The sequence below is a fragment of the Talpa europaea genome, assembly GCF_964194135.1.
Source record: "Talpa europaea genome assembly, chromosome: 7".
Taxonomy (NCBI): domain Eukaryota; kingdom Metazoa; phylum Chordata; class Mammalia; order Eulipotyphla; family Talpidae; genus Talpa; species Talpa europaea.
Window position 1 is genome coordinate 10,189,739 of NC_140074.1, and position 53,152 is coordinate 10,242,890.

The 53,152-nt window shown below is 44.9% G+C and overlaps 2 protein-coding genes across 2 annotated transcripts; both read left to right on the top strand.

The window, feature by feature from the left end:
- Positions 1–434: 434 nt before the first annotated feature.
- On the top strand, positions 435–26,635 carry GGTA1 (glycoprotein alpha-galactosyltransferase 1 (inactive); the record flags this gene model as incomplete). Its single annotated transcript, XM_084236576.1, has 7 exons — positions 435–467; positions 6,780–6,868; positions 12,313–12,348; positions 14,159–14,224; positions 14,773–14,868; positions 21,737–21,874; positions 25,942–26,635. Exons 2-7 carry the CDS (start codon positions 6,789–6,791, stop codon positions 26,633–26,635), a joined length of 1,110 nt encoding a protein of 369 aa, XP_084092702.1. The 5' UTR covers positions 435–467; positions 6,780–6,788.
- Positions 26,636–39,588: 12,953 nt separating this feature from the next.
- On the top strand, positions 39,589–48,913 carry LOC311172827 (N-acetyllactosaminide alpha-1,3-galactosyltransferase-like; the record flags this gene model as incomplete). The annotated part of the gene is made up of 3 exons (XM_084236354.1): positions 39,589–39,608; positions 42,493–42,624; positions 48,220–48,913. 3 exons carry the CDS (start codon positions 39,589–39,591, stop codon positions 48,911–48,913), a joined length of 846 nt encoding a protein of 281 aa, XP_084092480.1.
- Between the last annotated feature and the right edge of the window lie 4,239 nt (positions 48,914–53,152).

Sequence of the window (53,152 nt, forward strand, 5' to 3'; positions counted from 1 at the left end):
TTTTATTTTAAACTCCTCCTTTGGCTGCGCCTGGTAGCTGTCACTTTGGGCTGTTTGGACTCAGATGGTTCCCATTTTTGTGAAGGAGCAGTGACGCGGGCCGCTGTGTGTCCCCTCTGGAGGGGTGGACTCCCTGCTCCATCGGGCCTAGTTTGGACCTGATGTAGCGCGAGGTGAGGGAGGCTGGGTTGTGCACAGCCCAGGGAGAATGTCTCTGCTTGGCATGCAGCTCTGGGCCCACAGACCCGATAAACAGCCCATTTCCCAGGGCCAGCAAGAAACAAAGCTCCTGGCAGCTACAGGCTCTGTCTGCCACCCCCCTCTTCCTGAAACAGCTGTTTATTCTTTTGACAGGAGCTGGAAGGCAGCACCTCCCCTCCTCCTGGCCTGGCTTCTTCTGCAGAATCCAGTTCACTAGGACTGTGTGGTTTGCTTTTTACTCGGTGGGGAGAGAAGCAGACGATGAGGTATGTGAAATGCTGAAATGATTTACTTCTGCCTGCGAAGCCCTCCAGGGGAATCTCCAGCAGGCTGCCTGGGGGAGGAGCCTGGCTCTCCTCCTAGCCTCCCACAGGTCCTTCCAGTAGTTCTGGAAGAAGAAGAAATCTTTCTTTGCCCCCAGCGGCGCAGAATCTGGAAGTGGGAGCCAACAGGATGCTGGCTCGGGATGTCCACTGTAGGTTCTGCTGGGTTTTGTCCTGCTGTGGCCGGAGATCAGCTGCGGCGTGGGGTCTTCTCTGCAGGATTCCACAGTGGTGTGGGGGGAGCCGTGGGTGGATGTAGGGTCCTCGCCAGCAGCAGCACTCTTGATTTCCTTTGCTTATTTCTCTTGGAAAAACCTTTGCAGGATGATTCCTGGGCCTGGCAGTGAGGAAACTCTGGCTGGGTCTGGGTTGGATTTCCTGAAGGTGGGCTCAAGAAGAGGCAGGGGTGGGTGTTGCTTGGAGCACAGGTTGTTCCCTTCGCGATGGCTGGAGCGACAGTCCTATATTTAGTCTGAGACCTGTCTCTCCATCCCCCCGTCTGTGTTTGCTCTAACCCTCGTAATGAGAACCAACTGGAAACAGTCTCCCGAGCACTTTTTTCTCCACGAATCCTGCCGTGCTCTGCTAGTGGGGAGTGTTAACCCTCAATGCCCACCAGTTAGAGAGGTTTTAGGATAAAGCAATGCTCTTCCTCCTCCCCCCAGCACCAGCCTCATGCTGGAAGCCAGACGGGCAGCTTTTCAAACCTGGCACCCCCTTCTGGGTGAGCCCCAAGATCTCAGTTGTCACCAAAGCTGTTTACTCAGCAGCACTGACCATATTCAGGCTTGGACAGGGTGGAGGAGAGAGAAGACCCACCTGGGCACAGGGGAGTACCTGGCGATGCCAGAGTTGTTCACCAGCGTTCACGGTCCCAGGGGATGCTTGCTGCTCAGAAGGTTGGCCCGTGGTTGGAGAGCTCTGGGTCAGTCTCTCAGGGATAATCGTGGCAAAGGAGAATATGATGAGTTCAGGGACAAGCCCTGGTGTTGGTTGAGAGCACAGTGGTTAAATGTGGGTGGCCCTGGAGGCTGATAACGGGGACCTGGACCCTGGCGTTACCACTTCACGCTGTGTGACACTGGGCAAGTGACTTCACCTTGCTGAGCCTTCATTTTCCTATCTGGAAAGAGTGGTTGTTGCAGAGAGACTTCTCAGGGAGGTGGGCAGGCTTCACTGAGACAGCTGAGAGGACACATACTCGGGGTCCCACCTGGTCCAGTTAGGGAGCATCCAAGCACTGGGGCCTGAAACTTACTCCACTTTCAGGCCCTTCTTTAAGAGAAATCTGCAAATGCACCATCAGACAGGGAAGGGAGTATCAAGAACGGAGGCAAGCTGTGCCTCCGAGCTCCGGGGCCAGAGCCCCAGTCTCGCAGGATAAATGAAGAGCTTGCACAGCAAAGAGCAAAGACAAAGACTCCACAGAGGACAAAATCCAGAAATATGGCCAAGTCCACCATAACAATGACGTGCAGGTAACGCAGGTGATTGGTATGACTTAGGGGCCTGCTTTACTAGGCCAGTGTAGGCCCCATATGCTGACCTGCTGCTCACCTGACAGCCATTTTCCCCAAAGACAAAAGAAAGACAAGTGGGTTTCATCTCTAGCCCAGTTCACAATAGGTTGTTTTTTTTTTTGTTATCAAGGGTTTAGAAAAGTTTCTCTCAGCTTCACAACTTGATATTGGCAATGCCGCAACTGTAAATCTTTTGGCAGTTCCTTGTTCAGGCCGGAGCCCTCAACAATTCATCCTCTCTGGGCACTGTGGGGTGGCTGGATCTGGGTCCTGGATGGGGCAGAGGGTGGCTGTGACGTCTGGATTGTTGGGACCCTGAGCAGGGAGCAGAGCAATGACTGGTTCAGCTCCTTACCCTTGGCATCACAGGGGAGGCCTCCAAGCGCTCAGCCAGGTGGGTGGGCAGTTAGTGGGGTCTGTCCCTTAGCTCCGCCTGCAGCCCCAGGACAGGTGCCAAGTGAGTCTCCTAGGCAGGGGCAGCGCTCCCAGCTTCTAGGAACATTTGGGCCTTACCCCGATGGGGGATCTGGCCCAGCCTTCCAAGGCGGTCTGGCCTAGAGGCAGTATTCACTTGTGGTAAGTTGGCCTCTGAGCTCAATGCAAATTGACTGGTAACCCTGTCACTGATCATCACTTCCGGGGATCCATGCAGGCCCTGGATAATGGAGTGAGGCCACAACTCGACCTTCAGAGCCCCGCGTCTCTCCCACCAAAAAGCATCGCTGCGGTCACTGTGGCTGCCCGATGCAGCACTTACATGAGGTGCCTCATATGCAGTTACCCTCTGTCCTTACAGGAGCCCTATGACAAGGGTATTTGAAACTCCCTTCTGTGAATGTAAATAGAGACTTGGGGTGTAAAAGAACTCCCCATGGCATACATCTAGGTCTGCAGATATACTTAGCACCAGACTCGTTCCTACCTAAGGTTGTATCTAACCCCCTCACTTACCACAGAGCATGTGGATGGCTCAAGATAGGCCCGTCCAAGACCATTAACTTGGCTCCATTAACTTGGCTCCCACTTGGCTCTGCTCCCAGTCCCTTAAACTGCTTTGTTTTCATTTGCAACACCTGCCATTCTGTATCCTCTCTGGTCTCTTGCCCAGGGGAGACTAAGGCTTGAGCAATAGCCCAGGGGAGACTAAGGCTTGAGCAGAGGGGCAGTTGGGGGCGAGGGGAGCAGCCATAGGCTGGGAGGAGGGTGCTTAGTCTGTGCGAGGGGATGGCTGGCTTCCTCGGCCACTGCTTTCCCAGGCCTGGCTCCAGCTCCCTGAAGATAATGGCTTTTCCAGGCTTCTGCGGCTCTGTTACTCTGCTGAGCCAGTCACCTTTCCCCTGGTGTGAGATGGAGAAAACAAGATCTGCTGGAATTCTGTTGAGAGGAATTCAGCTTGGAAGGAATACCTTGGCCCAGCCCAGTTGGGATGGCACAGCGAGATTCGCTGGAGCTGTGAAGCTGTGTGCGTGTGCACGTACTTGAGCTGCTGTGTGTGGGGCAGATTGGGGGTGGGTAAAGAAGAATTCCTTTATGGGCCACATGGCAAAGTCTGTCTGACATTCCAGGGAAATTGAAGCAGAAAAGGGGGAGGAAGAGCCCTGCCTTGCGAAATGCCCCAGGTTTTTAGCATAATCTGCACAGCTTCCAGGAGGGTGGTAAGAGCAGTTTCATTTGGGTGCTTTTGCAGGGGCTGGGATCTGGAGTGGCCTAGGGCAGCCCATGTGGGTGGACGGATGGGGGTGACAGGTAGGTCTGAGAGATGGTGGGAGGCTTTGGTGGATTCATCAGGTCCTCTGAGGGTGGGGGCCTGGAGAGACGCTCTCACCTTGAGCCAGGGTTAAAACTGGTCCTAATTCTGCATTCTGCCCCCTAAATGGGGAATTCAGATGCAATCCCTCGTTTATAATTAGGTGGGTTTAGGTAATTAACCAGTGATCATCAAAATTACACAGTTTCAAAACTTCTGAAAGACAACACATAAGAGAAGGACTTTTAGAACACAGTGGTCACCAAATGTCTCATTTTGTCCAGAGAAGAAGAAATAAAAAATGTTTCAAAAGACCCACTGGTCATCCTGCCAATCCTTCCTTCCCTGGAGACTCAAATTCCAGATTCTGGAAGCATGCTTTGCTCAAGAATTTGGGCAGCTTCCCATTTAAGTCTTAAACAAGTGACCACCATACAAAGTGAAAATTAAGCAGGTTCAAGAAATCTCTGACGTCTAGAAAGAAATGGGCTTCAAGTTGCTGCTGATGCTAACAGCTGAAATTAAAAACTCATAAAAGCTGCCTATTTAGGCTGCCTGCCTGCCGCAAGCATCTTGTTCTCTGCTAGGAGAGTTTGCACTTCTCAGGTTCATGGTTAAGGGTTCTTACATAGAAACACAATTTGCATTTGCGCCTCCTCAGCAGGTGGGAATGGTCGAGTCTGGGCCTGCGCATCTGGCAGCATGGCCACCTCCTGGGCGCGTGCTGGGTTATATAGCCAGGCCCAGGCTTGAGCAAAGAAATTCAAAGTCACACGCCACTTCCAAGGCGTTCTCAATCAGGCAAAGGCACAGAGCAGATGGATGAGCCTTCAGAGGCCCTCATTTGCATCCATTTGCACATCATGGAATAGCATGTTCTTAATCCAAAACCTCTTTTCTTTCCCATAAGTATATTTTGAGTGCTTGCTAAGCACCGGGCACTGTGCTATATCTCATGGGGCCCTCCCAGCAGCCCTTTTCTGGATACCTGGAATAGGAACTAGCATTTTCTGAGCACACACAGGGTGCGAGGCACGGTGCTAAGTATTTTATGGACATTATCTCTCATAGTCATCTTCATGTTAGAGGCGAGGAAACCAGCTGAATGTGATGCATTCTAGACCCACGGTCCCCCTGCTGAGGGGCAAGGATGCTGGGATTCAGAATGCCAGGGGGGTGTGGATTATGTAGCACATATTATAACATATTATGTAACATTACAGGGCGGCAGCAGCAGCACATTAAAAATGCACCAATATTTTTGCAGAGAAATGTTTAACCTGTCTCACTAAATAGTATAAGAACCAAACATAGCCTCTTGTCTGTTAGGTTCCCAGCACCAGCTCAATTACAGAGACTTGATATTCAAAGGTAGGGTTGTGGGTGAGGTCCCAGGAATCATCTCGTGCTCCAGGTCACCCAGATCCAGCTCAGGACACAAACCCCACCTTCACTCCATAGCCCACGTGTTTAATCACCATCCAATTGGCCCTGCAAGTGAAGATACCTCCACAAAGAGGATCGCAGTCTTAGTCCAGATCCATTTGCCCTCAGACCCAGGACTTGTCCGGCACTCAGTGCTAGTGCTGTTGAGTGGACGTCAGTGGCTTTTTCCAGCAGTGGAGCTGAGTGGCTGCATTCTGGGCCCTGGGCCCATGCACTTCTTTCTATATTCTCTCCCCAGCCAATCTCCCTCGTTCCCTTCCCGTTCAATATCATCGATGGCGTGTCCTGCCCAACCCTCTCCAGTGAACTGCAGACTGGAATGTCCTTGCCTATGTGTCATCTTCACTTCTGGAAAGGAATACATCCATGATTCTTACCCCCCAAGTCTGATCCTTCTCCAACCCTTCCAGCCCATCTGATAAAATCCTGCAACCGTTGAGCCAGCTGCTTCAGCAGAAACCTGACCTGGTTTCCTCCTCCTCATCCCTGATGTCTAAGTTACCAGCCAAATCCTATCCATACTCTCCAGAGCATATTTTAAATGAATCTACTTCTCTCCATCTTCCTGCCACCTTTTCAGCACAAGCCACCCCCTCTTTTTGGCCCTTAAGAGAGTGTGCCGACCCACTGTCCCCTGTCGGCTCCCAGCCTTTTGTTCCCTGCATCCAGGCAGGGATCCAGGGAAGCTGGATGGGTGAGTCTCAGCTTTGTGGCTCCCCACCCTACTTTCTATGCCTTTCAAGCTCTGTCTGCCCTGCCCACCTTCACTCAGCACCCAGCTCCTCTGCCCACCATGTCCCGGCCACTCTGAGAGAACATGACTATTTCTCATTCTCAAGTGTTTTGTTTTGGTTTTGTTCAAACACAAGAAACCTTATCTGCTGCCAGCCAATTAGATGCTATTCCAGAGATGTTCCCATCCTGCCCACATCACTCGGAAAGTCACACCACACACCATACCCCAGTCAAAGCACTTCCCAGCCTGTTGTTCCCCACATAGCATCCACACCCCTCCAACCTCACTTCCAAGCAGTGAACAGAGATGCAGAGAGGCACTTCTGTGCCCCGGATGCTGACTTGCTTGTAGATGTAGTGGAGAAAAGATGGGTGGGTGTGGGAAGTGTGGGAACCACCAGAAAGGGCCACAGTGGGTGTCTCCTCTGAGGATGGGGCAGATGATTGGTATATCAAGGGCAGCTCAGTGAGGGGCTAGGGTTTCCCTAGTCACGTCCCCAGCAGCGAGGTTAGCTGAGCTCATGGACCGTGGACAGCTCGAATTCACCGTAGGCCTCCTAACCTGTCCTGCTGGGCCCCTAGGGGCCGTGGCTCCCTTCCGAGGACAGGCTTGTCCTGTCAAGTCATTGACTTGGTCTCCTGGTCACCGAATTCTATGCATTTTAAGGTAGACCACACTCCTTAGCTCTTGCTAAATATTTATAGACATCCTTTCAGAGGGGATGTGGATAGAAACATTATTTCAAAACCATATTTCAGTGTGGAATTGTTCAATCTGTTTTTTCTCCCTTTTCTTTTTCCCCTCAGGAGAAAATAATGAATGTCAAAGGAAAAGTGATCCTGTTAATGCTGGCTGTCTCGACTGTCGTTGTCGTGTTTTGGGAATATGTCAACAGGTAATTATGAAATGAGATGCGACAACGTTGATGAAAGCACTGCACAGACTCATCTCCTCCAACAGCAGCCAAGTCACCAGGCCGAATTAAAATTAGGAGGAAGTGAAACCATCAAGAAGGGATTCCACCCTTCCTGGATCCCTGGGCCGGCTTCAAAATCCTAATACCTTCTGGATAATCAAGTATCTTCCCTCTTACCATGGCCCTAGTACCTTGGTTTCTGCACCTCTGTAGTTCAGGGTAGGCTAGATTCCAAAACAGTGAGGTCAAATGAAAGTCCAAAATGCCTCTTTAAATTACTTGTATGATGAAATATGGAAATTACCTGAAGAAATTTCAAACAGGAATTCCATGAGAAATTCCAACCTCAGTTTTGCAATCCTAGAGTATTTATAGAGCTTAAAGGAGCAATTCAAGTTTGTTGATTTTTTTGTTGCAAAATACACTCTGACTCTTTGGTGATTCATGTGTGCCTGGCTAAAGCTTTTGGGTATTGCTTTTTTTGTTTTTTCAAATCTGGAAAGTAAAAGGAATTAAACATTACTGAGTTTTTAGATTCATCAGTAGACTCACCCCAAATAGATGAGTTGTTTCTGTGCTTTTAGAAACTATAATGCTACAGGGCCTCCCCTGGTGGCGCAGCGGTTGAGTGCTGGGCTGCAAAGCTGCCCGCAGCCTCTGCAATGCCGGTTCGATCCCCAGCCGGCCAGTGAGGGGCCCACATGGCACGCAGACCTCTCCTGCCACGCCAGCTGCTCCCCTCAGCAATGTGTTTCATCAGTCTGCCTGTTCTGCTCCCCGCTCTGGCTCTGGTGAATTCTCTTACCCTCCTGTGCTTCTGACTGTACCCAGTGCTTGCATAAATAAATAAATAAATCTTTAAAAAAAAAAAAAAAGAAAGAAAGAAACTATAATGCCCCATAGATTTCTGGGTCTGCCAGAAAGTCTCTGTGAGTAGCTACAAAAATGCATGATGCTTTTGACTTAGGAGACCCTGGCACCTCTTGGTCTTTTGTCCAAAAAGCACAGCATACAACTCTGGGCAGAGTCAGCTATTGGTACCATTAATATTTTCATGTTGAAGTGCTTTGTAGCCCCCACATTCAGGATGACAGCCTGGATTAGCATTTGAATGTCTTGTTCAGTTCTTTAATTCTAAGATTTGAGGTACCAGCAAGATCATCTTGACTATTAAAGAAGGAACTACACCTTTAGCTGCATCCATAGGTGGGCTCTCCAGAACATAGGAACTATTTTTCCGGGTGCTAGGCAGATCTAATGGCTCAGGAGTGAGTGTTATCCTGGTTCATTCTGAACAACTCATTTTAAGAAACACATGATGAGCTAGAATGTGGTCAAGTGAAAGGGATCTAGAAACCAGGTCTTTCAAATTGAGGAAGCTAGGGGTACACTCTTCAAAGGAAAGATGATTCAGAGTTGGGTGCAGGGACCTGAGGATCCCTTAGGTACCTAGTGGCTAAGGAAATACCCTTGTTGGTGTCAGGAGCTAGGCTACCAGGATCTGGTCCTGCTTCCACTTACCTACTCTGTGACCTTGGGCAAGTTACTCAATCACCCTGTTCCTCAGTTTCCCTGTCTTCAAAAATAGTATCACTTGCTTGATGGGTTGCTGAGAGGAATAAATAAGCTATTGCATATCAAGCTTTTAGGGTAACACCTGGGACTTAATAAGCACTCAGTAAATGCTTGCTGCCAGCACCATCACCATCCTCTGCTCCAGAAGGCAGAACATGACAAGGGATTTGAGCAAGTAGAAGAAAGAGCTCTAGCAGTTGGTAGAATCTAACAGAAGAATTACACGTCCTTTGGGGCTCCTGCCCAGGGTTGAAATGCAAGTAAGGACACCCTGCGCTCAACATGTTTGGATAACCTTGGTGTTTTGAATGTCGGCCAGACTTGTGCTTCCATATTTTGGGTGGTTCACAAAATTAAAATATGGGAGCCAAAGGTTCAAATGTGAGTTTGGCACCTACCTCCCACAGAGGGTTGTTTTGCAGTCTGCGCAGTCTCACTGTGCCGTGACCGTAGCAGGTTTGGGTCGCTCTTCAGGGCCGTGGCCTGGTACCTGGACTGTGGACACATCAGTCTTCACTGTGCAGAGTCTCCTTGAACCTTGCAAGAGGCTTCCAAGGCAGCTGATTCAACAGGATGGAAAAAGAAAACCTTAGAATTGTAGAGTTTGATAAAACTTAAAAAGTAAAATGTTAATGATGGTGATGACAACGATAATGACAGCAGCTACTGGCTACTGAGTGTGGCTTGTTCTAGGAACCATGCTTTGAATCCCAGTGAGCTGAAGCTCAAGCCCTGCGAGGCATTAATTCAGGTTCCCCGGTGAGGAGTACCCTACTCCACAGTGTGAACGCTTAAGGTCACATTTTCAAGAAGACACAGGTCCAGGGCTCTCTGACTATAGCTCATTCTCTTACCCACCCCACAGCCCTCCCCTTAGTGGAGGGTCCCATTTTTCAAGTGATAAAATGGAGACCAAATAGGAGAAGTAACTTGGTGAATTTATGTCCAAATTGTAGCTAGAACTCATCTGCGACTCCTTGAGCTGCTTGTCTGTGCCAAGGGCCCTGAGCCCATTAGAACTCCTGCCCTGGGGGACTCTGATCTATTGAATAAGGGGATCAAGAAGGCATGTGCATAAATAACCACAATACAGAGAATGCTATCAGATAGGGAAGGGGGCTGTGAGAGTTCAGGAGGCAAAGGTATGTTTGGCTCAAAGGAGAGTGGATTTTAGGCACTACTGTATGAATATTTATTGAGCACCCACTGTGTGCCAGGCTTGAGCTAGGATTACATCAAGAAGGGCACAGAAAAGATGGCATCTGAACTGTGCCATGAAGGATGAAGACGTGGGATGCCATATACTGTGAGTGGATGTCCCCATGACCGTTGAGATGTTGAAAGAATGTGGATGATGAGGGTTAGGAGGAGGGGGATGAGAGATGCCAAATGCTCATGAGGGAGCCTGCGTGCCCGGTGGAGCGGCGTGTACTGGGTTGCTGCAGGCCATGCCTCCTCATGAAGGATCTAGAGTCCAGCCCCTCAAGTTTAAATAGGGGTTCTACTCATTAGTAGTATTACTTTGAACAAATCACTTAAAGCCTCTGTGCCTCAGTTTCCACTCTGTAGGATGAGGAAAACAAGAACCTACTTCATTAATTTTTGTAAGGACTTAATACACTAATATGTTGATTATTTACGGTAATCTAAAATTTTAGGAGGCCATTAAAAGGCAAAGCACATTTGGGATCCAAGAACTGTAATTCAGGATACACAGATTCAGGGAGACACCTAAAACGTGTCCCCAGGAGGGACAAAGCCCTGGGTTTTTGGGAGGAGAAAAGAGGACAAAGACACAAGTGGCTTAAGAAAAGAGTTAATTCTTGGTAACGAACAACCTGTTCTTGGCTAGACATGACTGGCGACTGATCTATCCTCTGGGAACAAGTCCATAATCATTGTGATTAGGGACTCGTGATCTGGATGACTTTTCAAACAATTGTTTGCTTAATGGTTTTTAAAAACAATAGCTTTTTGGCTCAGCTCAAGGGTCTTTGACCAATTTCATAAAATACTGCTAACGCAATTTCTCAGTAATGGCTGAAGGTGCCATTTTAAAGATGGCTCCACTTGTGTCACCCTTTGAATGGCCTGCCCAGCATTTGCTATCATGAATATTGTCAGAGTCAATACAGAACCAAAGAACTTGAGAGCTTGGTTCAGAGTATTGGGCTTGGAGGGGAAACCACAGTGGTGAAAAGGGGTGGATTTTCTTCCTACAAGGAGATGAGAGGGGAGGGCACTTTGGCAGAGTCTGAAACAATCACTAGGCACTGATTTTTCCTTTTTAAGAGATGAGGGCTCTGGGGCCAGGCAGTGTGGGCACCTGAGCCCATGGCTAGAAGTCCTCCTTTTGGCTAAATCAACACAGGGAGTAGAAGTGAAAGAGTAAGGGTCAGCATTCGGGCAGTGTCCCCACACGAAACGATGGCACAATCTAGTGTGACAAGTTCTGTCACTTGTTTCCCCCAATGTCTCTCATGTCGGTGCACTTCTCCCCATCATCACGGCTACCTGATCTGCACCACAGATGTCACCTAACTGGTCCCCACACCTACTCTTCTACCCCTGCCATCTGCTTTCCAGCAACTTTCTTCAGGTGCCAACAAGACTCTGTCCCTCCCCTGCTTCAAACACTTGAAAATCTTCAAGTGGCCTCTGGCTATTGTGACTTTATTTATTTGCACATTTAAATGCTTGTTTCCTTCCTCAGGGCTTCTGCATAATTTTTTTACTCTATCAAGAATGCTCTTCCTGTATCTGCCTCACCTGGACTCCTATTTATCCTTCAGAACTCAGCTAATGCTTTACCTCTTCCTCCAGGAAGCCTTTGAGGTTCTGTTAAGTCCTCATAGTTATTTCTCTCTCTTTTTTTTTAAAGATTTATTTATTTATGCATACAAGAGCTGGGGTGCAGGTCAGAGATGCAGGGCGTGAGAGGATTCACCAGAGACGGAGTGGGGAACAGAACAGGCAGACTGACTGAAACACACTGCTGAGGGGAGCAGCGGGCGAGACAGGAGAGGTCTGCTGCACCATGTGGGTTGCTCCCTGGCCAGCCGAGGATCGAACTCATGCTGCAGAGGCTGCAGATTGCTTCATAGTGCAGTGCTTAACCCCTTGTGCCACCAGGGAGACCCTATTTCTTTTTTTTTTTTATACCTCTTCTTAGAGTTTGAAGTCCTGTAGCTCTGAGACCATTTGAATAAGGTCTGTCTTCCCTAAGACTGTCTGCTCCACAAGGACACACAGGGACTGTGTCTGTCTTACCCAACACCACGTCCCCAGCACTTGCCCTGTGACACGTGCTCACAAGCATCTGCTGAGGAATGGAGATGGTTCACCAGAGACATCACCTGCCCAGCCTTGCAGGTGCTTTAAGAAGGTCTCATTGCCTTTTTTTTAGCTCCTGGCCACTGGGACTACCCTGCCCAAAGTGCTTAGCAGCAAGTACTGGGCTCTGCGGTGGCTTTATTTTCTGGGGAAGCTCCTCCTTGGGTGAGGGATGCCTGTGCACAGTGTTGCTGGGTAAGGGCCAGGAGAGGACCCACCTGTGGAGCTTCTTCCACAAGGAAGCCACCCCAGGCAGTGGAGATCCATGGTTGGAGATTCTCCAACCTCCTTCCTACCCCTTGCTCTGGCTAATCCTGAAAGGACCACAAGTGGAAATTCCCAGTCTCTTGATATGACTGGTTCTATCCCAAGGAAGGTATTTGAACCTAGAAGTAGGAGAATCCAAAATCCAGCCTTTCAACTCAGCCCAGGGCTTTGATGACAATGGTTGTAAAATAGCTTTTCTCATAATTAAAAGTAACATGATACATTTTTTATTTCTTGTTTGCTTTTAGCCCAGGAGGCTCTTTCCTGTGGATATATCATGCAAAGTAAGTGCTTTGAATTCTGGTATTGAGAGATCGCCCCTGTCTACTTGTGTGCCTCTCGTCCTTTCTTCCTGGCTCTGGTGCTCTGGACAAAGGGTAGTGGAGGGGGCAGGGGCTCCTGGGATCTAGACTGTGTAGCCTGAGCCCCCAGACTTGCCTATGTTGAACCAGGACTTGGGTTTCGCCCTGACTTCTCAATATGGGTCTCTCTAAGTGGAAGGCATTTGGAAGACATTTCCTGCCTGGCTGATAAAAAGAATGAAGGCAAATATTATACATTATCTGTCCAGTGTATGTTATAGAAAGACACTGCAAGAAATTTCTTTGAGACAATGAATCAGGACAAGCATTCGGGTCTCCTGATGAAGTAGTGTGTATATAACAATAATGTCACCATTATATAATATGTAGTTTATTAATATGTAATATATTGTATATAATTATCATATTGTATATCGCTATATGTTAATTGCAATGTAATTATATGCATCTAATTACATATTATAAACTATTATCATTAAAGGTAATGAGAACTATGCAAGCCTTCATTTTTCTATCTTTGGCTTGCTTGCCAGGAAGCTCAGAACAAAATGTGTTTATCTGCTCATACTTAAGTCAGCCTTCATTTCTGACACAATTTACCCCCTGGTGTGAGATCCAGGCTTTTATGCTTAGAAAATACACGGGATCTTGGCCGTTTGCCCAAATCCACTCAGCCAATATCTCAGTTGTAAAGAAAAAGGCCTTTCTTCTCATGGGGCGGCTGTGGTGGCCAAGGCTGCGTGACATGCCAACCTGGGAGACCATGCAAAGGTCGCTCTTTGTCCCCTGCCCCTCTTTAAAAAAATTCTTGTGTTGTTTCCGTTTATTTGAATCACATCTTCATCATCATGAGTCATATCAAACACTTTCTGAACAGACTTTGAAACAGGTTTCTTAGTGTGTCTGTCCACACCTCCCCACCTTCTTTGTGCAACCCAAGGGAGCTGCACCCCGCCTTTCCCTCTCTCTCGCACAAGGAGTGTGGAAACTTCCATTGGTGGCGGCAAAAGTGACTTCTGATTAGTTTCCTGAACTTCTGGTTCAGAGACCCTCAAATTTCCTGCAGCTGCCACTGCCCACCTTGGCAGCAGCCTGAATTTGCCTAGGGTAGCAAAGCAATTATTCTTGGAAATGCGCACTTGTTAGAGTCATTTTAACATACAGTGCTTTTCTATGTATGCAGTTTCATTTAGTCTTCAGAAGTACCTTATGGTAATTTATCACCATCACCATCCTATTATTATTTTATTATTATTATCATCTTCAGATAGGACTCAGAGAGAATAGTAAAGGGCACATCCAGGGCTCACTCAGGTTTATGTATTCATGCCCCTCCCTCATCATTCTTTTTCTCTCCTCCTGGCTGGATGATGAGCTGAGTCTGGGGGCTGCCCAGAGGAGGGGAGTCTGGAGAGCGAGTCAATGCAGGCCATCCATCCAGTTTGAATAGCCCCCTTGTTCTGTCTTATTAATTTTCAGTTTTAAAAAAAATGTTTTATACCATTCCCCTTGGTCTTTTCTCTCTCTCCCTCTTCCCTCCTCTCCCCCTCTCCTTCTATGTGTGTGTGTGTGTGTGTGTGTGTGATTGTTTATCGAGGTAACCTTGGTTTACAGAACTGTATATGATTTGGGCACATAGGTTCACATCGCTTCAGATCTCTTCAGATTTAAAAAGAGTTTTAATGATCTCCTGTTATAAAAAGAACTTGGAAATTCCCCAAGTGTAGGACTGCCTCATTTTCTAAAAATATTTCTAATCTTTATTTCTTAGAAACCCAGAAGTTGGTGACAGCAGCCTCCAGAAGGGCTGGTGGTTTCCAAGCTGGCTTAACAATGGGTAAGCATGGGGGGGGGGGGGCAGAGGTGGCTGTCCACCACCCACTCTTAGAGAGGGGCCAAATGAACGGATCTCTGGCCATGACCTTCTCGGCTGTTGCTCTTCCTGGCTTATTCCAATCCTACAAGGAATCTATTTTGTTCTTGGTAGGAGGCCATTTAATTATGTTTGTTTTTTCCATTTAACTTGGGGTGAGTGCAGCTTGGGCCGAAGTTTAAATGACAGGAAAGATTATTATAAACTCAGCTCTTTGGAGGACTCTTTCGTCAAGCTTCTCCGCCTCTCAAATAAGGGGCATTGGCCATTTGGTTGCCAATGAGGCTGACTTAGAAGGGTACCAAGAAAGGAGAGCTGGGAGCAGTGTCTGCCCATCACAGGCGAGTCTTATGAATATGGGGTTCGTCTCAGGACCCCCCACCACCACCACCACCATTTGCTTGGTGCACATGCCCTCAGCCTCCAGTTGCATTTTCAGGAAAAATTCACCAACTGCCGATGCCCGGGCTCCCCCTCCCTGCCTCACTCAGTGTGCTTTCCTTTGCACACAGGACCCACAATTACCAAGACGAAGAAGACACAGACAAGGGACAAAGACCAGAAGATGACAATGAAGAGCTTCGACTATCAGCCTGGTTTAGTCCACAGTAAGAAATGTTCTGCCTCCTGCAGTCAAGCCCTAGCTCAGCAGGAAGCCACTGAGATTACCCCTGGTTGGGGAGAAAGTGTCTTGGCGCCTGTGTCGATGAGAGATAGAGCATCTAATTGGTTTGACTCAGTTGTTAGAGCAGCGATTCTGACAGGAGTTGGCAGGTGATAGGAGAAGAATCACAAAATACTGAGGCCGAAAGGGATCTTGCAGGCCACAGGGTATTGCAGAAAGCATCTGCTAGTGCATAGACCGATGGGCACCCCAACTTTGCCAGGCAGGTATTATCTCCAGTTTGTGAAGGACACAGCTCAGAGAGGTGCAGTAATGTGCTTAGGGTCACACAGCTAAGATGTCTGGGTATTCCCCACCCAGTCCAGCTGCCATCTTGACTTGTCACTCTCACTAAATCTCAAGCTACAAGGCTAGACTGCGTATTCACAAGAGAAAAACAAAGCTTCAGTTACTCTAGATCAGGGGTTAGCAAACACTTTTGTTAGTGTGCAGACCAAGGGACCCCGAGACCCCCCAGTTCACACACTCTAAAGCAGTCTGGTCACCTGTGTGCACAAAGACAAAGTATATTTTTAGTGTAAAAAAATGTTCATAGAATTGGTGTGCATCAAAAGAGAAGTGAAAAAAGGATAGAGTTTCCCAATAAAACACCCAAACTTACCCATCATGGGTAAATGCCCAGGCAAACAGAGTTGGCTCAAGGGAGGGAATCTGTGGCCCAAAAGCCACAAGCATCTTCAGCGGGGTGTGGGGTATGGGTGGGGACCCTGTAGGAAAGTGGCTGGAGGGACCAGGCAAGTCCAGTACAACTGTCAGCCTCTCTCTGAGCCTTTCACCTACGTGTCTCTTCCAAGATTCTCTGCATGTCTCTCCACATGTCTCCTCCAAGTCCCCCAAGTCCCTGGTGCAAGTCCAAAGCCAAAAAGCAAGCGAGCCCTTCTCCATGTGTCTCCCTGCGCCTACCCGCCTTCTGTGTTATCTAGCTTTTTCTGGACACTCAGCTTCACCCATTGTTAAGCAAAGCCCGGAAACACAGTACCTCCCTTTTTATGGAGATGTCTCTCTTACACATCTAAGTCAGAGCAATGAAATTGTTCCCAAGGTTCCGTTAACACCTCTGTAAAATGGCAACGAATGTCTGCCAGACACTAGGGCTTTTCAGATAGGGCTCCTACCTCTTAATATGCTCAGAAACTAACTTAACAGTTCAAAACCAACTTTAAAGAAATTGGAATTGAACAGAAAGTCAGCAGCCATCCCATGAAGGATAAGGATCATGTCGCGGAATTTTTGTGTCCATAGCTAGGTGGCTGTGCATATACTTGGTTGTGATGTGAAATGTAATTTTCTTTTTTTTTTTAAAGATTTATTTTATTTATTTATGCATACAAGATCTGGGGTGTAGACCCGAGGTGAGGGGAGGGGGGAATGAGAGGACTCACCAGAAACAGAGTGGGGAGCGGAACAGGCATATCTACTGAAATACACTGCTGAGGGGAGCAGTGGGTGAGACAGGAGAGGTCTGCTGTACCATGTGGGTGGCTCCCTGGCCTGCCAGGGATCAAACTCGTGCTGCAGTGGCTGCCGATAGCTTCATAGCACTGAGACTTAATCCCTTGTGCCACCGTATTTTTCAATGTGAGTTGTGATCAAAACTCCTGTACTAGACAGGGGGTGAGGCACAGGAAAGAAGAGAACTCTACCACCATAACTATATTCCAGAGAGTCATAGTCTTATGGGGATGGTAGGTTGACAATCAGCATGACTTAGAATGACATGGTCTGGGGAGTCAGGAGGTGACCTTGAGGCCCAAGAGACCTGGGATGGGAGTGGCCCTGTCCAGGAAGGGGACTGGAGGAGGGAATGCAAGTCTGGGACTCGAGGGAGGTTGATGGACATGGATTCAGATACTGGTGGGGCATCGGGTGGGAGATCCACAAGGTGCTTGTCTTAGTGTGTTCCAGCTGCAGTGACAAAACCACAGACTGGGTGGCTTACGAACAAAAGCAGTTTATGTCTCACAATTCTGGAATCAGGGAAGTCCACGGTCAGCATCAACTGATTTGATGTCTCATGAGGCCATCTTCTCCGAGTCCTCACATGGAGAAAGGGGTGAGGTGCAATCTGGGCTCTCTTATAAGGGCACTAATCCCATCCATGAGGGCTCTAGCCTCATGACCTAATCACCCGCTAAAGGCCCCACTCCAAATTCCAGCACATGGAGGATTTGATTTCAGCTATGAAATTTGAGGCATTCCCAGTGCCTATGAGCTCAACACAAGAGATATGGGGACACACAGATGAGGGACCATCAGACTACAGGGACCTGATGAAGCCCCACCAAGGCTGTCGAAGGGACAGAGCCAAATCTGGTCTGACACTGGCAGTGAAAGGGCTGGTGAAGGAAGAGTGTCTCAAAGTTGCTGGAACAGCTGCAGGAAGAGGAGGCTTAGGAGAGAATAGCTTCTACCAATCAGAAGGATCTTGGGTTCTGGAAAGACTCAATATGTTCTGGCACTGCTTTGGGATAGGGGACCCACACCATACATGGAAATATGGAATAGGGCCCTTGTGTGTCTTTGATGTTTTGATGAGCTGCATGACAGGGCAGCCAGTTCTGAGGGGCTAAGCCAGTGCTGGAATGTGAACAGAAGGAAGCACTGTTGCTTCCACAAGCTTTGCCACGTGTGTACATGTGGTGGGTGAGACCCCCCAAGGGGCAGACTAGCTGAGCCAGAGAGGCTTCCCAAGTACACATGAGGGTGTGATACGTGTACCTGATGAGCAGGACCTGGGAGTCAGGGTGAGAGCTGAATTATGGAGGGCAGCAAGCACAGCCTCCAGCAGCCCCCTCTTCACACACCCCGGGCACAACTCAGCTTCTCCAAATGAATGGCGAGCTGGTAGTTAAAAAGTATTGATTTGAAGTTGCACTGCATCGTAGCCATCTCAGCCTGTTTCTGGCATAAATTAATGCCTAGATGGGCATCCGAGTGAACAAACAAGTTTTTCTATGTAGATGTTTATGTAAACCCTTTCCTCTAGATGACCGAAGACATTACATATTGTGGACACATTTTCCCATCATTATCTCTTAGCTTCTGTGACAGCACATCCTCTTAGTTTTCCCCCTACTTCTCCATTCTCCCTACTCAGTCTCTGAAAAGGGGCCTCTTCCTCTTCCCAGGTGCCCATCAGTAGGGTTTCTGGGTCCGGTATCCTGGGGTCCTTTATACCCATCTTCTAGGGGGCCATCATCCACTGCCATGGTGTCAGGCACCATCTGGGTGGGAGTGACCCCCCTGTTAATATTTTTCACCCAAAGGTTCCTTTGATCCCTGTCTTCTGTCCAGTGGCTTTCTGGTCTCATGTGACCCAGTGCATTTTTTGATTGCGCCCCACCCTGTTCTCATTTCCCCCTCCAGCCAGCATCGCAGAGACCTCTCCCCCATGCCCGTATCTGTCTAGTTCAATCACATGTTCTGCTCATTCCTCCAACACTCTCCCCACATTCTCCCCTCCCCTCCACTCCACAGCCACCATCCTCGCTCAAGTTACGTCTGCTCTCCCTGGAGTCCCTGTCCAGCTGGCTGCTCTTCCTAGTGATCAGTCCCTGCAGCAGTGTGTGTTCTGTGTCTTTTTCAACCTTGCATGATTCATAGATTTTTAATACTTCCTCTACCCCACCCCTGGGTTCTTTAATGTAACAAAAACTAAAAACATACAATTTAAAGTCTACAAATAACCTATGTGCCTGGGTTCTGGGGGCCCTTTTCTTTTGTGGCATGTCTTTGGTCTATGGCATGTCTTTTGGTCTGTGCTGGTGAAACCACGCAAGCTGATGTACCACAGTGGGTACCCCTCAGAGAAGGCAGGCATTTGGGCAGCTCGGAGTCTTTCCTGGCACTTCCTCCTTAAATCACCCATCGCTGTGACCTTGAGCATCCCTGGCAGTTGACACTGGTGAGGCTGGCTCTTGCATGTGTGTGGCCTGCCCTCCATCGCTTCTTTGACTTTTGGGGGTTTAAATCAGAGTTTCATCCAGGAAGCTGATCTCCTTCTCAATCTCCGTCCCCTCCCCACTACATGAGGTTTTAGACTATCGTCTGACTTCTTAGGGTGACTGACATTTTGGAATTGTCAATGCAATTTAATAATTAACAGCTGGGAAATAGAACATTTTAATTTTTAATGAGACATTAATCTTTAATATTGCTCCTTTTTCTTTTTCCTGATAGAAGGAATCTTCCCAGCCAAGTAGCCAAACTAGACAATGCTTTTGTAACTGGATCTTTCTAGAAGATTTGGAGCCACTGTTTGTGTAGCAGGCTAACCACCTGTTGGGGCTTTGAGATGCACAGGGCTGGGCTGGGTCTCTTTTCTCTGATCTTCAAGCTTAGCTCTGGGCCTGAGTCCCAGCAGGGGCTTAGGAAATGTACTCAGAGGGACTGAATGTCCAGGTCTGGCCCTTCCTGTAAAATAACTGGTTAAAGATCCCCACACCTCTCCTTGCTCCATTTTATAAGGTGGTTGTGAGGATTAAATGAGAATGATGCTCTCTGCACTGTAAATATTAGTAAGAATACCTGCTCCTTCCTTTATTCCTCCTTTTTTTAAAAAAATAATTTTACCTGCTTACCAAATGTCCAGCTCATCTGTAGCTGCAGGACTTAGCTAGTAGGCTGGGTCAGAACTACTAGAAGATGCTTGATGGGCTGAAACTCAGGACTGCCGTGAGCAAGGGTTAGTACACAGAAGAATTTAAGTTCAGAAAGCTGGTTATAGAAGAATAAGCTGTGAGTATGTGTGAGCGCGTGTGTGTGTTTGTGTATTTCAGTTTGAAATCCTGTCATTCAACAAAGCTGGAGGTTTTATGTGACTGAAGCATCAGATACGCTTCTAAAAACAAACCAAAATAACACTTGTCATTTCTCACTTTGCGCTGCTACCAAAACCCAAGTAGCTAAGTTGATGGAAACACTAACTGACAACTCCCAGCTTCATTAGCAGAGCGAGTAAATGTCCAGAGAAGAAGTGATACAGGCTAATGGCTCTAAGCACCAACTAGAGAGTCAAAAATATGGATTCAAATCCCACCTTTGCCACTTACTAGCTGTGTGACCTCAGACCAGTGACTTAACCTCTCTGTACTATGGTTTCCTCACTGATAACTTGGGAATCAGAATGGCACCCACCTCTGAAGGTTGAAGCTCTTAGCACAGTGCCTGGTCCCACAGGAAGTGCTGGTGTGTCAGTCATCAGCTGCCAGCGGTGTGGCCCTGGCCAAGTCCACAAGCTTTTCTGAGCACTGCTTGTCCTACCTGGGGGTTCGGGTCTGGTTTGAATCACTGATGTTGTTTCTGTCTCTGCTTCCCATTTTCCTGAGTCCATGGAAGTGGATGCTGAGTGCCCCCCACCCCTTCCTGCCAATTCCGCCCTTGTGCAGCCTGGGAGTCACAGCCTTCTGCGGGCCCCCTCTGCAGACTGCAGCTGTAAAAGTTCTTGCTACTTCCTGTTGCCTTTGCTGAGTCCCTTTCCCGACCCTTGGGTTCTAGAGGTCTGAGGAGGAACCAGTGGTCTGAGGAGAGGGCCTGGGGCTGTTGCCAGAGCCCCATGTCTGGCCCTGGCCTTGGCAGGCCTCTGTCCATTCTCCACTGGGTGAGTGTGTCTCCTTGTTTGTAAAATGAATAACACCAAGATCCCCTTAGCCAGGGCCCTCTTTGGCCCATAACTAGGTTTCTCCTCAGAAATCCCTTTCTGGCAAAAGGCAAATTGAAATGGGTTTTCCTCCTTAGCCCCAATGTCACTCTCATCCCCCTGTGTCAGGGATTAAGGCCTTCTTAGGCTCAGAGGGCACCCACAGAAACAAACAGCTCCCAAAGATGCCACTGACAGCTTAGGGAGGGGCTAGAGAGATAAGAGGTTTAGAAGGAAGAAGAGAACAAGGAAAGCAGGAAAAGGGGGACAGAAGATATGAGCATGCAGGTAAGAGCTTCGAGGCCCCCCCAAGACAGCCCTCAGAGGCACTGGGCCTGAGCATCCTGTCCTCCCCTGGAAGATGCGTCCTATTCACGTCTGTGATGCTGTCTTTGTCCCCATTTCTGGCACACATCTCCTAAAACCCTTGCAGTTTTTTAGGTGATGAGAGACACAGGTGTCTCCTGGTATGTTAATATTTGGGGGAGGCCCCACCCCCTGAGCTCTAGGGAGGGAGGGACTGCAGATGAACCACCACTGGTCAAGGATTTAATCAACTCTGCCCCCGTAAGAGCCCAAAAGACAGGGTGGAGGCTCGGGGAGAGGGGCTCAGATGGAAGCCTGTGCCCGCCCCATACCCGGCCCACATCCGGCCGTTCCGGAGTCCTGGCCTTGTGTGATAAACTGCTGCATAAAATGTCTCTCTGAGCTCTGTGAGCTGCTCTAACAAATTAATCGAGCCCAAGATGGAGGGTGTTGGACTTCAGATGTTGGGTCAGAACCAGACCATGTTCTTGGGATTGTGATTGCTGTCTGAAGTGGGGATGGCAGCCTGGGGTGCGGAGTCCTCACTGGGAGAAGCTGATGCTAGATCTCTAGGCAGATGGTATTAGAATAGGGTTAAATTATAGGACACCCAGCCGCTGTCCTAGAATCGCTTGGTGTTGTGTGGAAAAAGCTGCCCTCCCTGCCCCCATACACACTGGCACTGAGTACAAGAACCTTTTTAATGTCACCCATCTCACTACTTGGAGTTAAGCTACTACAGTCAGGATGTAACAACAGCCTCAAATCATTGTGACCCCACTTTCCCAGTCTCTGCCCCCCTCACCCGAGCCATCCTGACTCATGGGGCTCTATGTTTTGTCATCAGGAAGCGCCCAGAGGTTGTGACGGTGACCAGATGGAAGGCGCCAGTTGTGTGGGAAGGCACTTACAACAGAGCCATCTTAGAACGTCATTATGCCAAACACAAAATTACTGTGGGCTTGACGGTCTTTGCGATTGGAAGGTAGGTGTCCCTAATAAAACTGGTCTCGACTTTTTCTTGTTCCACTGTCACTGTGTTTGTGAACTGTTCATGAGCTGTCTAGATTATAAGATGGCAGCCTGTTACCACGGGACCATTCAGACTCCATTTCTACTAAGTCCCAAAAGGCTTAAGAACAAAATGGCTTAAGAACAAAACTTTCTCCCACCACAAAGCAAGGGTCTCTGGTTGCAGATAAAAACATAGGCTCTACCCAAGGAGCCCAGAGTCTCTGCAGCACATCCACACCACCCACTTCCGACCACAATGGCTTCTTCTGGAAGTTCCCCGAAGACCAGCTGTTAGATGGCCAGCTGAGTGTCATCCTGTGTCCTGTGCTCTCAAGACAAGCTCTGGGTGCAGGGCAATCCCAGGTTGGGCCATGGCTGACCAGACTTCCCAGGTTTCTCGGGTCTCCTACCCTCTCTCTTGGAGGATTTGGCCCTAACATTTGGCTAGTCAGATCTTCCTCTTCCAAAGGTCGGCTGGGTTCCTATTTCAGCCTCCATTTCTCAGTTCAGAACGTTTCTCCCCAAACTGCAATCATTCTTACATGAAAGTAGTAGCAGTAATACTAGTTTTAAAATGAAACTCACTTTGCCCTTTGGGAGAAATTTGTTTTTTCAAAACAAAAACAAAAGTTCAATTTTCCTGTCCCCCTACGGGCCTTCCCAGCTGTACCTTTTCTGAAATCACATGGCAAGTTGACCCTTTTCCCTTTGTCGTGTCCAAAGAGAGTTGGAGTGGGCCTCCCCGGTGGCGCAGTGGTTGAGCGCTGGGTTGGGAAGCTGCCCGCAGCCTCTGCAGCGCCAGTTCAATCCCCGGCTGCTCCCCGGCCACCAGAGGAGGGTCCCGCATGGCGCGCAGACCTCTCCTGCCGCCCGCTGCTCCCCTCAGCAGTGTACTTCGGTCCTTCTGCCTGCTCTGCTCCCCATTCTGGCTCTGGTGAATTCTCTCACCGTCCTACGCTTCTGACTGTACCCAGGGCCGTGCTTGTATAAATAAATAAATAAATCTTTAAAAAATTAAAAAATAAAATAAATAAATCTTAAAAAAAAAAAAAAACAAAGAGAGTTGGAGGTCCAGGCTGATCTGCACTTGAGCAATTCAGGTTACCGTCAGGGCCTAAGCGAGGGATCTGTGAAGATCTAAAAGTCTTCCCCAGACTTTCTCCCATCCAGGACCCAGAGCCCTCAGTGTCACTATATTAATCACTTCCTAATGTCACTGTGCTGATTCCAGGGGCCTGGGTGGCTTCTGTGGCTTCTTCATCTAGAAGGATAACTCTAGAGTTGGGAGATTCTTACTAGAAGATTCTGTACCATGAGGAGTTGGGAGCTAATGCTCAGCTCACCTGATCCTTTGGCATGAGGGTGACAAGCCAGCCACGCCCCCAATTCCTGTGATCATGGTGTTTCCAAAGAGATCAGAACTGTCCTCCGCCCCCACCCCTGTACCTGGCCCCATGTTGGTGGCCTCAACCCTTCCAGTTGCAATTCCCCAGAATGAAACTGTAAATCATGTGTCCTGGAGAAAGCCCTGTGCTTTCACTCTCAGGCAAGAGAGGACTGTTTGTACTCAGCAGCAGCAAATCCTCTCCAGGGTGGATTTTGACTTTTAGGAGGTGTGATGTTGGGTCTGATTTCAAATAACAATGTATGAAAACAACTACAGTGCTTTAAACTCCCTACAAGGTTCAACCTCACAATGACTCCCTCTCTTCCCATACTGTCCGCCAAGCTTCAGGGCACAAGAGATTTTTCCTAATGTTCCAGAGTACCAAAGAATTTCCTGGCCACCAGCCACAGAGCCATGTCCAAGTCTCTCTTTATGTTGCTCGGATATATTCTCTCCATTTAAAGAATCAATACTATAAATCCTTGGGTTTCCAGAGGCCTATGTTAAAAGCATACTTTATTCTGGTAGTAAAGAAAGAGAATCCAAGCAGAAAGAGAGCAAAAAGAAGTGCCAGTTATTATTATTCATAAAACATTGTGATTGGCCTGTAGTATAATCGGCAAATTAAACTCAGCCCACATTTTCTGAGCGTGAATGTGGGGTTTGTGAGAGTCGGGTTAGTCCACTTCACTATCCCTCCCACTTCTCTGTGAGCTCCAAGACTTCACAAGATAGGTTACAGATGATATCATTACAGAAGACATCGACTTGATTTTTTTTTAATGAATCGATATGTAGCTAAAATACCACCACACACCTATTAAAGTGGTTCAAATCCAAACACTGACACTACCAAATACTAGAGAAAATATGGAGCAGCAGGAACTCTTGTTCATTGTTGGTGGGAATGCAAAACGGCACAGCCACTTGGGAAGACAGTTTGCCAGGTTCCTCCCAAAACTGAACAAACTCTTACCATAAGATCCAGCGACCGTGGTATTGACCCAAAGGAGTCATCAATGTAATGTTCAAACAAAAACCTGCACATAGGTGTTTACAGAAGCTGTATTCATAACTGCCAAGACTTGGAAGCAACCAAGATGCCACTCAGTAGGTAAATGGATAATCTGTGTTTGATCCAAACAGTGGAATATTATCAGCACTAAAAAGAAATGAGCTATTGAGCCCTGAGAAGACATGGAGGAAACATAAGCCACATATACTACGTGAAAGGAGCCACTGTGAACTGGCTACATGTTGTGTAGCCAGCAATATAGATACAGTAAAAAGATCAGTTATGGGGCAGTGGGGGCATATGGATGAATAGGCAGTGCATTAGAGTTTTGCAGGGCAGTGAAAATAATTAAATAATTTGTAAAACACCATAGTGATCAATACAGATTAGACATTTGTCCAAACTCATTGAAGGTAGGGTACCCTAATGTGAACTGTGGACTGTGGGTGTTGATAGTGGGGTGCAGTGTTGATAGTGGGGGAGGCTGTGTTTGGGGGAAGGGTTAGGGAGGTAAATGGGAACATTCTGTTCTTGGTTTAATTTTTTTACGAACCTATTCTAAAAATACAAGTTGATTTTTTAAAGACAAAGGAAAAATGTTCAAATAAAGTTAAATCAGAGGTTGTTTAGTATATGGGTGGGCCTTATAACGGGGGTAACTGGACAATGAGTTGGTGCTGGAGGTGACCAGATGGTCAGGCTATCTGTGTCCCTGTGACTCAGAGGACAAGCAAATGGCAATGATTAGGCTTAAAGCATCCCCCAAAGGTCTAAGGTTCACTTCACACCCGCATCTCACAGGGCAGGCAGTAGCAATGTCAGGGTATAGGTTGGGACTTTTAAGGGAGGTTCAGGAACTAGCGCCCCCTGGTGTTGGTCAAAGGGCACAAACTTCCAGTTACAAGAGAAGTTCTGAGGCTCTGATGCTCAGCATGGGGACTACAGTTGACAGCGGACTGTATTATATTCCGAAAGTTCCTAAAAGAGTAGATCTTCAATATTCTCATCACAAAACAAAAAAGGTAATTATGTGATGGGATGGAGGCATTAGCTTCCACTAACCATCTTGCAATATATGTGTCAAATTAACACACCGTACCTTAAATAGTGGCACTAAGACCTGTCACTTCTATCTCAACAAAGCTGGAAAAAGAGAACTAGCACCCCCTTTGCCTGCCCAAAGTTTGCACCAACCTATATGTAAGACAAAAGGCTAAGTAAGGCAGATGAGAGTAGATATCACCTTCGTTACAGTTAAAGCTGCTACTGGAGAAGGTAGCTTATACTGGCAGGCACGAGGCCTCCTCACTTTGAACCACAGAAAGACTTAGCCACCCAGGGCGCTGGAAACTGCACCCCGACGTGGCTCACTCCCACCTGCTTCCAGGAGGCAGAGGAGCACAGGGGTCAGGGTCGTGCATGCTCATTGTCCTTCCCAAACTGGCAGTCGGACAAGTCCACCTTCCCAAGGTTCAGTGTATGAAAGGTGAAGGGCTGTGGGAGTGGCTGCAGTAAGAGACACCCCTCCATCTGAGAAAGGCATCTGAGAGGGGCAAAGTACAGACCAGATGAATAGCACGTGGCCTCCTGCAGAAATTCCAAAGGTTACATTTTCTCCCATTTTTCTTTGTTTCAGATACATTGAGCATTACTTGGAGGAATTTTTAACATCTGCCAATAGATACTTCATGGTTGGCCACAAAGTCATATTTTATATCATGGTGGATGATGTCTCCAGAATGCCTGTCATAAAGCTGAGTCCCCTGCGGTCCTTGAAAGTGTTTGAGATCAAGCCCGAGAAGAGATGGCAGGACATCAGCATGATGCGCATGAAGACCATCGGGGAGCACATCGTGAGCCACATCAAGCATGAAGTGGACTTCCTCTTCTGCATGGACGTGGACCAGGTCTTCCAAGACAGCTTTGGGGTGGAGACCCTGGGCCAGTCAGTAGCTCAGCTGCAGGCCTGGTGGTACAAGGCCGATCCCGACGAGTTCACCTATGAGAGGCGGAAGGAGTCCGCCGCCTACATCCCTTTTGGCAAGGGGGATTTCTATTATCACGCTGCCATTTTTGGAGGCACCCCAAATCAGGTCTTAAATATCACACAGGAGTGCTACAAAGGAATCCTGCAGGACAAGAAAAATGACATAGAGGCTGAGTGGCACGATGAAAGTCACCTAAACAAGTATTTCCTTCTCAACAAACCCACTAAAATCTTATCCCCAGAATATTGCTGGGACTATCATATAGGCCTGCCTTCAGATATTAGGATTGTCAAGATATCTTGGCAGACAAAAGAGTATAGTTTGGTTAGAAATAACATCTGACTTTTAATTGTGCCACATGAAAAACACCTCTGGAGGAGAAAGGTCCCTCCTCCCTTAAATAGGCTGGGCTTCTGAATTGGAGAACTACTGGCTACTTCATCAGAAAAGTAACCCTTAATCTAATTCTTCAAATACTAACAACACTTCGAAGCTTGTAGCACAGAGAAGGAATGGTAATCAGCTGCAAAGACAAAGCCAGAACCGGTCTTCATGTACCAGATAATGTACTGGGGGAAAGGGTGCTGGGAAGTGTTTGGCAACAAGAGACAATGGTGGGGGATGGCCCCTTGGTTTCAACACCTTCTGGTCTTGCTGAGACTAAAGCAACAGAGAGCTGCCCTGCAGCCTGAGAACTCTTTGCTGGGACACACTCTACCCCGGCTCTCCTCAGATGGTTTCCATGGGAGATTGCTGGCTCCAGGCCATTTATAGCTTATGTCCTTTTCCTGGAGGGGTGTTGTTTGGCTTCTATGGAAAGGATGGTTGAGATTCCCAGTGGAGATCATGATGGCAAATGCTGGGAGTTGCAGGGACGCTGCATGAACCAGCAGGTGCTCAGGGTAATGTGAAAACAATGCCTCAAAGTAAGTTGGCCATGAAATCACAAAGGAGAGTGGAGAGAGAGGGGATTGATCTCCGAGGCCAGTGCCACCCCGGAGGGGCACAGGAGGTGCACTTCAGTGCATCGTGGACCCAGATTAATGGAAGGCAGCATGGGTCATCTCCAGCCTTCTCTGTCCTGTGACTACCAGAACAGCCGGGACCGAAATAGAAGATACTTCTTGTTCTGCCCGACTCATATTCAGTGTGCAGACTCTCAACTGTATCTTCAGATCCTAGGCCAGAGATAGTGGATGTGTCCCAGACGAATAAGGTTTGCAGTGAGTTGAAGAGATTTGCAAGGATTTACAATTTCCAGACCTGGGCTTCCTGGTGTTCGGTCACCCTGACCTGCACTTCATGATGACCAGTGGTCAGCAAGTCCTGCCATCTGCTCTAACTCTCAGGATCTCAGCTCATCCTGCCCTACCTGGAAGGCTGGTGTCAAGGAATGTATTGGAGGAAAACCCCTCCCATCAAGGAATCAAGTAACCTCTTATTTTCCGCTGCCCCCTCTCCACCAGGGATGCCTAACAACCAGATAGATGCCTGTAATAAAGGCAATTAGCCATTTCAAAATTAATTAGTCATTTTTAATTAGCCATTTCAAAAAGGCTAATTGCCTTTATTACAAAGACAGAGGGGCTGGCCATTGGAGACCCAGTCCTCACAACTGAATAGCTTAACATTCAATTCCCTTCTCTAAGAGAAGCGATGCCATCCTACATGTTCTTTAAAGTCAAGTGATTTGCTGTAAAGGAAGTCAGGGGGCCTCATCTGCATCTGCAGGTATCTTTCCATTTTGTTTGTGTTTCAGGTGAGGTCACTTGTTTCCCTTTTCAAGCGATTTGTCAAAAGAGCCATCACACTGGCTTGCTGTGTAGCACAGCTTCTTCCGTAAAGTGAAACCTGCATTTTTCCTTCCCTCTCACGGTGCCTCCCACTCTTCAATTCTTGCCAAAAAATGTGACAACCCAGAAAATAAAACACAATCAACAGAAATCCTGAAGAAGGGGACTTTGTGAAAGGAAAGAGGAGACCACTGTTAGCAGAACCCAGCCGTTTTTCAGCAGTGGGAGCCGGGAGGAGTGGTGGTGTTTTCAACCTGCTGCTCCACCACAAGCTGGTGGTGGCAGTTGCTGCTCAGAGCCCTTTTATGTAAAGCGCACTTCCTGCATTGTGAAAGGTGCTATGGGCTGACTGGTAGATGGTCCAGGATTGAAAAATGGTCCAATCCCACTTGTGGGCAAGGCACCCTGAAAGAGGATATAAGCCAGGGCTGGAGGGAGCCAAGGGGGACGACAGGACCCCAGCTCCCAGAGAAGACGAGATGCCGCCAGCCCTGAAGAAAAGAGGACAGTTCCAGCCTCTGAAGAAAGAAGAAAAGAAACATCTAGCAGCTGCTCTCCGAGGAGGGAAGAAAAGCCAAAGGATTCTGTCACAGACTGGGCCTCGATCCTGTCTCTGCCCTGGACCTGGTATCTCAAAGAGCTGTCTGTTGTTGGTATGACCCAACAACTCACAAAGAGCTGTTAACCCTGGGTGTCCGCCTCTGTGAGACCAGTAGTGGCCATCACTGCTGGCTAGTGCTGTCCAGCCCTCCTGGCGACTGGTGGCGACCATCACTGATGCTACCTGGGTGGGATAGCTGCCACTTGTGGGTACAGTAAGCTCTTTGTTTCCCCCCTTTGTAAAATAAACCCCATAGTTGTTCCTATAGCCTAAGGTCTCCTGTAATTGTGCACACTGGTGAGAACCCACAGACAGTGACCTGTCCTTTTATCAGGTGCTGTCCTTTGCTAGGCTATAGTTTTGGGTTTTGGTCTTTTGGGGCTTTTTGGTGGCTCTCTGTTCTCAGAGCCTGGGCATGCAGGTGGCTGTTCCATCCATCCAGCCTCCTGCCCTGTGGCCTCTCTTGTGGCCCTCTCCGCCCTTGTTTACAACTACATCAGTTAAGTCTCTTGTTTCTCTATGACCCTGGTTTTCTGGGGTCCACCCCAGAGTAGGGAGAGTTCATGGTTTAAGTTCTGAACCAAAGAAATTATCTACTCTAAAATATTAAGAGAAAAATGCTGTATTTCCTTTTGAGGGACATTAGGCTATAGGAACAACTCTTGAATTGCATTTAAATTTAAATCCTAAATGGACAAAAGATTTCCTTCAATATTCCTGATTCACAATTGAATAAATTATTTTCTCAGTATATTCTGGTTCTGGTAATGGATTGTGCATTTCCTCCTAAAGATGTTGAAAATGTTGCTGATAGAACTTGAAAATCTTGGGTGTTAAAAAGTCCTGGCACCTTCCTGAAAGTGTGTCCACTGATACAAAGAGAAAAAGCCATATAGCTGAGATTTCAAAACCTGTAAAACAACCAGTGCTTATAGAGAGCTTTCTACAGTGATGCTCTGCCAGTGGAAGAGGTGGAAAAGGATTGTCTCAAAGCCAGGCAGGGCAAGGGAGGCAGCAATGCCGTGGAGCATCTGGGGGTTACTAATCCTGTCTCTGGAAAATGTCTGGATGTCCAGCAGGCGGGTGTATTTGTAATAAATATGACAACTAAAGATGTCCAGGCTGATGCAGGGAGGTACACTGGACATAAACAGAGCATGACTTTCACATTGCATAGATGAGTAAGGTGAGGTTCAGAGAGATTAAGCCACCAGCTGGGAAGTGGCTGAGCTTCCCAGCTTAGAAGCTAACAAGGAGAAATGTGTCAGTACCCAATACCATGCATAGTTGGGGGGGCTATTCATAGCAAGGTAAATGCAACTTGATAGAAGAATCTTCTAAAGTGGCATTTTTTGCCATAAGGAAGAATATTTTAAAAACTGTGCCAAAATATATAGAAGAAAATATAGGTAAAACACTACAAAGCATACATTGCAATAACATCTTTAAAGACTCATCACCCAGGGCCTCCCCGGTGGAGCAGCAGTTGAGCGCTGGGTTGCAAAGCTGCCCGCAGCCTCTGCAGTGCCGGTTCCATCCCCAGCTGCACCCCGGCCACCGGAGGAGGGTCCCACATGGCACGCAGATCTCTCCTGCCGCCCGCTGCTCCCCTCAGCAGTGTCCTTCGGTCCTTCTGCCTGCTCTGCTCCCCGCTCTGGCTCTGGTGAATTCTCTCACCCTCCGCCCTTCTGACTGTACCCAGTGCTTGTATAAATAAATCTTTAAAAAAAAAAAAGACTCATCACCCAAACCAAAGAAAGTCAAGGAAAAGGTAAACACCTGGGATTACATCAAAATGAAAAGCTTCTGCACATCAAAAGAGACATTAACCAAAACAGAGAGACACCCCACTGATTGGGAAAAAAATCTTTGCACTCCAGTCAACTGATAAAGGACTGATCACAAAGATATACAAAGAACTCACAAGACTCAACAAAAACAAAATAAACAACCCAGTCAAGAAATGGGCAGAAGAACTTAAAAGACATTTCTCCAAAGAGGAAATGCAAATGGCCAACAGGCATATGAAAAAAATGCTCAACATCACTTATCATCAGGGAAATGCAAATCAAAACCACACTGAGATACCATCTTACACCAGTGAGAATGGCACATATTAAAAAAACAAGCAACAACAAATATTGGCGAGGATGCGGTGAAAAAGGAACTCTCCTACATTGCTGGTGGGAGTGCAAACTGGTCCAACCACTGTGGAAAGCTGTCTGGAGGTTCCTCAGTCTACTAACAATGGAGCTACCATATGACCCGACAATTCCACTCCTAGGGATCTATCCAAAGGACACAAAAACAATGATTCAAAAGAACACCTGTACCCCTATGTTTATTGCAGCACTATTTACAATAGGTAAAACCTAGAAACAACCCAAATGCCCAAATATAGATGACTGGATCAAGAAGATGTGGTCTATATACACCATGGAATATTATTCAGCAATCAAAAAAGATAAACTCATGCCATTCGCAGCAACGTGGATGGAGCTAGAAGGAATGATGCTCAGTGAAATACGCCAGAAGGAAAAAGAAAAATATCGGATGGTTTCACTTATAGCAGGAATATAGGGGAACCAAATAAGACATCAGTGTAAAAAAATAATAACAGTACAAAACACAACAAAGCAAAAATGGACAATTATAAACCAGAGACATCCTGCAGGGGAGGAGGAGGAAGCGGGATCAGAGGGAGGGAGGGAGGGAGGAGCACAGGGGACTGAGGTAAGGGTGCACGGGTGCATTGGTGAAGGAAACTCTATGGGGACTACACCTGGGGGGGTGGGGGGGACAAATTTTGTTTAAAAATGAACAATGATGTAAAAAATTAAAAACAATTAAAAAAAGAAAGAAAAAACCAAAAACAGTCAGGCAGGTCATGTGTGAATCAATCTAGGCAGTACAGGATTTAAGGGCATGAGTGGTCTACTAAGGCTTTTTTAAAAAATAAACCAGTTAAAGCTTAAAAAAAAAATTTAAAAACTAAATGCTCCCAGGCCTGTATTAGTTTCCACCTTTAATGCACTAAACCTACCTCAGATGTATTAAGACTGTTAAAATGGATTCTGGGGTGCGGGGGGGAGACATGATCGTTTTTATCTTCACATTGCTTACGCTGGGCGGACGTATGCCCTGGGCACACACCAGTCTGTCATACACTGAGGGTGTATATCATACACTGAGGGTGTGATTGGCAGAGGGCGCTGGTGCAAGGGACAGTCACTCTACCTCTGCGGCAGCTGGAAGGTGAGGTTGCTCTGAGGCCTGAAGAGCCTGACTTCTCTTGTCCCACCAGGAATGACACATCTTAATCTCTCCTGCCCATTTGATTTCCTAACAGGGGAACCTTAGCTGAGGCAATACTTACCGCTACTAGTATTTGTTAAGTGCACTATTTATTAAATGTATTATGAAAGTGAGTAATGCCAGCATGATGGTATACTCGTGAGAGTGAAGCACAGAAAGACGGAATGCATAACATAAAAGGTCTACTGATTTTTAAGAAAACAGAAGTGGGGGATCCATTGGTGATAGCCTCAGATCCAAAAGGATTTAGAGCAACGATTCAGCCCCAGGACTGCCCAGCTGGCCCTAAACCTTTGCTCTCGCCACAGCTCGAGTCGGCTTCCCTCACTCTCTCCCACACGTGGGCGTGCACACACACATACTTTAACCATCTTGATTTTGAAATGTGAGGACACCAGAGGGATCACCATCAGAAGCTCCCCATTCCTTTATTAGGCATCAAAGAGAACTTAGTAGCCCAAAAACTCTTCAAAGGCGAATGCTGATCTAAGCCATCACACAGCCAAACTGGAGAAGGAGCCCCCAAAACCGGAGCGATGCAAGGCACAGGGACATTCCAGGGCTAAGGGAATGTGGAGGAGCAAAGGGTGGGGAGGTAGAAATATCCGTGGAGACGCTGACTCTGCATGGGACTTTGAAAGAAAAGTAGTGGTCGCTGTGAGGATGAGGTGGAATGAGAGCTCCGCGGGAGAAGCAGCAGAGGAAGCGCTCAGAGGACTGTGGGGAACTGGTGCCAAGCCTCAGGCCAGGATGGGACCACCTGGTGGCATCAGTGTGACCAGCACTACAAGCCCTGTGAGCACTGTGGAGGGTCAAGAACTCCTGGGCTCCTCTCGGCAGTCCACGTGACTATGGAAACTGATGCCAAGGTTGGAGCAAGTGATCCAGGTCAGCCAGTCAGCATTTCCATGCCCACTTGGTGGCGATGACCGATTCAGGGGTGAGTGGGTGACCTAAACTAAATCACAGTGAATCGCAAGACTTGCACTAGAAAGCACATAATACTGGGAGCTGCTAACACTTTTGGGGACCACACGGGAAGTCAGCTTTAGGGTGAAAATGACAATAGACAGAAAAAGCAGGGACAGGTTTCTCTAATTGAAAGGTTATTTCTGCTAAAAATTGCAATACTGGGTAATGCCCCCAATTTTCATTCTTCTAAGGGAGTGATCAAAGCTTATTATTAGCCTGCAGTATCTTAGGAAGGCCTGTCCTTCAGATGATTATGCAACCGCAGTGTTTCAGTTAAAGATATTTTGGTTGCAAGGAATAGACAGCCCCTGTGAGCACCTCAACCTGAAAGGGAGGTTGCTGGGAGATTACTGGAGAGTTCTGCTGAACACAAGGGAGACTTAACAACCAGACAGCGGTGTCACTTCAAGTTGATTCATGCCTACTTACGAGAGCCTGCTGTGGGCAGCACGCCCCACGCTCCCATACCGTGGCAGCTGGATATCAGCCATGGTGGGACCATTTATACTTTGGGGATCAGCAACACTAGAAGTCAGGGCTCTTTTTCCTTCTCTTCCCTTCTAATCTTTCTTTTCTAGGAATTGACTGTATAAAACTACACCAGCACATCACTACACCTGCTCCATGAGCAAGAGCCTGAGAAGTTCAAGAGCTTTAACAGCTGAAAATTGTGAACTTCCCCTAGAGGTCTGCCAATATGACCCAGCTCTAGGTGTCTCCAGTCTTAGGGTTTCTTCCTTCAAAACTCTGAGTTCCTGGAAAAGATAACCCAAATGGCACACATCCATTCATGCTCCTGTGCTGAGGGGTAGGTCTACTGGGGCACCCTGGGGCAATTCTTCAAGAAGGGTTATTGTTGTGAGCTGGGTAGTCACATCTAAAAGTGTCTACCCTGTTCCACTCGCAGCTCTCTGACTGTGGACCACTTTCCCCATCTATCTAAACTATTCCCTTTCACCATGACCCAAGAGTGCTATGAACTGGACGAGTACAGGCCTCTCTCCTAATAGCAGAGCACAGAAACACAGGTAATGTGGAGGGCCAGACTCTTCCGTCTACTATCTCAGATATCAATTGGTTCTCCTTTGGTCCCTTAGAGAACCCATTTGACTAATGTTTACTCTATGAAATAAATGGTCAATTTAGCTCCTAAACACAGTAGAGTTGATAGTAAGAGACAAGGGAGGAAAAGACTATTGTAACTCCTGTTCACTAGGAGTGGCTGCACTGAGCAGGTAACCATCAGTGGCTTTTCCTTGCTCTCGAATTCAGAGGGTCTCCACTGTACACTTTCTATCAAGGCCTGTCTTTGGACACTCTGCACTATGTAGACATGACTGTCAGAAAGAGGCCAATGGCAGAGCAGTTTACCTACAACCTGAATGCTTCCTCTGGTGGGTCCCACAGGAAGCTCGCTGCTTTTACATGTTATCAGGCAAATGGAGAGCAAATACTGATGCCTGGTTCTGATCCCAGAGATTCTGATTCAACTGTATCAGGCTGGCAGTGAGACGTTTAAAGGCTTCCCAGTAGAGACTATTTTCCTGGAAAAGCTTGGGGCTTTAGCTTTTATGCTAAGGTTACAATACATTTTGAATGAACTTTGGGGTGAAATAATAAACAACAACATGGTTGAGTCACAAAACCTGGCAGTGAAAAAAAAGACACAAAGCATGGGTGCTGTATAAATGTTTCAATGAAATTCTACAGCAGGGACAGCTCAGCTCTGGCCATAGAAATCAGATTTCCTGGATGGGGGCAGGCAGAAACTCAAAGGGTCACAAGAAAAGTGATCGTGGGAATGGTCTAAACTGGCTTTATACACATGTACACATGTGAGAAATGTGAGGCCTAAACTGCATGTGTTTTAATTTATGTAAGTCATACTTCAATTAAAAATGTATTTTTAAAAATCCCCAATAAGCTTATATAAATCAACATTACTTCAATAAATACAACTTTAAAGAGTAAATAAAAATCCCCAGGGAAAGAAAGGAACTTAATCCTATTTCTTTTTAAATGAGAAAGAATCTAGTTTCCTGGTAAAGACAAAAAGAAGTGACTGGGAAATGAATTGTTATGATTGCAAATACCTAATTCTTTCATCATCAAAAGAGAATCTGATGACATCATCATTCATAGCAGACTGAAGTAATAAACACACAGATTGGAGAACACCATAGAACCAATACTATGCCACGTGATTCATGATTTTCAAAGGTCTCAAAATGTCCCACTCAAAATGGTCCACCCTCTTGAGATTCTCCACACATCTTCCCAAACCATTACACCATAAATGGGAAATCTCCAAGGATGAAGCCATATAAAATTCCTATGTGGTCTTAGGAAGACAAAAGGTAAGAATTTGTCCTTTATTTCAATCAACTTACACCATATATAACTGCAAATATCACAAAGGAGTTGTGTAAACTTGATGGCTGAAATACCAAAAGAAATAGACAAATAATCTAAAAAACTATAATTTAGCTTCTAGTCAAGTGCTCTGAATTAATTTTCCATTCAAACACTTTTGAGAAGAACATTTTATGCTATTATCACCTTTTTTGGAATGATCAATTTCATATTATTATTTAATTAAAAATAATAAAAATTTCCTTCATAGTTATACACTCGTTGGAGTCCAAGTATTTTCATAATTATCTCTTCGCAGACTCTACTGCCCCTTCCCCCACCCTATAAATTAGACTGGAAAGTGGCATTGGTGCTTTTTCTTCTGTAGGAAAAGTCCTTTGTACTTTAGAAGAGACCAGAGAAGGTTCTAAGATCTCCTGCATCAAGGCCAGTGAGGATTTGGGGTGCTACCTGTGACACAGTATCTCCATAGGCTCAACCTATTTTCATGTAGAGACCTCCAAGCACCAGAGGGGGCCTTCAAACCTGGCCAAATCTTTTAAATCATCTGGTTTAAGTCATGGAGAGGCAGGAACCATCATTGCTTGCACTGTAGACATTGTGTTTTAATCTATTTTCATCTTTTTCTTCTTCCTCTCAGGGAAGAATGAGATACAAAAGAATAATTCCATTGTTAATGCTTTTACTGCTTCTATGGGCTTTGCATAAAAAGCATCATTTCAGGTAACTTTAAAACACTAATGAATATATTCTTTGGGTGTTTGGTAAGGATCTGGTATGTCAGGAAGGTATAATACTCACCCCCTGAATAAATGAGCATCCAAATATATCAGTCCAAGCATATCCAAATATATCAACATAAACATAGCCTTCCACATAAAAGATCTTAGTTGCTAATGGGATTAATGCTAACAGGTCCACATAGGAGAGGCAATGTCAAGCTCCCAAGACAGTTACCATGTAAACCCAGCAGTTGATGGTTGTAAATGTTAAAGAGAAACTGCCATTTTTAAATAGGTGGCATCTTCTTTAAGAAAATCCTTAATGTCGGTGACTTCAGGCACAATCTTTAGCATATCCCTCTGGGTATCTGAGATAAGTAGAAAGACTTTCTTGGCAATTAGCAATTTCACTGTTCTAATGATAATACGTAAGCTCTTTAATGCGCATTTCAAAGAATTAGGGTATTTCTTTTAAGATATACTTATGAGGTACTTAACTGTGGTGGTTATTTGATACAAAGTATGTGTCTCAGTCCATTCGAGCTGCTATAACAAAATAACACAGACTAGGTGGTTTATGAACAACAGAAATTTTGTTTTTCACAGTTCTAGAGGCTGGAAAGCTCAGGATGCAGGCAGAGGCGGTGTCTTGTGAGGAAACACTTCCTGGTTCCAGATGGCTGTATTCTAGCTCTGTGCTTGTGTGATGGAATGGGAGAGACTCCAGGGAACTCTCTGGAGTCTTTTATATTTTTCATCCTTGGAGGCTCCACCCTAAGACCTATTACCTCCTAAAGACCCACTGGCCAATGCCACCACCTTGGGGTTTAGGATTTCAACATGTAAATTGGGGCCCAAACATTCTGTCCATAATATTTTGTGTTCATTAAATATTTGCTAATATTAGGTAATAAAATTATGTAATTAAATGAATGGGTTGATGGAGTATAACTTCAGTGATCTATAATATAGGAACTCTTTATATAAGTTTTAAAGTAATATAATACTTTTTATTTCTCCTAAGACCAAAGAAACTGCAGCGAGTATATCAGTGCTGGTAAGTATTTACAAATATAACTCTTCTTTGAGGACAGGACTCGCTGGAAGACAAGGCCTTGGCTCCTGCAGGGGGGCAAACCAAAGCAATTTCACAAACAAAAGTTGCAAATGTTGAAGGTCAGAGCAGTAGCAGTTGAAGAAAGGGCAGGCTAAAGGGACCATCTCTGAGGGAGAAGCCAGAACTGGGTAAGAGGACATGATACAGGAGAACACAGACAAACAACCAGGAGTAAAGTCCTGGCTAAAAGACTCAGGAGATTACATTAAGCACATGCCGTCTACAAAACCAGGCCAAAAATCAGAATGTGTGCAGAGACGAAAATTTCGCTAGATAGCGCAAGAGCCAACATCATAATTTGTTCTTCAATCTCTCCCTCCAGTCATAGGAGCCCACACAGTGAAGTGAAGGCAATTTCCCTTTCTGATGCTTGTTGTGTCCAGGGGCCTCATCTCTGATGCTTCTGTGATGTACAACCGCCCCACTAAAATTGTGACTCCATACTTCAGGGAGCTGTGCTATGCCTGAAAATAATATAGCAAGAAGGGTTTCATGTAGTAGGCACAGTGTGTTTCCCTTGGACATGCTTTGGTTAAGAGAGGGGACAGTAATGTCCAGCCACCTGAAAAAAGCAGGACCAGCCCTGGGCAGAGGAAGGAGCATTCTAGGAAGGTGCTGCGGCAGAGGCTGGGAGCAGGAACTGATTAACATGTTGTCTGGCAAAATGTATTCAATGTAGAACCATTTAGCAAGCATTCTATTGTCAATGTCAGTTCTCCTGACCACCGGATGCCTTAACATACTAAGCCCGCTGGTCCAAAGGCATCGCTGTCCATGGCAGCAGGCGCTTGGATAGAAGGCCCTGTCTCAGTCATACCCAAAATTGTGGTCACGCCTACCTGTGTACACAGCGATGTTTCAGATGTAAACCAGCAAGGTTTAGGGGTGGCGTTGGGATTTTGAGGTCTCTGAGTATAGACTGACTTATAGTTCTGCCTTGACAAATCAAATGAATCCAGTGAGCAAAAGCAACAGAGGAAGAGAAACTACTTTAGAGATGAGATTCTGACTTTAACATTAAGGATCTTCATTTTGTGGTGTCTGTACAAAATCCAAGTAGAAGACTTCAAAACACCACTGAATATACAAGCTTAAATCATGGGAGGAGTGAGGGTGTACATAAAACACTCTACAGGAAAATGTCCAGAAGAGAAGCAAGCGATCAGACAGAGGGCCCAGGAGAAGCTGCTCTAGGAAAAATGATCACATCAAGGCTCGTGAGAAAACAAGATGTTTCAGGCTGACTTCTGACAGAAAGCAGGGACAGATTTCCATTGCACCAGAAGGAAAAGGAGATTGGCCGCACAGGTAAACTTGGAAGTGAACTGGCAGAACACTGAGGGAGTTTTCCTCTGATGGCTGCCATGTTCTTTGTGAATGAGAAGAATGAGAGAACTGTGGAAACACAAAGACTTCTGGGTGGCAGAGTCAAGCTGAGGTTGGAAATGATGGTTTTTCCATGCTACCACCATCAAAGTTCAGTGTGGGCTTGGCTTTATTAATTTCCCACTTATCTTGCATTGACATCTCATTACAGTATAATCCACACTTGATAGGCACTCAGTGACCTCAAATGCAGTACATAGAGTGTGATGCTTTGTGTTATTTTTCCTGATAGGTCTATGAATGATCAACCAGCAGAACTACAGATATCAGACTGGTATAGTCCCAAGTAAGAATTTTAAATCTAATCCATGTGGGATGAATCTTCAATGTGCTCAGTAGAAGCTAGTAAGTGGCAATAATACCACGACTGACATTCTGAACACGGGCATGTTGATGGATCTTTGATTACATTTTTTAAAATAGCAGTGTCCAAGCCACATGGGGACTAAATATTAGGACCTACATCCTTCAGGAAAGAGTTTAGATGCTAGAACTCAAAGGTCGTAGTGACGGCAAGGGAAACATGTAAGCATGTGTTTGATTTATTTAGTGACCAGTCTTGTATCACCAAACCCAAATGAAGTTCTTTATGCACCTCATTCTTTTATATAACAGCTTTTCTGTGGCCCCTCTGCCTCCATCTACCTATCCAACTACCCTGCACCCTGATGCTTCAGGATGTAAGGACTTCTCTTAATTAAAACACTGACAGGAGACATCCAGGGAAGAACATGATAAGATAATGGTCCCTGATTCATCCTCCCATAATATCACATATGTCAGAGTGTAATCAGAACACAGAAAGTGCACCAGTGCTCTAAAAAGGGAATTTAATATACAGAATTGTATAAAGTTGTTAACTAGATCACTTGAAAGACCAAAAAGAAAACTCAGGTGTCATAGAGGGAACAACTATAGGAAGTAGATATATCCCCTAAGTCTGGACAAACAAAAGAAAGAGGCTGGGATTATTAAACCTGGAAACTTAGAGAAGAAGCTCATCAAGCTTAAACCTGATGCCGCTCAACAGGCCCAGGTGTGTCTGCGCCCCACAGAGGCCTCTAGGGGCAGGGAATTAGGGGTTAAGCACCACACTGAAGCAATCCACAGCCTCTGCAGCATGAGTTCAATCCCGGCCAGCCAGGGAGGTGACCCACATGGCGCAGCAGACCTCTCCTGTCTCACCCGCTGCTCCCCTCAGTAGTGTATTTTAGTCGGTATGCCTGTTCTGTTCCCCACTCTGTCTCTGGTGAATCCTCTCACCCCCCTGCATCTCTGGCCTGCACCCCAGCTATTGTATGCATGAATAAATAAAATCTTAAAAAAAAAAAAAAAAGACGTGCAAGGAGGGGCACAGCAAGACTGGTTTCGCAAGTGTGGGTGAAACTGAAAACTCTTTTCAATTGCTACAGCAGCTGAGGAACCACTACTGCCGTGGTGACAACACATGGCTGGAATGGGACTTGCAAGAACAAGATGCAGACAAGAAACCCAGAGAAACAAGAAAGAGCAAGTTCCTTTCTCCCCCAGCCTTGAAATTTTTCTCCAGTGCCCTCTCTAAGCAGAGCCTAACCTGCTGGCAAAGGAGAAATGTGGTTTGCAGAGGCCCAGGCCTGCACAGTAAAGCTGAGTCTAGTGTGGAGGGTTTAGTTATGAAAGGCATACTTAAGAACTGCCACACTTCCCACTACAATACACCATAAGGCAAATGTGCATAATTCAGGGCGATGGTTCATCCCAGCAACTGCACAATGGAGAAAACCACACATGTTTTCACACCCAAATACTGGGGATGAAATACAGGCTACTGGTAAACTTCAATTCCCACCACTGCACTGGTAGGAAGGGCGTATATTTTAAAACAACATAAATTATTTTTCTTCCATTTCTAAAGGCTGAAGTTCAAAGATCAAGGTGGCAGCAAGTTAGGTTTCTCCTGAGGCCTCTCTCGTTGACTGCCATAGTGGTCTTCCTGCTGTGTCCTTACCAGGCCTCTGCTCTGTGCACATACAGCCCTGGTGTTTCTGCCTCTTCTTCTAAGGACACCAGTTCTATGGGATTAGGGCCCCACCCGCATGACACAATTAAAACTTAAATACTTCTCTAAATGCCCTATCTCCCAATAGTCACATTAGGGATTCCGGCTTCAACATAGGAATTTGTGGGAGACAATTCAATTCGTAACAGCTTCTGAAATAATTAATAGAACCTTTCATCTAATGCACTTCAGTTCCATTGCATTTTTCATTTTTTTTCCTTGATGACCATTGAGGTTGAACACCTTTTCATAAGAATATTGATCCCTTGGCTATTTACTTTTGTAAAATGTCAATTCACATCTCTCCCCCACCATTCCCACTGGATTTTTTTTTTTTTAAAGATTTATTTATTTATTCAAGCACTGGGTACTAGGGAGGGTGAGAGAATTCACCAGGGCCAGAGAGGAGAACAGAACAGGCAGACTGATGAAATACACTGCTGAGGGGAGCAGCGGGCACGGCAGGAGAGGTCTGCACGCCTTGTGGGACCCTTGCCGGTGGCCGGGGATCAAACCGGCACTGCAGAGGCTGCGGGCAGCTTTGCAGCCCAGTGCTCAACCACTGCACCACCAGGGGAGGCCCCCATTGGATTGTTTTTCTTACAGATTTGAAGGCAGTGTCTTTATATTTTAGATACAATCCCAGTGTCAGTTAGATATTATGGAATTCTCTCTGTAGCTTATGTTTTTTTATTGAGGTGAAATTCACGTAACATAATATTCACCATTTAAATAATTTAAAAATAATACAGTTCAGTGGCTCTTAGCATCCTCACAATCTTGTTGTGTAACTCTCACCACCATCAATTCCAGGATAGCTCCACCACCCTATGGACTGAAACCATGATCCCAGAACTAGTGATAATTAGACAGTTTATTAGATAAACTAAAGTAAGGCTTCAACAAGAACAGTCTGACAGATTTTACTCTGAGACAGGTGAAGTCTCGACATCTTGGTGACCTTCCCTGAGCAGGCATCTTGCCCTGAACACACGCATGGGTTTTTCAGCAATTCATTATCCACAGCATCATGTGAGGGCCCTATTACCGACAGAATGCTCTTCCAAACTTTTCCTCCCAGGATGTTGACGGGAGGAAAAGTTTGGAAGAGCATTCTGTCAGTAAATCTGGTACTTATCCTGATTAATCTTTAGCCCCAGGTAGCAAGTGCTTTTTCCTTTTTAAAATATTTTCAAGGGATGCCTTCCTCTTAACCATGTGCCCATTTTGAGAGCATTTTGAGTTACATGAAACACGGGAAAACTCAATGCGTCAGTCCCTCAGGGAACTCTCAGGTCAAAACAGTTCCTTGGAAATTAGATCCACTCCCTCCAGAATCAGTCAGCCACAGCGAGGAGAGGGAGGTGGTACAAGGCTGTAACGTGCCACAAAGCTTTCCTACTGCTGTGTTGAGGCACCTTTTTCTTAATTTAACTTTTGCTTGGTTGTTCTAAAACTTTGGATATCTTTCAGAGTTCTGAAAAAGTTGATTCTGAGAGTATGCTGTAATATTAGTACTGGCAGCCTTTTAGATTATGAAAACCAGGAAGTTCATTTTTCAAAATATGGTCTCCGATAATAATCGATGTCAAAAAGTACAAGACCAGGAGATTCTGTTCAAATACAAGAGGAAATGTCAGTTATGTCAGTTTTTGGGCGTGTCCTCAAAGATCTTGAAATCACCTAATAACTGACCTGTAAATGTATTTTTGTAACGATCTGGCCATTTCTGATAAGCTTTTTCTCCAGTTTATCATAACCATTAAGGCTGTGGGTTAGGAATAAGGAAAATGCTGTCATCAGACATGTGCTTTATGCACTGGTAGCATCTACTGTTTTAGTAAAAGGTATTTTGTTCATAAGTCAAATGTCTTTCTTATAGCACAGCCTCGAACTTGACTAGCAACTGGTCAGCTCCGATTGTGTGGCATGGCTCTTACAACGAGGAAGTACTGGAAAATTACTACGCAAAACATACAATTACTGTGGGGTTGACTGTGTTTGCTGTGGGAAGGTAGGTAACACCAATGTTCATTACATTCAGTGTTTTTTGTTGTAGAAAATGGGAGGTTATCAACAATATCACCTTAAGAATCTAGAAAAAGGAGAACAAAATAAAGGCAAACCAAGCAGGTGATAATAAAGATGAGAGCAGAAAACCATGAAACCAAAAACAGAAAATCAACAGAGAAAAATCAATGAAACCAAAGCTGGTTCTTTGTGAAAAATCAGTAAAATTCACAATCATCCAGAATGTCTGGCCAAAAAAAAAAAAAAAAAAAAAAAAGACACAAATTACCAATATCAGGAAACAAACTGGGCATATCACCCCAGATCTTACATCAAAAAGAGAGTCAGGGAATGCTATATAAACTCTAAGACTTAGATGAAATGGACCTTGAAATGCACAAGCTACCACAACTCATCCAGTATAAAAGACATCATCTGAATGGCCCTATCACTATTGAGGAAACAGAATTTATAATTTTTTGAAATTCCCACAGTGTTCAGGCCCAGTTGTTTTCATTGGAGGTTTCTGCCAAATATCTAAAGAATTAACATCGATTCTACACAATCTATTTCAAAAAGTAGACGAGGAGGAAACACTTCCCAAATCATTTTAATGAGCAAGTGTTATCTTAACACCAAAGTCATATAAACAAAGTACAAAAAAGAATTAGGTGATATTGAACAATGTATAGATTACTCAATTAAAATTATAAAGTTTGAACCAGAGACACTCTATGGGGGGCAGGGGGTGGGGGGGGAGGGGAGGGATTGGGGTCAAAATAAGGCGGTCGCAAACAAAAGCCCAGGACCTGATGGATTTACAAATGAATTCTACCAAACATTCAGAGACGAATTAGTGCCTATCCTTCACAAACTCTTCCAAAAAATTGAGAAGGAAGGGACAATACCAAACACGTTTTATGAAGCCAACATTACACTAATACCAAAACCGAACAAGGACAACACAAAAAAGGAAAACTACAGGCCAATCTCCCTAATGAACACTGATGCAAAAATCCTCAATAAAATTTTAGCTATCAGAATCCAACAATGTATCCATAAGATAATTCACCACGACCAAGTTGGATTCATTCCAGGGGCACAAGGATGGTTTAACATCCGAAAATCAATCAACGTTATCCAACACATCAACAAAAAGAAATATAAAAACCATATGATAATATCAATAGATGCTGAGAAAGCTTTCGACAAAGTGCAACACCCATTCATGATAAAAGCCCTTGAAATTCTTGGGATACAAGGAACATACCTCAACATCATAAAGGCCATCTATGACAAGCCAACAGCCAGTATCATTCTCAATGGTGAAAAGCTGAAAGCAATTCCATTAAGATCTGGAACAAGACAAGGATGTCCACTCTCACCATTGCTTTTCAATATAATACTGGAAGTCCTAGCCAGGGCAATAAGACAAGAGAAAGACGTCCAAGGAATCCAAATAGGAAAAGAAGAAGTCAAACTATCACTATTTGCAGACGATATGATATTATATATAGAGAACCCCAAAAACTCCACAGAAAAGCTAATTCAACTCATCAATCAGTTCAGTAAAGTGGCAGGATACAAAATCAACACGCAAAAGTCAGTAGCCTTCCTATACACAAACAATAAATCTGAAGAAGAAGAAATCAAAAAGACCATCCCTTTTGTTATTGAAACAAAAAAAATCAAATATTTGGGAATAAATCTAACAAAAGAGGTAAAGGACCTATACAAAGAAAACTATAAAACACTGTTAAAAGAAATAGAAGAAGACACAAAGAAATGGAGAGACATCCCCTGCTCATGGATTGGAAGAATAAACATTATTAAAATGGCCATCCTTCCAAAAGCAATATACAGATTCAATGCTATTCCAATCAAAATTTCAATGTCATTCTTCAAAGAAATAGAACAATTATTGATGAAATTCATATGGAATCACAAAAAACCCCGAATAGCCAAAGCTCTCCTGAAAAAAAAAGAAGGGAATGGAGGCATCAGACTCCCAGACTTCAAACTATACTACAAAGCCATAATCATCAAAACTGCATGGTATTGGAACAAGAACAGACATACAGACCAATGGAATCGAATAGAAAATCCAGAAATAAACCCACAGATTTATGGTCAACTAATCTTTGACAAAGGAGCAAAGAATATGCATTGGAGCAAAGAAAGTTTGTTCAATAAATGGTGCTGGGAAAACTGGGTCGCTACATGCAAAAGAATGAAGCTTGACCACCACCTCACACCATACACAAAAATCAACTCAAAATGGATTAAAGAACTAGACATAAGACCTGAAACCATAAAATATATAGAAGGAAATATAGGCGAAACACTACGTGATTTGCACATCAAAGACATCTTTACAGACACATCACCCAAAGCAGTGATAGTGAAGGCAAAGATAAACAGCTGGGACTACATCAAATTAAAGAGCTTTTGCACAGCAAAAGAGACAATAACAAAAACAAAGAGAAACCCCACCAACTGGGAGAACATTTTTGCACCCAACACTAATGATAAAGGACTGATCACAAAAATCTGCAAAGAGCTGATGAGACTCAACAACAACAAAGAAAATAATCCAGTCAAAAAATGGGCAGAAGAGCTTAAAAGAAACTTCTCTGAAGAGGAAATGCAAATGGCCAACAGGCATATGAAAAAATGTTCAACATCACTTGTCATCAGGGAAATGCAAATCAAAACTACCATGAGATACCATCTTACACCAGTGAGAATGGCACATATTAAAAAAACTAGCAACAACAAATGTTGGCGAGGGTGTGGAGAAAAAGGAACTCTTCTGCACTGTTGGTGGGAGTGCAAACTGGTCCAACCACTGTGGAAAGCTGTGTGGAGATTTCTGGACCTACTAAACATAGAGCTTCCATATGATCCAGCAATTCCACTCCTAGGTATTTACCCAAAGGACACAGAAACATCAATTCCAAAGAACACCTGCACCCCTATGTTTATAGCAGCACTGTTTACAATAGCTAAGCTTTGGAAACAACCCAAATGCCCAAAAATAGATGACTGGATCAAGAAGATGTGGTACATATATACCATGGAATATTACTCAGCATTCAAAAAAGATAAACACATGCAATTTGCAGCAACATGGATGGCGCTGGAAGGGATCATGCTCAGCGAAATAAGCCAAAAAGAAAAAGAAAAATACCGGATGGTCTCACTCATAGCAGGAATCTAGAAAACTTAAATAAGGGACCAGGAAAATGAATAACTATAAGATAGTGAAAATCAAAATCAACAAAAAACTATGAACCAGAGACACTTTTAGGGGGGCGGGAGGGGAGGGATTGGGGTCAGAATGGGGGGGCTGCAATTGTATGGGGAATATAACAATAAAATTTATTTAAAAAAAAAAAAAATAAATAAAAAAAAAAAAAAAAAAAAAAAAAATAAGGCGGTCGCAATTGTATGGGGAATATAAAAATAAAATTTATAATTAAAAAAATAAAATAAAATTATAAAGTTTATCAACTTTATAGTAACTTATTATTAAAGACTGATAATTCTTAAAAAGGAAAAAACAATAAAAGAGAAAGGGAAGAAGGAAGGAAGACATCCTTACAGAGGACACTTTCTGGTTCCTCTTCCCCACACCCATCTGACCCCTTACCGTTGCTGCCCGCCCCCATCTCTGACAGGACAGTGACCCCATGCCCAGGCAGCACTCCAATCTTCAGGATGCAGGTGGGGCATCGGCTTCCTTCTGCCTTCCCTCAGCAGAACATACTGAGTATTAGAAGGGTGCTATGGAAGTGAAGGGGCACTGAAAGCAAAGCCTCATGAACTTCGCCATAAAGCCCCTTCTGTATGTAAAAGAACCCCTGAAAGTCTCTGGGATTAATGGCATTAAGTTCCTCTGAAATCTGGAGCATAGCAGGGACTGAAACAGAGAACAGATTGAAAGTATCTCTATGGAACATTCAGACATGAAAATTTGCGATAGGGATGAACAAATAAGCCAATATAATAAAACCAAGTCCCTTGCAAATGATGTTAAAGACATGCATTAATTGGTGATGGCACTGTAGATGTGTAAGGAAAGACTTGCATAGATGACGCTGGAGAAAATGGAGAGTATCTGGGAAATATATCCCCTATACAGCATAGACAAACATCAATCCCCAGGTGGTCTAAAGTCTGAAAGTTTAAGGAAAAGCTTCTGAACTCATGATAAAAAAGAATTAATCAAGACACAGAAAATTCTACTCATAAAGGAGAAGTCTGATAAATGTGACTGTATTAAGATCAACTTTACCTAAGAAAACCAAGATTAAGGATCATTCTATAAAATACTGATGCAGGACTCTTTGAAAAGTTCAGGGCCATGAGCAACAAGAGAAACTTAAGACCAACACAAAACAGCCCCACATCACATCATGCAAGAATTAGTTCAAATGGGTCCTCCCCAGTGGCGCAGTGGTTGAGCGCTGGGCTGCGACGCTGCCTGCAGCCTCTGCAGTGTGGGTTCAATCCCTGGCCGCCGGGGAGGGTCCCACAGGGCGCGCAGACCTCTCCTGCCACCCTCAGCAGTGTACTTCGTCAGTCTACCTGTTCTGCTCCCCACTCTGGCTCTGGTGAATTCTCTCACCCTCCCGCGCTTCTGACTGTATCCAGTGCTTGTATAAATAAATAAATAAATCTTTAAAAAAAAAAAAAACTTTTTTTTTAAAAAAAGAATTAGTTCAAATGGATAACAGACTTGAATGTGAGAGATGAAACCATAAAGCTACTAGAAGATAATGCAGAATATTCTCACTCCCCTGAGAAGGTAGAGATTTCTGAAAGTATGAAAAAATTGTGGATATATTAGACTTCCTTGGATCTGAGCTGCTAGCTCCCAGCTCAGTAGAATATTTGGTGATATTTTTCATAATTTACCTATTAATTTCACATGTTCCAAACTAGAAAGTTTTCTCTTAACCCGACCTGCTTTCCTTCTTAAAACAGAGGTCAACATCCAGAACTTATTTTTAGGAATATGAAAACATTATTGGAAAAAAGCTGAGTTACATCTGATTACTTCTGGTTTTTTTTAACTGACCTGGGATCATTTATTACTCCAAGAATCTGTTACTGACTTGGAAGACTAGACATGAGCTTTTATTTTCCAGTCCAGCAGGCTCAAGGCAAAATAAGAGCATGCAGACAATGGGGGTACTGACCATGCCACTCCTGCCCTTTTACACATAAGTGCCTGTTCATGAAGCAAGTCACAGACATGAGTAACTACCCTTGCTATGACCCCAGACCTTTCTTGCTTACAATCTCCAAAGTAAGTTCCACTGCTCTGATAACTCTGGCCCTCAGTTTCCCGGTCCCACCAAGTTACATTCCCTCTTGTGGCAAACTTCTCTACGCTCCACGGAGCTCCACCAGGTAGAGGAAAGGTAGATGAGTTCACTTTCTTTCACACTATTTAAATACCACTCAAGAAGCATATCTAATACTCAGCTGCTCGGTAGCATTTCTGGGTAAATTACAGTCAGTGTAATTTCAATCACATGGGTTCCACAAAATATAAGAAGACGAGCTTAATCATTTCTTATTTACATCACAGGTATATCGACTACTATTTGGAAAGATTTATAGCAACTGCTGATAAGTATTTCATGGTTGGCCAGAAAGTGATCATTTATGTCATGATAGATGACTCCTCCAAGATGCCTTGGCTGCCGCTGAGTCCCCACCGCTCAATCAAGGTTTTTGAAATCAAGCGAGAGAAGAGATGGCAGGATGTCAGCATGATGCGCATGAAGACCATCAGTGAGCATGTCACAGAGCACATCCAATACGAGGTCGACTTCCTCTTCTGCATGGATGTGGATCAGATCTTCCTAAAGAAATATGGCCTGGAGACCCTGGGAGAGTCAGTCGCTCAGTTACATGCTTATTGGTATCAGAAAAATGCTACCCAGTTTCCTTATGAGAGAAGTACATTATCAGAAGCATATATACCCATGGGTGAGGGAGATTTTTATTACCATGCTGCTGTATTTGGTGGCACTCCTGTTCAGGTTCTCAATATTACCAGGGAGTGCTTCAAAGGAATCATGAAGGACAAGGAGAATAACATGGAAGCAGTGTGGCATGACGAAAGTCACTTAAATAAGTATTTCTTTCTCCATAAACCTACTAAAATCTTGTCACCAGAATACTGCTGGACTTTCAGATTACCTGAGAGTTCTGTTATTAAAATTGTCAAACTCTATTGGGCTCAGAAGGATTATAACCATCTCAGGGTGAAAAACTAATTTTATAGTCCTTCCTTGAGAGTTCTGAATTTAAAAGCATCATTTGGCTTTATCCTTTAGAAAATCAGCATTTGACAAATTTGAGCACTAAAAAAAAATCCTCTGACAAGATGGCAAGCCCACCAACATGGCATTCTCATACTTTGCTTGCATCTACTTGGGATATAGCAGTTGCTAAATGAATGTACTGACTGTGGAACTATTACTTATTAGATCACATTGAACAAAATAGAATCTCTCACGTGAAGATGAAGCCTGAAATACTGTCACTAACCCATGTAGATATACATTGTCATATTGTTTAAAGAAAGGGATTGTGTAGAGGTGTGAGTGAGGGAAAGTCACAGCAAATGACTGGTGACAATGATCTGGTGTGTCATTTGATGACACCAGATGAGCAGATCGTTACTTAGGAAACTTTGAGTCACTCAAAAAGAACTGTATATTTTAAAACTACAGAGTTGTTTGCTGCAAAAACTAATGAAAATAAAAAGAGAAAACTGAAAACACCCTTTTTTAAAGATTTATTTTATTTATTTATGCATACAAGAATTGGGGTGTAGGCCAGAGAGGTGCAGAAGGTGGGAGGATTTACCAGAGACAGAGTGGGGAGCAGAACAGGCAGATCTACTGAAATACACTGCTGAGAGGAGCAGCAGGCAAGACAGGAGAGGTCTGCTGTGCCATGTGGGTAGCTCCCTGGCCAGGGATCAAATTCATGCCACAGTGGCTGGCGATAGCTTGGCAGCACCGAGACTTTAACCCCTGCACCACGAGGGAGGCCCTGAAAGCACCCTTTTATTCTCTTTGAAAACCTATCCCTCAATAGTCCTTTTATAAGCATTTGTATTCCTACTTCATGAATACAAACACACACACACTTTGTGTACACACACATACACATATATGCACGCACACCATTTTATTAGTAGTCAGAGGGGAAAAAACTAGTATTCCAAGTATTTCAAAGAGTGGGAATTTAACAGTGCATAGGTAATAAGTGAGCAGTGGTACACAGAAGGGAGAGTAAGGTAACACAAATTTTTTTTAATGAAGGCAATTAAAGAAAGAAAGGAAGAAAAATTATAGGATGTCCACAAAGAGCTAAAACCTAGTACAAGTTGCCTGGGATGAGAGAGAGGAGCTCTAGTCACTGTAAAAGATGCCACATAAAACGGGGAGAGAGACAGAGAGGCAGAGAGAGAAATAAACAGGTGTCTCTCCTCGCATCCTGCTCCCTTCTGCCAGATTTTCCATCTGGTGCTAGCCAACAGTCAGATGCAAGGTACGCTGGGAACTGTGCGTACCTGCTTCAGGAGCAGAGCATGGGAAAATGAGAGAGACCCGAGAATAAAAAGACAAATAGCTACCTTAGTCCACCCATCCTCCAGTCCTGCAAAGCACTCACCCTTACCCTTCTGCTCACACTTAACTCTCATAAAATGATCTCATGTTTCTACTAGCAGAATTCAACTAACTTTTGCACAAATAACCACTTTCTTCCCAAACAGGTGAACTACAAAGTACCATCTGACAGTTTCCCTCACCATATCTGGGAAAACCCAGATGACATGAGGCCCTCTCTCACAGGACTAAAGCTTGGTCAACTCTGATCCATATTGTAGAGAAAAGAACTAACACTCCTAACTTAAAAAAAAAAAAAAGTAGAAAAAGGAAAAATTGGGTTAACCTATAAAGATACATATTTACATATGGAAAAATACATTATGTTTATATTTATCATATAAACTTTAGAAAAATGCACATGCCTGCCTAGTTCTCATTTTGTAGATGGTTTCTAGGTCAAGGTCATATTAATCACTTCTTTTTTTCTACCACCCATTCCATGTTCCTTTCCCTCTACCAAAAACTTAGCCGGATAGGGTTCTTTCTCTAGTGGGACAACCTAAATCTTTTCCCTGTGGTGTCTGAGTCATTAGTGGGTTTTTATTGATTGAATTGCCAGAGTTTGCTTTTAACAAGACCGTTGGATGAAGTAGTCTTAAGGGCCCCCCAGGGGCACCTTGAGTTCTAGCTTCAGCCCTCATCCTACACTATTGTGTAACAGAAACCTACTCTCATCTCCTTAATTCTGATCAGTCACTTACCCCATCCTGAGACCCCTGGGCTCTTTTTCTGAGTGTAGACTGCCCACAATCCTTCTCTCTGATACCAATACCTGAATCTGTCAGGGTACTGAAATTAATGATTCACATAAGCAGAGAAATTATTTATGGAATGGTATGTTGGGTAGTAAAGTTGACTCCTCAAATCTTTGTAGACTGACACAAAGCATCTCCCCCTAGTAGCCAGTGAGGGTTGGAGTCAGAAGATGTGCTCCATACTGTCACCTGGGAACGCAGGACACAGAAGGTCCACCATCTGTGATATCACTAGTCACAATGTCAGGGGAAAGAGAATCACGCAGAGGCTTCTCAGTGCTTCAGCCTGGACCTTGCACATGTCCTGCCAAGTACAAAAAGACTAGGAAGTGGTGTCTGGCCTCTGCATGGGAAGGAAGGAAGAACCAGACATTGGTGAAAAAGAGCTATTTACTGCTTACTACAGAAGGAAGTAGTACATAGTACTTAGTAAGAGCTGCCAACAAAAAAAAGTACAGGAATAAAGGATAGGAGGAAAGCACAGATAAGATCCTGCCATAGGTATAATTTGTTTGACTATCAAGCCTGACCCCATCACTCACTATCTTGCTGCTGAACTCCATACTCTTGGAAATGTCGGTCACAATCTTAATCCCTGGCTCTGTCACAGATATTCTCACACTAAATCCCCTTGAGGCTCAAATGCCCAGGTAGGAGAATCTGATTCGCATACCAAGGTAATTTAGGTAATGTGCCCATGTTTTAGCTGCAAGGAGTTGGAAAAAAAAAATATCCATTTCAGCTTCCATACTGGACAAAAGCTGTTGCTTCTAGAATTCATTATTCTCACTAAATGAAGGGTGCTCAGTTTCTGGGCAGCCCAAACACAAAAATGTGCAATGTATAGTTTTGCATATTTAAGAATTTTATGTAAATAGAATCACATAATATGTACGCTCTTTTTTTGGCCTGTCTTCCTTCACAGTATATTTATTTTGAGATCCATTTATTCTGTTGCATGTAGCATTACTTTGTTCTATTTTATTGCTGAGCACTATTCCATTGCATAGACATAGCACACTTTGTTTATCCATTCACCTGTTAATGGAAAGGTGGGTTTCACCTTTTGGCTATTACCAAGAAAGCTACCATGAACAATCATAAATAGGTCTTTTTATGGGTATAGACTACATTTCCTTTTTCACATACTTTTTTGCCTTCTCTCCGTGGTGTTATGGTGGGTTTTTGTATGTGTGAAATGTCTGCTCAAATCTCAAATACTTTGCTCATCTTTACTGCATTTCTCCCCATCTACTTCCTTTTCATTGTCTTAACTGTTTTTCTCCTACATTTTCTTCTATACTTTTTATTCTTTTAGATTTTACATTCAGATCAATGATCATTTTTGAGTTGGTTTTTGTATAGGGTACAAAGTGCTGATCAAACTTCCTTTTTTTATTTTTGTATATGGATATCCTACTGTTCTAGAGATTGTTTTCAAAAGACAGTATCATTTCTCAGTGAACTGATTTTTCTTACTTGTTAAAAATCAGTTTTCCATATAGGTGTAGATCTATTTCTGGACTCTACTCTGTCCCGATGATCTATTAGTTATCTTTAAAACCATATAGTCTCCTTATCATCAGGGAAATGCAAATCAAAACCACATTGAGATACCACCTTACACCAGTCAGAATGGCACATATCAAAAAAACAAGCAACAACAAATGTTGGCGAGGATATGGTGAAAAAGGAACTCTCCTACATTGCTGGTGGGAGTGCAAACTGGTCCAACCACTGTGGAAAGCTGTCTGGAGGTTCCTCAATCTACTAAAAATGGAGCTACCATACGATCCAGCAATTCCAGTACTAGGGATCTACCCAAAGGACGCAAAAACAGTGATTCAAAAGAACATCCGTACCCCTATGTTTATTGCAGCACTATTGACAATAGGTAAAACCTGGAAACAACCTAAATGCCCCAAAATAGATGACTGGATCAAGAAGATATAGTATATGTACACAGTGGAATATTATTCAGCAATCAAAAAAGATAAACTCATGCCATTTGCAGCAACGTGGATGGAGCTAGAAGGAATTATGCTCAGTGAAATACGCCAGAAGGAAAAAGAAAAAT